General features: G+C 40.0%; 1 pseudogene; it reads right to left on the reverse strand.

The window, feature by feature from the left end:
* Nucleotides 1-20,855: 20,855 nt before the first annotated feature.
* LOC142452478 (endoplasmic reticulum-Golgi intermediate compartment protein 2-like) lies at nt 20,856-55,592 on the reverse strand (annotated as a pseudogene).
* Nucleotides 55,593-72,089: the final 16,497 nt, after the last annotated feature.

The raw sequence follows: 72,089 nt of genomic DNA on the forward strand, positions 1-72,089 counted from the left end.
ACAAATGAATTGATTCTTCTTTAGTGTTCCATATTCAGTGTCCAATTTTCTCATACCTGAAAGGTGATTGAAAATACCAGAGGTTGGGCCAAATATATCTTAGTCTTCAAAGTGACAAATTTGCTTTCCTGCATTGTGTTTATGTATCATACCTAAAGTTCTTTTCTGTTCTTCAGGCTTCTGTGCATGCAGGTCCTTCTCCATGTTAGACTTTTTTTGTTTTGTTTCTTTTCTTTTGTTGTCTTTGACATGGTTAAATCATCATCTCCATCGCATTCCTAATTCTTTGTTTTCATATCAGCAAACTCACCAGACTTTCTTCAGACTTCTTATATCAATTTGTTTTTACCCTTGAAGGGCTCCTGGTCTTAGACGAGGCACTTTGTTCTCTGCTCTGGAAAAATCCATAGGAACTTGTGCCTTTTCAAGCTTGAAGTCCTCATTAATTTCTGAATTATTTTTTTATCACTTTCAGTGGTTTCCAGTTTACTTCATAATAGACTATTATGGATAAAATATTCACTCAGCTGTCAAATGTAAATTCTGTTGAACCTCTAGCTAATGAATCTTCTAATGCAATGATTCCTTCCATTGCCATTCCCGCTGCCTTCATTTACATCCCTATCATCTCTGTTATGGACCAGAGGTCTTTCACTTATAGTACTTTTTAAAGCAATCTTGAGGGAAAAGTTCTTTTAAATAGGGATTACTTCCCTAGTTGTTCCCCTGTCTATGGAGTTGTTTGCTCACTGCTCCCTTCCCTGGCCTTCTTCTCCCCGCAAGTCCCTCTGGGACCATCGGTTTTATTGCTTTCTCCTTGAGCTTGCTTCCCATGCCTATCTTATATAAGTAGGCAAACCAACAATAACAGAGACCAAGCAAAAAAGGAAACAAAAGATTGAAAACAAAAGAAGAAAGAAAAAACATACATACTCCCAGGTGTCTGCTGACCTTTATGACTATCTCACCGCTGATCCTGGTGGAATTCTGGGAGCTTCCCCTCCTAGCCTGAAGTCTATTTGGGGAGCTCTTCAGGAGCTTTGTAGCTTGGCTTTGTGCCCATTGCTGATCTGTTATATTCCCTTCTTGGTTTGCCCAGTTGGTGCAGACCAGATTACTCCCCTCCATATGTCCCCAGTATTGTCCTCTGTCCCAGTATGCTCTTGTGAGGGGGCAACATGTCTTGAGTTGTTGTCGGTCCTATAGTCCTGTCTGTGCCTTAGCAGCTCCATAAAGGGATATCATCCTCCAGACTTGGTATGTGGACTTAGAGACGCTGGGGTTGTTGGAGCAAGAAGAATCTAGCTGAGAGGAATTACTAAGAGGCAGAAGTAGGGTGAGTGTGATTATGGGGCAGGAGGAAGGTAACAGGAAACAGAGGAATGGTCTAGGAGGCAAGCAACATGGTGTACAGAAGTCTAAACATAGGTGTGTACATATGTAAATACATTAGTTCATAAAAATAGTTGTATTGGCCTAGGTACATATATTTATATGACAATACACTGAGGTAGTGGATGGGCTTTGGGCCTCTGCTCATAACCTCCCTCAATGCAAGAACACTTTGTTCTAACAAACTGACATTCTTTGATGCTCATCTTCCTGGCACAACTGCGGAAGACAAAATGTATACATAAGCAAGTGTGTTGAAGAAAGAGGATGGTGCCTGGTTATCAAAAGATATAGCATCTGTGGTCTTAAAGACTTGAAGTTAAACAAGTGGCCATCTAGTAGAGAAGCAACAAGCCCACATGGAAGAAACACAACAGCCTGTGCGATAATGAGGCGTCATCAGGACCAGATACAGGCATCAGAATACCCAAAACAAACAAATAAAACATATTGTTGAGAATGAAGGGGATCCGAGCAGAGACTCAAAACCCATCTGTAGAAAGTGGAACATCCCCTCAGAGAAGGATCACAAGCAAGGAGGGATGAGTCAACAAAGTTGCAGTATAGCACCAATTCAAGAGACAATACTCCTCTGGTTCCTTGAGGCTTCTCTCCCCTGCCTCGCCCCCCCCCCCCATTATCATGACCCCAGGCCTGCCTTTCATTGCGGGCTAGACTGAGCATGTGCACAAGTACAGCCAAGAGATAAGAGCTCACTACAAATGGAATCCAGGAACAGGAATGGGAGTAGCGATACCAGGAAGGTAGGGGGAAGGTAGGGAGAGGAAGGAGTTAACCAATTGCAGTGATCATCTTATAACCACCTCTCACGCCCCCCCCACCCCATCCCCAGGGGTATTAAGAGCAGAAACCATGGGAGAAGGGAGACAGCAGCTGGTGTAAGATTTTTTTAAATAAATTACTTTATTGGGGGCTCCCAAAGCTCTTATCATAATCCATACATACATCCATTGTGTCACGCACATTTATGCATATGTTGCCATCCTCATTTTCAAAACATTTGCTTTCTACTTGAGCTCTCCCGCACTCATGAACCCTTGATAATTTATAAATTATTTTTTCATGTCTTACACAGAGTTGGTGTAAGATATGAAAAAAATAATAATTTATAATTCATCAAGTGGGTTAGGAGATGGGGGAGAGATAAAAAAGGAGCTGATACCAAGGGCTCAATAGAAAGTAAATGTTTAGAAAATAATGATGGCATCATATGTACAAATATTCTTGATAAAATTAATGCATGGATTGTGATAAGAGTTGTAAGAGCCCCCAATAAAATGATCTTTTAAACAAACAGACGGTTAAATAAATAAAACAGGGATGGCTTTATTTGGTGATCTTTTGATAGATAAGGGACTTAAATATGTTTAGAGAAGTTTGTCAACTTATCCAAGCTCAGTTGTTAATTAAAAGGCAGCTTTCTGTCATTAATGAATCCATGGTGTTTTTATTTAAGAACAAACAAATAAATAAATAACGGGAACCACAAAATAACTATTTCAGAATGAGGCAGCCACAGTAGCCTAGTGTAGCACAGGCTTCTGGGGGCGGATCTTTCTAAGGCACTGCTAGTCCTTTCCTTTGAGACCCCTCTGGGTAGACTCCAAGCTCCAACCTTCCAGTTACCTTCAGAGGCTCTGCACTACCCAGGGCCTCTAGCCTTTCTTGCGGGGTATGTGCCTACGGTGCCTGACACAATCCTTTATCTTGAGATTGTTAATCCTTTCAAAATCAGATACCTGCTTCAAAATGTTCTTGAATTTTGTCAAGATATGTCTCATGACCTGCAAGAGGTCCCGCGTTCTATACTGAAATCATTAAAAAGATTTCTTGTGACTCTTTCCTGCTGACACTGATGCTGCCTTCGAAGTGAATTTGGGTCAAAAGGAGGAGTACCTACCAAACCCAGTCACTGAAGGCAGTGCATTCTCTCTTCTCCCTTGCTGCAATGGTGTGATCCTCCTTGTAGTTTTTAATCCCCAAACTCTGGAAGGGTTTCAGGCGGCTTAATTTTTTTTTGTTGTTTTACTCTCTCCAATCTACCTAAAGGAAAACCCAAGTAGTGCTTCTGCAAACTAACCACGCTCCCACTGTCTACCTTATCCCTCCTAGCTCATTAGATGTCCATCGCTCTCCTTCCAAGCGGCTTTCCTAATTATGTTGGTGGGGCACAGCTTGCCTTGCTAAAGACTGTGTTCACTCTGCTCCCGCAATTCCACGGGAGAGGAAATCCACATCTGCGCTCCCGAGGATGCCATAGGTCATCACGTGAAAGCTTGGAGGGCAAAACTATGTTGTCAGTAATGAGATCTCAGGCATTTGGAAAGTTCGCAGGATCCTTTGTACAACACTGAAGAATCCCTCTGTTTCCTCTGGTGCTGTTTCATGCTAATTTCCGAGCATCAGCCGGGATAAGGCGTCTCCACTGAAACTGCAGTTCACAGTGGAACCCCTTTCATCCCTTTCCAGCAAGGCACTTAGGTTTATCTTGTTGATCTGTGGGGGGAAAGGAGGAGGAAGAAAGAGACTGCAGTCACAGGAATATAACAGATGGAGCAAATGGAGGGGTTTGCTCCTACTGCTTTTCCCCTTATTAAAATGAGACAGGAAAATTGTTTTGCAGTGGGAAAAGATTATTGTAATTATTCAATTGCAAGAAAGCATGGGATATACTAAAACTCTGAGGTTTTTTTATGAGTTGCTAATTTGGCCTGAATAGCAATAAATGGAGACTATGTCAGTTACAGGTTTTGTTGTTGTTGTTTTTCATTGTGGATTCGCCTTTTAATTGCTCTGGTTTAGTCCAGTGAGAGATCAGAAAGTCAAATACACCGACTTCTCTACTTGTGACCTGTGTGATGTTACTGTGTAGACACAGCCACGGTGGTGATGGCTCCCAGCCACTCCTCCGAAGAAGAAAACCAGGCTTTCTACTCCCGTAAAGAGAATTACAGTCCCTGAAATCAAGAGGGACTGTCTGCTCTGAGGCCGAATCCACTGGAAGGACGTGAGTGTGCGTTGGGTTTGGATTTCATACTGTGTTCTGTGCTGCCGTTGCTTCACATTTAAATGTTGGAACTTGGTTTGAATATAGATGGACGCCACTCCCATCGTTTTCACTTTAAGTATACTCTCCATGTCCCAGCCTTGCCATCGTGCAAGTACATCTTAAGGAACGTGCCTTCAAAGAACAGGAAACAAAAGAACGAAGCTTGTATCTGATGGACTTCCAAGTTTCCTGTGCCCAACCAGGCCCGGCTTCCAATCACAGATTCTAAGAACTTCTGGCAAAATTATCCACTTGAACCCCTCGTCATTAGGCTGGAGAGCAACTGCTATTCCTCCCTGCTGCTCTTTCTGCTGCAGTCTTTCTTTTCAAATAAAGTAAAACAACCTGCCTTTCTATTGAGGAATGAGTCACTCTCTTAAACTTGCCAGTCTTACAAGTGGGAAATGAAAACTCATAATATTGTGTCTTCCAGGCTCTATTACAAGGCAGCTGGTGAAAGGTGGGTTTGAAATTTGAGAAATTGCTTCATAGAGCCCGCATCAGAGTCAACTCTGATGTGTTATGATTCAGCTGTGAAGTTGGCTGCAAACATCAGATCGTTCATTTTACAACCTGGAAATTATACCTACTGCCATTTCGATCATCCCAATTCATAGTGATGTTCTATAGGGTTTCTGAGGCTATACATCTTTATGGGGGCATATAGCCTCATCTTTCTCCTATAGAGCTGCTGCTGAGTTTGAACACCTGACTTCATGGTTAGCAGTCTAAAGCTTACCTAGCAGCTTGAATGAATGGCTACATCATTTCATGTTGTTTATGCTGTATTTTACCTTGGTGACTTTATCAAGAATGTAATTGCATACATATTTGCTTAATTCTGTGGTCAATGTCTGTTGCTCTGGAAACCTGTAGGTCTAATCTGGAGGGACTTACATTTCTCTTGTTTGCTCCTATATCCCACAGTGTTTCGAAAACAAAACACTCTATTTACATACTTGTTATATCAATAAATGATTCCCAAAACATACACAATATCCGACCCAATGTTTCAAGGAGAATTTGTAACAAGGAACAACTCTAAAATTTAAGAGCAGATGATAGTTTCCCAGAGACATTCCACAATGGAAATAAAGTCAGAGGAACAACAGACTTTTCTTTCTTTCTTTCTTTTTTTAATCATTTTACTGGGGGCTCATACAACTCTTATCACAATCCATACAGACACCCATTGTGTCAAGCACATTTGTACATCCGTTGCCTTTTCAATGGACACTACAGACACTAGAAAGCCCTAATATAAAAGTTGTGTGGGGAAAGGATCTTAAGCCTAGTACCCTATACTCCGTCAAAGTAATGAAGTTAGCCAATTTTAGGATGGCTTGATTATTTAATGTCTTGTAACTCTCCAATACCTGTTTGTTTTGCAGCATGTCTGTGATTTCTTTTTTATTTTATAAAGACGGGAAAAAGGGAGGTTCAAGGGTGTTCTTGGAACTTTTGAATGTTCTTGGAACCTTGGAACCTCTCAAATAAGCCCAGTAGGTCCTTGCTGGTGCAGATGGAGAATCCAGTTTGAATGACCATCCATGGGCTGGCTTCCTCCACTCTGCCAATGACCGCATGTTTCAGGCAGGTCGCTCCAGTGTCGGCTTTTGCAGGCCCGTTTCTGCCGAAGCCAGTGTGCATCCGCTTTGATTTTCCCACAGTGTGCACAATATACCCTCGAACCCCCACAGCTCAGGGTAATATGTCTCTAATGTGATGAAATCAATGGGAACACAGCCTTTTTTGCCTGACAGTGTTGTCAGGGTGTATTATCTCGGGTAGGCTGTGGCTTTAGTTCATAGCACTCGTCAGTTAAATTTCCCTTTCTGAAGCTGAGCAAAGTGTGGTAATGTCACAGCCACAGGCGACTGCCGTTCACAGGATGGTTACTGGAGACGCGAAGCCTCCTGGCTTGTCACACTGTATATATCTCAGGGTCCGCCCTTCCTTCCTAGTCAGAGGTTTCCACGAACGTTGCCTGGAGCAGTCATGGGATGCAAAAGAGAAAGATTTTTGTTCTGCACTTAGAAACATTACCACACTTCACACTCAGTTTCTGATACGGGAAAATTTAACTGACTTGCTCTGAACTCCATCTATCAGATAATACACTCTGACAGGGCTGTGGATAAAGGCTAGAAAACCTACTAATTTATATTTCATTATCTCTGCACTTGGCTTAATGTGTTATCTTGGGCTAAGAGTTACAGAGATAACAAGGAGAACTGAAGTGAGAGGGAAAAGGGGACCCTTGACCCCACGGGGGAGGCAGAAAGGAGCAGTGTGGGTAACTCAGGCTCTTGTCTTAAGAAGGTAGACACCAGGGGATAACTTTGCAGCCTGTGCCTACTATTAAAAGAGGCCAGTGAGGAATGGACCATTTGTAGCTCCTGCCTCATCTTGCTTTGCATCAACACAAAACAAGGATTTTTCTGGAATTGTGAAACAGCACAAGGTTGATGCACAGACACCACATGATCCATCTCTTGGGTGATGAGGTCAACTTTGTCTTCCTGGAATATAGCCAATATCGTTAAAACAGAAAGTCCCCGAATGGGGCAAACAGTTCGTCTTTTAGGCTGCTATCTGAAAGGTTGGAGGCTCAAGTCTGTCTGTCCAAAGGTGTCTCGAGAGAAAGCCTTGGTCATCTACTTCTGAAAATCAGCCATTGAAGACTCTGGGGGGCACGCTCATTTTCTGCCATAAAAGGTGTGTTGCCATGTGTCAGAATCAACTTGGGGATGACTGATTGGTTTTATTGAAAAAGACATTGCCAAATCCTGATGGACCATCACTGGAAAGAATAAAAACACAGGCAAACAGGCTTCATCCAGCAATCAATGCTTTCCTTCATTGGAAGACCAGTTGTCACAACTCTACTAGAGATAGTGGAGTGGGAGTGGCTGTGCATAATTTAATGTCTATAACTCCTACATAGTATTTCGTAGTTCCTTCATCCCGAACAATCACATTCACTGCCATCAAGTCCATTAGGGTATGCATTCATCTACTTTGGAGTTGTCTTCATTTTGCGAAGGGATTATCAAATATAGTTAATAAACACAGACTTCAGGGGACTCTAGCATTATGCTGAAGGACATTCTACATAACCGCTGGCCTCTTGGTGTAGTGCTCAGCACCCTGCACTAGGAATTTAGCAATTTTAGTTCAATTGTGGGTGGGAACTTCCACTATCCCCACAGAACCAATTTGGGTGGCAGGATTTTGATGGGTCCTTAAATGTAAACTTGAAAACAGACTTGCTTCTCTTTCACAGTTGCTCTTGTCAGCATTGCTGTCTTGCCATATTTCACTTTTGCTTCCTGGGGAAAGCTTTCCCATCACCTTGGTGAATAATGCTGATCCTGTGATTCACTGCTAAATTTACCACAAGGTACTCTCTTTTCACATACCAACTCCTCCCTGTTCTTGATGTTCCTTTCCCGGAACCAAGTCTATCTATGAGATATTGATTTTATTCTGTGGCAGGGGAAGATAATCGCCTGATTAGTGAGGAGAGGAATAGTAACTGGTAATATATACCTTAGACCCACCCTACTTCCCCATGGTGCCTATGGTGTCTCTAGTATCTACCTCTAGCATTGGAGGGGAGAGTGGGAAACGGAAGTGGAATTGGGTCTAGCCTGGCCTAAGCAATGGGTTTAATAATTATGTCTAACTTTAAGATTCAGATATGAGGTCCATTGGGCTTTCACACTCAAGTCTCCATGCCCTCATCAATAATAATGGTCTCACTTGGCTTTTATCTTGTTCTGACCTTGGGTAGAAAAGAAGAAATTTAGTTATTGAACAAAACCCCTCCCTGAGAAATTATTTCCAACATAGAGAAGCATTAAATTATTGCTTGTCTTAACTAAATATATGAATTCTTAGTTATCACCTACTAAATGCTAGGGATTTGTTAGGGATTAAGAAAATAACTATCAATTAGATACAGCCCCTTACTTAAAGAGCTTAGAGTTCAATGGTGTAGATTAGTTTGGAAGACTAAACACAACAAAAGAAAGGACCACATTAAAAAAACACAGACATTTCTCTCTTTCAATCAATTATAAATTATCAAAGACTGTGAGTAAAGGTAAAGAAAGGAAAACCAAAGGAAAAATACACATTCATAAATAGACTCAATTAATAATTAATACAGCCAATATTTTTACATTTTCCTGTGTTACCAGGTTGATGTGTTAGTCTAGAAGAGGCAGGATAGTGGGGTGTGGTTGGAGAGAGAGAAAAAGAGAATGAATGATGTTTTCACTCTGAGGAGCAGTCACAAGAATACTTCATTCTGCTTGTACAGTCCTCCCTCCTGTGTTCCCTCCTTATTAAGTAGTATTTTGCCGTGAACAGTTTTGCATTCACTCATACATTTTAGATTAGCCTACAACAGGGCAGAGATTAAATTTGCACTCTGCTTAGATTGTCTCTCTAGATAAAATGTTATGTGCATGGCCCCTGATCAAGTCGTGCCCATCTCCATGCTCCATCTTAGAGATATACAGGCACCGTAATCTTTAGCCATGTAAGTGCTTGCGAGGATGTCTCTTGCTTAGCAAGTGCAGCCTCAGAGAACAGCGCATTTGCTTTATCGGGGTCAATGAATTATATAAGAGGTGTTGCATTTTTAGTCATCAGATATCTATTTGCATGGCATTGCCCTGCTTTTCTAGAGAGGATTTGTTTCAGTGTATGTTGTGCTGCAAGGATGGGACACCCGTATTATGTGGACCCCAAAAGATACCCTCAAGGAATCTGCTGCACGGAATCCTCAGCCAGGTCATAATTCCAGGAATGCAATATTCACTATGGGGAAAAAGCTATTGAAATGCTAGTAGAACAGAATGCTTTTAATTCAGGATTTGAAAATAATTGCTTTCAGTACAGACACACTTTTATACATACACAACCTCACACATACTCCACTAAATATTCCTTCTATATGTTTCTGTTTCCCTTAGTATAGTTAACTTTTATAGAGCAGGCATGTCTATATTATGAAAACAAACATCTGCAAATCTTAGTTGCTAAGCAAACAGAAGTTTATTTTTGCTTATATTTATGAGGCATCAGGGGGTCTCTGCACTCCACTTAATGAATTTAGGATTCATAGTAACGAGTCCTGGGTCTCAGTGGCGATGCCTATGGACGAGGGAAGGAATGCGCATATGGATCATTCTCATAGTTATTCTTTCCCTCTGGTAAGTACACATGTTCCACTCACTGACATTGAACAGAATGATTCATTCAAGCACACCTTGCTGCAAGAGGGCTGAGAAATGTGGCCACTCTGTGCCCAGAAAATGAGGACAAGCAGATATTGATGGTGGCTGGTAATAACCATCATGTGGGAGACATCAAATAACTCATCAGCTTTGGTTACATTTACGGGCAAAGGCCCTTTGGTGACATTTCCATCGTTCTTGAAGGCTAAGAACCTCAGTCTTGTCGAGACTTCAGAGGTTAGTTGAATTCATGGAAAATGACCCACAAAAATCAAAATCAACAGAGACATAAGTATAAACTAGCCTTGGTCTTATGAAAGCAAGAGCAACATATAAATAAATACTATAGCTGTGCTTTTAAATTTCGTGACCTCTCAACTGTTGTCTCAGTTCCCAAACACCGTGGACCTGCATGTGTTTCAGAGTACAACAGTGTTCCGTAGGGTTTTCAATCATTGATTTTTCAGGTTTCAAGAGGCCTCGCAGGGGAGCAAGCCCTCAACCTTGTGACTAACAACTTTATGCATCAACTGCCTGCGCCATCCCAGGGCTCCTCTCCATCCTCATCCAGTGGGGATGAGAACATAGAGATGAGGGAATGGCAAGTCAGGAGGGTTAAGCAACTTTCCCAGAAATTTCTCATTTCCTGTATCCTTTTTTAGGAACCAAAATCATTTTTGCTTGCTGTTTAGAGAAGCATTTTCCTAATATCAGGATCGCCAGAAAGCTGACTTAGTCATAAGAAGTTTACATGTTTAGCAAGAATAGAAGTAAAAGGAGGTGAAAATGCATAACGGATAGTCTACTTCCCACTCCACAGTGGTGAATTCTGAGTAATCGTTGTTATCAAACAGGCTATGTAGATCTGTCACATGACTGACCTATGACTGCTGTGTCCATGCTAAGTTTTCCTTGGTCACTTGTGCTGACCTCCTCTGCGTTCTCCTTTGATGCTTTATGTTACTGATCAAATAATGCCAACTGGTTGATCAGGTCTATGCTCCTCACTTTATTATCACATTCCAATTCAGTCTTCATGAAGTCTTCATTCCATCGTTGATTAGAGCTTGGGCCCTCACCTAAGACAGTCTAGGTAAATATACCCACACATAACAGATGGTTAGCATCCACTTATTAAAACATATTTATTGAAGCACAAAAGATATGCTTGGTATTGTGGCAATAATTTCTTTTAGAAGAACGAGTATCAGACTGATCCCAAGGAGTTGGGGATTAAAGATGTCCAAAATGTCCAAATCTTCCAAAATGCTCTTCTGTGACATTTCCTCTCCACCCCCAAGCCCCATTCTCTCTTGAGTATATTTCTTCCCATCCCTGGGTTCTTTCTGCGATTTGCTGCATCATCCACCGAAACTCATGAAACTTTGAAGAAGTGTCTCCCATGGCTGTGAGTATTTTAATTCCCAAATCTGAAGGTCAGGCTGAGGCCAGTCAAATGTAGATTCCAGAATCAGGAATCAGAACTGTCTGAAAGTCACAGTAGGTCTCCTTGCTTTTGCCAATCTCAGTCAGAAGAAAGAGGCATGGCTTTCTAGGGGTTGTGATATATGTTCAAACCATCTAGAGGTATCGATATGCACAACTCCATCCAAGGAAAATCTAGGACAGTGTCTTAAGTCATACTTTCTACTAAGGTAGAGTCTTAAAGATTCCCCCAAGGAAAAAAAGATGTGGCTGGATTCATACCTTCTACTCAGGTAAGGTGTAAAGATAACCTCAAAGAAAAGGATGGGACTTGGTTTACACCTTCTACTAAAATCAGATCTTAATCTCACCCTAATCCTGTCTGTGGTGTGAAAGATTCGGCTTTCTACTTTCAAGCAGGGTTGCAGTCTCAGAAATTCACAAGGGCAGTTCTACTCTTTCCTATCGGGTTGCTACCAGTCAGAATGGACTCAAGGGTGGTGAGTTCGGCTTTGGCAACCTGTCCGTTAGTAGAGTAGAGAAGACTTTACAAAATGGCATTATAATCACCAATGCACAAAACTACAATGAAACTCACCATCAAGTGAATTCCAATGCATAGTGACCCTCTAGGACAGGATAGGACTGCCCCTGTGGGTTTCTGGGGCTATAACTTTTAGGAGTAGAATGCCTCATCTTTCTCCCACCGAGCCAATAGGGTTTGAAACAGCTGACTTCATGATTAGCAAACCATCTTGTAACCACTCCACTACCAGGGCCCCTTCACAAGGAGACAGAGTTCAGAATTCTATCACATTAGTCTTTATGACCATGTGGGCCATCTTCAGTGATTACAACTCAAATCCTGGTTTAAGTTCTATCCAAATATCAATGAAAGAAAAAGACAGCTCAAACCTTCATAGACTCAAAATTTCAGTAGGAAGACAGGCAACAAAACCAATCCATCTGTCAATCTGTTAATCGTGCAAGGTGGAAAATACTGAAAAACAAAGCAATGCTGAAGGGGAAGGCAAGTGGTGTGAGAATTGTGTTGCACATTTGCTGTGAAACATGGTGAATGTGACGAAGCAAGACATTGGAGAAGGATGGAAACTTTCTGTGCAGAGGGGACCTCAGATATCAAATGGAGTCACCAACAGAGTAGTGCCCGTAGAGGAGCTTACGTTTTAGTTAGAGCTAAGTTCCTCAATCTTGGCTCTATTTACATCAGTGTCACATAATTCATTGTTTGAGGTGGGGGATTGTACTATTCTATGTATTGTAATAGAATGCTTATCAGAAACTCGAAATTTGCTCATCAATGATAGTAAACTTTCACAACTCTCTACAATTATATAATGTTGCCCAGACATTGTCTAATATTCCTTGGGGGTGAACTTGCTCCCAGTTAAGAACTGAATCAGAAGGAAAAAGGTAATGTGTGTCTACCTATCATCCATTCAGCCAGCCAGCCAGCTAGCCATTCAGCTCCTGCCTACTTTCTTACCTATTTTTTTTTTAATGTGTTGGCCAGTAAAGAAGCCTTTGTTCTGCTTTGACTCTCAGCCACTATCCACAGACAGAATGATGTCTGAATTCTCTCTAATCACTAGTTGCTAAAAAGTATAGACTTGAAGCTTGCAAAAAACAAAAGATCAGTAGAAGAGACTCCATAATTTGCTTTGTGTGGGTCTCTCTGATTCACATTAGCTCTCGGGGTTCAGTCACTGAAATGACCTAATGATTATAGTAATTCTCCAGGTCAGAAGTCTCTTCTATTATGGGCCTGTTAGCTGTCAGAAGCTAAGAAGCTAGCCATTTTTCCTGCATTTCGAACATCATGATTACCCCTTGGATCACCTACATTCTATTGCCCAAAGCAGTATTGTAAAAAGTTTTTGACTGGCTGGTCCCCCTGCATCCGTCATCATTTTCTTAAGATCATAATATGATTGACTGCTATTGACTTGCCTTTAGATCATGATGTTCTAAGGAGACAGGCTGATTAGGTGTCCAGTGATTCATTGATTGTCAAATCTCAGGATTGGTTCTCAGCTTGGATGTTGTTTGATTTATTTTTTCAGCTTATCAGTTCACGTCCCTTCCTGAGAGATTAGTCTCTTTGATGGGGTTTGAATATAGCTTTATGTTGATTGGTTTTCATCTTCTTTTCTGAAACCATTTTCCTCTATTTATAAAGGGAAGATCTTATCTGATACACCAAACGAATTGCTGATACCCTGTGGCTTCTTCCTGATGTGTGCTTAATGCTCTCTTCATCTGTTTCCATTAAGAAATCATGGATGTTTACAGATTTATTTCTCCATCAGACACACTTTCATGTAACAAGGGCAAAGAGATTAACTTTTTACGATTCACCTTCATTCAGAAATGTTGTCAATTCTTTTATCTGCCTTCTTGAAGAAATAGGCAACTGCCTTGCATTTTATTCAGATTATGTTAATTGATGATGAGACTTTGAATCTAACTTAATTTTAGGTGTATTGAATATTATCCTATCTCTCTCTCCACTAATATTAAGTAATGACAGATCATGTTTATAATGATGTGTGTGTGTGTGAAAATGTAGTTTCCTGTCTCACTGACTCTGTTGCCCATGTGCCATGTCACCTGTGTGACATGATGTGAGTGAGAAGCTTTCAGGAGTGTGAGCTGTTTTGCTACAACTCTTTCAGGTCTTCCTCTGAGACATAAGAATGCCACATTCCACATAGGAGCAGCTCTTTTAGGATAGCCATGAGAATGGACAATAATCTGGATCAGATCTGACCTCGGTAATGAGCCAGAAGTAGAACTGGAGCTACAGAGCAACATCCAATGACTCATCACGAGGGCAAACATAGTATTTGCTTTGGGCAGCCATTAGCACATTTACAGGTATCACCTACTAGGAGTGGAATAATACATACCCACTTCTGGCAGTATGAAGATGAAAACTCAAAGTAAGTTTTCTGAAACAATTTTGAAGGTCTAACAGTACCTTCAATAGGAGGCCTGGTGGCATAGTGGTTACACATTGGGCTGCTACCCACAGTGTTAGGAGTTTGAAACCACCAGTCAGCTCTATGGGAGAAAGACAGAGATTTCTATTCCATGAATAATTGCAGTCTCAGAAACCTTCAGGACAGTTCTACTCTGTCCTGTATGCCCCCACTGTTTTGGAATCAACTGCTGGCAGTGAATTTTGATAATAGTATGCCTGAACAATGTATCAAATAATAGGCTCTTAAGGAAATTCATTGACTTTATATCTCAGTTCCTGGTAAGCTTTAGTGTTTTCATCAGATATTAAGAGATATGTAAACTGGATTTTGTAGAGGATAGCCAATTATTATATATTAACTGTTTACCATTTAACCAATTGTCTCATGAATGTGGAAATAAAAATTTAAGAAATCTGAGTAATATTCTCCTTTAGTGGTTATGTTCTGTAAGATATAACTGGGTATTTAACTCTTTAGAGTCAGTTTGTCATCCTTTATTTCGTTTGACATAATGAAGAGAGAGAGCCACGATTTTACCTAGTGCCTCACTTAGTTTGTGTTTGGTGGCTGGGTGTATTCGTCTGGTTACTTTAGAGAAACAAATCTTCAGAAACTCATATATAAGAGAGAGTTTTATATAAAGGTTAAATGCACATCAAGAAAATATCCCAATCCAGTGCTGCCCAAGCCCACAAGTCCAACATTAACCCATAAGTCTCACACCAATCCACAAAGTCCTCCTCCATCTCACAAAACACACACTGTGATGCCGATTGCAGTAGGAAAGCCACATAAGTGAACATGTAAGAATCTCAGCGCTGGCAGGGGTCTCCACATGGCTGCTCCAGCACTCAGGGCTGCATTGGGAGAGGTCCCTGGGGATTCTCCTCGGGGATGTCTTGCAGGAAGTGAGCTTTGCCAGTGGAAGCAGGGAACTGGCTATGGCAATTGCACCCTGGTCCAACCATCACAAAGCAAGAGACCCAAGAACTATAAAGGCAAGGCTCACGGAGCCATTTATCTCTCCACCCTTCAATTAACCCCACATGTGTTTATCGGCCATGTTGCACAATACACTTTAAATAACTCACTGGATATTTGATTTCTGCTGCATGTGTCTCCTCATTCATCTGGTGCCATTGCCAAGTTCATTAAAAGACAATGAGGTCTGTGTGATAGGTTTAGTGTCATGAGTCTAGGAATCTTGGGGTGCAAATCGAGGTGGCACCACTCACTCTTACACCTATTGATTTACTTGCAACATCCTGCTTCCTGTCACTGCGGCCCTGAACTCTCCAGGTCTGGTGGTTTTTGCTCCAAAGGGAGGAATACTCCCATCTGGAGTTATAAACTGATTCCTTTGAACTCTATGTTAAGAATGCCTCCAGGCCATTCTGGTCTCCTCAGGTCTCTGGATCAACAGGCAAGAAAAGGAAGTTGCTGTATAGAGTAATCTGATTGATCCCGACTATGAATGGGAAATCAGATGGATGTTACGGTATGGAGGTAAAGAAGAGGATGTCTGGAATCCAGGACATTCCTTAGGATGTCTCTTAATACTACTAAAATAAATGGTAAACGGCAGCAACCTAATCTGACACAACTATTAGTAAAAGCCCAGGCCCTTCAGAAATGAAAGCTTGAGTCACCGGACCAGGCCAAGAATCAGGAACAGCTGAGGTCCTTGCGGAAAGCAACAGGAACACAGGTAGTGGGAGAAAAGCATCAGGAACACAGGTAGCGGGAGAAAGCAGTTCCATATACCAGCTACCGTCACTTGATCCACTGCAGAAGCAAGGGCTGTACATACGCATCAAATCTTCTTGTCTTGTTTACTTATAAAGCATAAGATGTAAATGGGGTTAATGCATTCTTGCACACACTAGTTGTATCATGTTAGGCGCAAGTATGACTTTGTAATTGCCTTTATTATATAGGGTTTAAGGAGATGTGCACAGGCGCCAAGCTGACATAGAATGGACAGGTTTCTTTCTTTTTTTTTTTTACATTTTATTAGGGGCTCATACAACTCTTATCACAATCCATACATATAAATACATCAATTGTATAAAGCACATCCGTACATTCTTTGCACTAATCATTTTCAAAGCATCTGCTCTCCTCTTAAGCCCTTTGCATCAGGTCCTCTTTTTTTTTCCTCCCTCCCCACTCCCTCCTCCCTCATGAGCCCTTGAAAATTTATAGATTGTTATTTTGTCATATCTTGCCATGTCCGGCATCTCCCTTCACCCCCTTCTCTGCCGTCCATCTCCCAGAGAGGAGGTCACATGTGGATCCTTTTAAACAGTTCCCCCTTTCCAACCCACTCACCCTCCACTCTCCCAGCATCACCCCTCACACCCCTGGTCCTGAAGGTATCATCCACCCTGGATTCCCTGTGCCTCCAGCTCCCATATGTACCAGTGTACAGCCTCTGCCCTATCCAGTCCTGCAAGGTAGAATTCAGATGATGGTAGTTGGGGGGAGGAAGCATCCAGGATCTGGGGGAAAGCTGTGTTCTTCATCGGTACTGCATCGCACCCTGACTGACCCATCTCCTCTCCTAAACCCCTCTATGAGGGGATCTCCAGTGGCCGACAAATGGGCCTTGGGTCTCCACTCTGCACTTCCCCCTTCATTCACTATGGTATATATATTTATATATATCTATCTATATATATATATATCTATATATATATATACCATAAAAAAGATATATATATATATCATTTTTTGGTTGTTTTTTTTTTTGCATGATGCCTTATACCTGGTCCCTTTGGCACCTCGTGATCGCACAGGCTGGTGTGCTTCTTCCATGTGGGCTTTATTGCTTCTGAGCTAGATGGCTGCTTGTTCACCAGGATGGACAGGTTTCATAGAAACTTCTAAACAAGACTGATTAGGAAAGCAACCAAACAAAACAATGTAAATTAGCAAATGAAAACCAATGGATGCAAAAGACTTGATTGTTAAGTAGGAACTAATTGCTAAAGTGAAGCATGCCTGGTGAAGTAGAGGGACAGTAAAGATCTGAAAGAGCCTCTTGGAGATGGATTGGCACAATAAGGAAGACACTGGACCCAAAGATGCCTTTCTGCCGATGCCCTGTTGTACATTGAGAACATCTAATGACATATGCTTTTAGTAGTGGCTGTTCCACTGCCAAACCAACCAAACTGCGATCAAGTTGATTTAGACTCATAGAACCCCTCAGGGCCCATAATCAGAGTAATGGTATCAGGAAGATAAGGGGAAGGTGGGGGAGAAAGAGGGAACTGATCACAGTGATCTACATAGAACCCCCTCCCTGGGGATGGACAACAGAAAAGAGGGTGAAGGGAGACATCATTGGACAGTGAAGGACATGAAAAATAGTAATTTATAAACTATCAAGGAGGAGGGAAGGAGGGTGGATGGTGGAGGGGAAAATAGAGGAGCTGATACCAAGGACTCAAGTAGAAAGCAAATGTTTGAGAATGATGACGGCAACAAATATATAAATGTGCTTGACACAATGGATGAATGTATGGATTGTGATAAGATTGTATGGATTGTATGAGCCCCCCATAAAATGATTAAAAAGAACCCTAAATAAAGGAACCCTGTTGGTGTAGTCGTTACATGGTGGCTTGGATCCTCATAGTCAGCAGTTCGAAACCACCAGCAGTTCCATAGGAGAAAATTCTAGACTTTCTACTCACATAAATAGTCTTAGGCATAGGGCACTAAGTCAGCATTCACTTGATAGCAGTGAGGGTGAGTCTGTAATGTAAATGGAGCAGATAGTCTCTTCCTTCTTGTGCAGAGGTGAGTTTGAACTGGGAAATTTGAGGGTCAGAGAACAATGCTTATCTGACAGTGCCACCTGGACTCCATGCTTTCCAAATAGCTCCCCTAAGCCATTTATTGCATTCAACTAAACAGTAATTTGGTCAAATGAATGACTAAATAGTCTTAGTCAGGTTCCCCATGTACCCCCACACCCTTGATATCACTCTCTTCTTAGTTAATATTAAAGTGAAGTTAAACATCAAACAAAAAGAGTATTTACAAGGAAAGAAAGAACATTAGTTTTCTTTTCTCTTATATTTTGAAATACCAAATTATTCAATAAATCACTGTCAGCAGTCATTAGCTCTACATTTGTTCACTGACATTATTTAGATAGTTCTCAAAATAATTAGACTTGGAATAGTAATATCTCAAGTATCATAACAGTAAACCCAAAAATTTACAGTTCTTATTGGATGAAAGACAATTTTAAATCCAGAGTTGGATAGAATCTTATAAACTTTCAATTAGGGGAAAAAAACTTCCTTTGGAATCTTGATAGGTTTAGAATTTTATCACTAATATGACCTGTGTATATAATTTATTCTGAGCCCAACGATTTCTTAATACTGTGGTCTTGAAAATTTCACTCCAACAAATCTTCAGTCATTTTAATCTGTCTTTGTGCACTTAACTCCCCACCCTCACCCTGCCGAAAAGGAATTTAAATACAGCTTAAAGCAGAAAGTCAGAACACGTTACTAAGTACCAAGGAGCGGACCAACATAAAACTTTACATCTTCTAATTGCAAATTCTCAACTAGATCTCAGGGATGCGTGGTTGTAGTTAATAAAAGCAAGTTAATAAATTTTGTTTCAGGAAATATTTTTGGATGAGAAAATCCTGTAGTAAATCAAGGTCTTTTGAAAAAAATTTTTATTTGAGATAATCCATAAATCATTTATATTTCATAATTGGTTTAAGGATGCATAACATTTTAACAGTAGCTCTGTCTTCTGGCATGTTTGCCTAAGGCAAATATTAAAATTAATCTTTACTCCCTGACCACCAACTAACTGAGTGGAAGGAGAGGGAGCCCAGAAGAGCATGTGGCTGCCAGAAGATTAAGTTCAGACACCCTAACAGGTGGCAAATCCACAAGCAAGGATCTAATGAGCTGACCATACACATTCTTTCTGTGATCTTCCTGTATCAGCGTACTTCTTTCCACAGACTGAGTACACAAATCGTATTAAATCTATTTTTGCCTGCCTGTTTTCCATTAAAGAACCCAAACTAAAACCTTCTTTCACTCTTATTAATTGAGAAGGTTTCTCTTCTCCTAAATTCAAGCCCCGAGTGTTGGAGTGTTGGCATCATGGTTTTGGTATTAATTCATCTTTGAGTTGTCTCGCAAACTTCTTTGATGACAGCCTTTAGCTGATAGGCACATTTTAATTGTTTCTTTTCCAACAAATGCTGACTCTTGTATTTCACTCCAGCCTTCTTTTTGTTTTAATAGTGTAACAGAAAAATATTCAAGATGGATAGTGCATTTTTGGAAAGAAACTCATCTTCTACAACTGCCGGAATGATTTCAGGAAGAACAAAAATGCCCAGCATAGCCAAGTATAACATATTGCTCTATGCTTCTACTACGGAGGCCTGGTTGCATAGTCATTATATGTTGACTGCTAACCTTATGGTCAGCAGTTTGAAATCACCAATTGCTCCTTGGGAGAAAGAGGAGGCTTTCTACTCCCGTAAGAAAGTTACAGTGTTGGAAACTGCTGGGGTTATACCCTGTCCTATAAAGTCCACTGTGAATTGGAATCTACTTGTTGGCAGTGAATTTTTGTTGTGGTTTGCTACTAAAGTTAGAACTATGGTGGTTAAATTTATCTAATTGTGTTCTAGAAAAATATCACTATAAGTAAAAGAAAAAATCAGACTTACTTTATCATACTTATTTGTAATTGAATTGTTAAGACCTTAACATAAACCTGTGTGTTTTTCTTTTTGAAAAGTCCCCTTAGACATTGTAAGACATGGGGGGTGAGGGGTAAGATAAATTATCAAGGGCTCATGAGGGAGGGAGGATAGGGGAGGGAACAATTGGGGGCTGATACCAGGGGCTCAAGTAGAAAGAAAATGTTTTGAGAATGATGCTGGCAACAATGTACAAATGTGCTTCATACAATGGATGGATGGATGGATGGATGGATGGATGGATGGATGGATGGATGGATGGATTGTGGTAAGAGTAGTATGAGCCCCCAATAAAATGATTTCAGAAAAATGAAAAGTCTCCACAGGTTTGCTAACCCTTCTCACATCTGTGTCCTGATGAGGCCAATGCTCAGGAGGGTCATTATCAGACATTGGCTGCCGTTTTAATATTAATTCATGTCTTAATTTTTGCTTCATCTAATTTATAGTAAGTTTGGCTTTATTTGTGTCATCTTGTAAGAACCTCACCTTACTGTTGTCCATTTGAGCAGCTATACACAATAACCCATGGATTCATTCAAGTGTCATCTTGTTGGGGTTATCATAGTCTCGAGAATTTTACATGACCGGCTCTCTGCCTAACATCTCAACTTCACCTGATACTACCTTCCCCTGGCTTCTTAACTCCACCACACAGATAAATTTCTTTCCCCCTATAGGTTTCCTATATTGCCTTCAGACATCATACTTTTAAAAACAAAGGGGAGAAAACATTTGCTCTTCTCAATGTCTTGTTCATTTTGAGGTGGTTTAGTGTTCTTTTTATTCAGGCTTCTAGTCACCCGAAACAAGGCCCGATTCCGATGCTGCCAATCTGTTGTGAAATTACCCAGAGGACCTTCTTCAAAGCCATGCTCCAATTTGGCTTAATCACTTGTGAGCAGCATAATTTCTTCTATGGCATTTGTAACTGATCAAATATATGTCAGTCTTCAGTTTGTGCGTTCTTTTCTTCTCTTTATAGGTGCAGTTTCTGCTTCTTCATATTTTAAAACGTAATCAATATAAGACATTTTATTATTTAAAGAACATTTTATGACACACACCCACACAGTGTTTTCTCCTTCACCTGAGATGGGCAAATATGTATTATTTCATGAAAGAGGTAAGTGGTTGCCTGTGTGGACATCTTCAGAAAGGTTCGAATTGACAGGTTTATCGGCTCCAACTCTGAACCTACAGTAAATATTTTCAACTATAAAATCTTCCAATTCCATGTAACTTTCTTGTTGTTGAAAGGATACCTCCAACTGTACCACAGAGTCTTCTGAAGAATAGCCAGAATGGCATATGTTCCTCCGTAACTGTCACCATCAGACTACTGGTATCATGTTTTATAAATATCTGAGGCACCATGGCTGCCTGCAGCAGGGCTAATGACACTCCCTTTCTGACACACAACACTGATGAGTGTCTGCTGAAATTTTCTGTGGATGTTAATTTTGTTGACACAACTGTAATAAAATATTGGAACATCTGGTTGTGAACTACAGCAAATTTTTCTAGTCCCCTCTCCAGGATTAATAATTCCTGGGAACAAGCTCTACAAAAGACAGCTGATATTCCATGAGAGAGAAGTTCTAAGAGTCTTGGTTGAAAGTGCTGCCCCATGTGTGTGAGCTGAGGGAAGTCGAATTGGCTTGCCTTGTTACATGAAATCTCCCTGCTACCTTATGGACATGTGGATGACCTCAAATTCTGCATGCCTCTGGAGGCTATGATGAATCATCTTCCCGTGATTCGTGCACTTGAAAAAACTCTTTAAACATCACATCTTGAAGTGAAGGTTCTTCCTGCAGCCTACTTTGTATCAGTCGCAGCATCTTCTGCCACTTTTTTTTGTAGTGGTGAAAATAAAATATTCCTGGTTCCTCATCTAGACCATCTGCAGATAAACACTTTGTTTCTGCTAAATCCAATGCATGTGCTCAAACATATTGGCACTTCATGGCAGGAGGAATATCTATATTGAATCTCAACTTGGTAGAAAAAAAATCTTGTCAGCTTTGTCATTATATCTCAGTCTTGTATTTTGATACACTAAAATGCTTCTATGCTTAATAACAATTCTACTATGGTTAAGGAAGCCATCATGGATTCCATCATGTAAATACTGTAAGAGACATCACAACACCACTGGCTGACGTCTTTATATCACTCCCGAGAACTTTCAGAAAGACATCCATTTTTACCCCACCAAATTTAAGGTGCTTTTTGGATTTGTTTTCTTTTCACTGAACCACCTGAATTTCAGGAACACCCTAGTTGTGCTTGTGTTACCATCCTACCTTATGCTCATGCTTCACACTCGCCTCCACAATGACAACGGTTTAGTTGTTATCCCTAATCCTCTTGGCTTTCATTGCTTTAGGTACTTTGTAGTTGTTTTCTCGACATGGAGTTATTTCCCCCTATCTTTTCCTTTGTCAGTCTCATGATCATCCTGGGCAAGTTTTAATTGTAAAGTGGTAGTTTCTGCCAATTTATTTGTTCATTTTGGGCTCTCGTTCATTCCCCAGAGTGCTGCGCAACACAGTGACTGTAGAAACGCTGCTTGCCTGTGTGTTATCCGCGGGAACTACTGTGCGAATGTTTGCATCTATTGTAGCTACCGTGTCAGTCTATTCTGTTTCCTTCATTTTTACTGACCCTCAATTTACAAAACATTGTCTTATTCTTCGTATTGTTGAATGATGTGTCCTAAGTAAGAAAGTAGGTCTCGCCCTCCGCATTTTTAAGAAGCGTTCTGGGTGTATTTCTAAGAACCGTAGTTGGAAGAATCCCACCAGTCTCTAGTACAGCAATAAATATTTTCTTTTTAATACTGATTTTAAAGATTGTTCATGTTTTCTCTAGTCCAGTAGTTTGTATTGTGCTCCTGTTCTGAGCATTTAATAAGGCTTAAAGCCGACTTTTTCCATCCTTTTGTCAGTCTGCAGTATGTTCTGCATTCCTCACCAACATCACAGTTTGAATGCATCAAGTGTGCAGCCATTCTGCTTACTCCATCTACGTTAAGCAATCAGTGTCCTTCTCTAAGCACTTTGACCATCTATAGTTTTCTCAGTTTTGTTTGTTTCCTTTTTACCTTATAGATTAGGCATGTGAGTTAGTTAGTTTATTGTGTCAACCTGGCCGATAAACACATGTGGGCTTAATTGAAGGGCAGAGGGATAATTGTCTCAGTGAGCCTCACCTTTCTAGTTCGAGGGTCTCTGGCTTTGAGAGGGTCATACTAGGGTGCAGCTGCCTTAGCAGTTCCCTGCTTCAGCTGGCAAAGCTGTCTTCCTGCAAGACATCCCTGAGGAGAAGCCACATGGCCCTACCCCAATGCAGCCCTGGGTGCTGGAGCAGCCATGTGGAGAGTCATTCCAGCTCTGAGATGTTTACACATTCACTGACCCGGCTTTCCTCCTGAAGCAGCATGGTTGTGTGAGTTTTGTGAGATGGAGGAGGACTTTGTGGACCAGTGTTGGACATATGGGTTAATGTTGGACTTGTGGGCTTGGGTAGCACTGGGTTGGGATATTTTCTTGATGTGTACTTAACCTTTACATAAAACTCTCTCTTACACATGAGATTCTGTGTATTTGTCTCTCTAAAGTACCAGACTAACACATTATGGTACTTGGGAGTGGGGTACTGGAGAAACAAATCACAATATGGAGAGTAGATGTGTGTTTGACCTCTCCCTCCTGGTAGTTTTTCTTCGTAGTCTAGCCAGAAGTCAGATAAAGCCACACTGTTTACTCAGTTGTTTCTGGGAAAAATATGGAAGTATAAAAATAGAAAGTTTGTAAGCCCACTTGTTTCAGCCATTGATTTTCTCTTTACATGGGTTTAGGCCATGCCTGTAAAATAGCTTTGGAGTACTCAGGAACCAGTAGTCTTTGTCAGAAGCTGGAATAAATCTGGAACTATGAGGAAAACTCCTCTCTAGGACTGAATGTTAAAGAGAGCCTGTGAGCAGGCTGAAGTGTTTGCTAGGTGACCACCTGCATCTACTTGTTGAGTGGAAGTGGGAGAAATGCAGCAATAAAGAGATGGATTGAGTTTGGCCACTGACACCTATGGACTTGGTTTACAGGAAAATGAGAAGACGAGAAGGGGTTGATTGATCTAAGGTTCATGACCTAGCACGAAGGGGCTAGGCTAGTTGAGAATTTGGGAGATCCCATGGTCTAAAGACAAGGCCACTAATGGGCACCCTGTGGAGGCTGAGTAAGGCATCCCACATTCAGTTGACCAGCTGTAGATTTTTGAGCCTGTGAACTGGTTCATATTGTTGCTGACTTTATGGCTTGCCTGTCTGGATTTGACTTTGCTTATGAATGCAGACTTCACAAGGTTCCAACTGGAATGAAGACTCTTCATGACGAAAAATCTGATTGTCTTCTCAGAGAACTGGGTTGATGTAAGTGGGCAGTATATAAATTGGATATCCAAAATTGGGGGAGATAAGGGCATGAGGTAATTGGCTTACAAACTTTCATAGGTGGGGGAAAAATTCACAGGATTATAGGATTAAGGTGTAGGTGTTACTTAATTGCAATTGTGAAGCTAAAGAACTATGTACAGATGCCGGGTTGGGAAGGGGTGGATTGAGTTAGTTTATTGTGCCAACCTGGCTGATAAACACATGTGGGGTTAATTGAAGGGCAGAGATAAATGGCTTGGCAAGCTTCGCCTTTCTAGTTCTCGGGTCTCTTGCTTCGTCGTGGTCACTCTAGGGTGCAGCTGACTTAGCAGTTCCCTGCTTCAGCTTGAAAGACTGACTTCCTGCAAGACATCCCCAAGGAGAAGCCACATGGACCTACCCCGATGCAGCCCTGGGTGCTGAAGCACCCATGTGAAGAGCCCTGCCAGCGCTGAGATGTTTACACATCCACTGGCTGAGCTTTCCTCCTGCAGTTGGCATGGTTGTGTGAGATGGAGGAGGACTTTGTGGACTGGTGTTGGACATACAGGTTAATGTTGGACTTGTGGGCTTGGGCAGCACTGGGTTGGAGTATTTTCTTGATGTGCACTTAACCTTTACATAAGGTTATACATGAGTTTCTGTGGATTTGTTTCTCGAAAGTAGCCAGACTAACACAGTAAGTAAGCGTCCTATAGAACAAATGGAAGTGACTCAGCAGGAGTGTGAAATTTAGAAGCAGTGATACGGTAGTCATATGTGTTCAGTTGTCATGGGCAATTGATAGCCTCCAATAATACAAGTAAAGTGGTAAAATGGTCATGGCTCCCCAGTGCAACAATGGGCACATCAGAGAGTGTTTTATTCTCATGTCCACAGGGTTGCTGTAAGTGAGAACCCACATGAGAGCTCCTACCACCACCACCACCTCGTGCCCTCGTCTCTCATATAGCTAGCCGAGTGACAGTGGCACCATAGAAATGATTTTTTAAAGCCAGGTGGCCTGTCTAAGAACTTTCACAGAGATGAGCACCAGTGTCTGGATTCCATGTAGTAATGGTGTGGACTTATGGCCAAAGACGCTCTAACATAAAGCTTACATAAAACCACACTTTGAATGCATCCGATTTTAAATCTAAAGGTTTTCACATAAGAGGCACTCCACAAACTTAAGGTCTGTGAAAGCAAGAATGTTGTCTCTCTCTGCTATCTAATTACCTGAAACCAGTGCAGGCTGATATTTTGGAATTACACAGTACAATAAGTTGTAGGAATGTAGAAATTACTAAATGAGCAGAATCAATGAAAAGGTGAAATACTCATGTAGTATCTATCTTTGGGTGTCATGTAAACGTATGTTTTCACTTTCATTATAAAAAAGCTTCATTTCTGTCTTTTAACACTAAAGAACTATTTCCCCAGTGTGGAGAGTTTAAAAAAAATTTTTCATCTTCCCACATTCTCTCCAAGAATCAGGCATATGCTTAGTCAAGAAAAGAACACTTTGCCTCTGCGGGTGGGCTGTGTGTTTCTAAAGCTAAAAATGATGTTTTACAAGTATTGTAAAAAAGCAAATTATCAGGGTAACAGAAACAGATTTCAAGCAAGCACTTCTGCCAGATACTCTCTAGATCTGGTCCCCAGTAGGAGTATATATTTGGGGACAAAAGAGTGGACATTATTGCAAGCAAGGGATTTAGTCTTTCACATCACCTCAGGGAAAGAATACATTCCAATCTTTTTATTTTTGTTTCAATATCTATCACATAACCCCCCAGTTGCTGACTGGTCAACTAAGAGATTGGAATCTCATAGGTATTGATCACCTTGTCTGAAGTATTGTAGACAGAACTGTCAAGGTCTAGTGTGTCCTGATTTAAATTTGTGAAAATATTTTTTAAAGTTTATAATTTTCCTCTTAAAATTTAACACATTAAACTTTTTCAAGTCATATTCTTAAACTGATTTCAGAAACACTATACTTTTCTTGAGACTCCCATTGTTTATCATGTACTAAGTGGATTTCTTAATGTGTGGATATTAGTTAGAATTATGTTTCCACCCAAAATTGAATTTATAAATACATATATTTCTTTTTTTTTCCACTAAATTAAGAAAAAAGACTTTCTTCAAAAAATTTTTGAGTACTTATAACCCAGTGTGTTCCAATAAGATGTTTATTTTGCTTAGATCACCGTTAACACCATAGAAGTCATTTTGTCATGGGAATAAAGCCTGTCAATATTAAATCATGCTCTCATCATGGGTTTTCAATTCCTATCCAATTACATTATAAAATTAAAAGAAAAAGGAAGTATTTTCCTCACATAACATGTTCCTATAATGAGAATTATCACCCATAAAATGTATGATAAAATATTAGAAAACTATATAAAGCAAGAGCTTTTTCCACGCGCACACACACACACACACACACACACGTATAGTTAGTTACTAGTTGCTGTCAAGTCAATTCTGACTCATAGAGACCCCGTGAAGTGCAGCATGAACAAAACACTGCTAGTTTTACATTTGAGCCTGTTGTTGCAGTCGCTGCATCAATCCATCTTGTTGAAGGTATCTCTCTTGTTCACGGACCCTTTTCTTCACCAAGCATGAGGATTTGTTCTTTATGACAGGTTCAAAGTATGTGAGACTGTCTTCCTAGCTTCCCTTATAAGAACAATCCAGTTATAGTACTTCTAAGACCCATTTATTTATTCTATTAGGAATCCATACTATTTCAACATTCTTTACCAAAATCATAATTCAAATCCATCAATTCTTTCATGGTCACGCTATTCATCATCCGACTTTTACATGCATGTGAAGTACTTGCAAACCACGAAGCAGGGCACACCATGGTCCTCAAAGAGATGTTTGCTCTTTAACATTTTACATAGATCTTTTGCCTCGTCTTGGCTTTTTATTTTCCCTTTCTATTTGTGAAAACCATGCTATACATCATTGCAAAGCCCACTGCTTCCAGGCAATGACAATATCCCAGGAACCCCCCCCCCCCATATAGGTAGACACCAAAAGAAAAAGGAAAAGAGACATACAAATAGTTCCAAGTCTGTTGTCCTGACCCAGATGTGATGAGCATCTATCTCTGTTAAATAGTGAGCAGGACCGGTTACAATCCATCAATCCAATCCCATTACCTAACAGACTTAAACCCTTTTCATCCTCAACATCTGTGACGGAGGGGCACACCTCCTGCAAGACCCCTTTCCCTTGCCTGCAGTCAGGGGTGGAGCGGTCTAGTGTTCCCCCACCCCATTACACCTTTAGACTTTCAGGGTTACCCTCTTGTGATTATCCCCCAACCAGTTCAGATGAGGTGCCAAGCACGGGTGCCTCAGAAGTCTCCAATCGGAATTCCTCCGCGATTTCGTGGCTTTGCTTCCATTGCTGATGTGGGCTCGTCAGGCTTCCCATTCTCTCCAAACTGTATCTTTAGTGTTGGCCTTTGTAGCGCTGTCATCTGGGGTAGGGATGTCATGTTTCAAGTCTGCCCCAGCCCTCTAGTCCTCTCTGTGAACAGCTGCTCTAGCAGGAATGCTGCCTGCAATGCTTGGCACACCAGAATGAGGTCTGCTTTCTCCCTTTCCTCTGGAGACGTAAACAAGAACCTCTCCTTGGGTGGATTGGGGCTCTTGTCCCCCACTGCCATCTTCTTTCTTCCCCCAACCCTCTGTGAGCTGTAAAGGCATGTGGTGGTGGGGGTGGGGAGATGTCTTTCAGAACAGGTGCTACCTGCATCTATCTTTCTTTCTTTCTTTCTTTCTTTCTTTCTTTCTTTCTTTCTTTCTTTCTTTCTTTCTTTCTTTCTTTCTTTCTTTCTTTCTTTCTTTCTTTCTTTCTTTCTTTCTTCCTTCCGTCCTTCCATCCGTCCTTCCTTCTGTCCTTTCTTCCTTTCTCTCTCTCTTTCCTTTTCTTTCCTTTCCTTTCTTTTTGACATATGCATCATTGGGTTTGGTCTGGATCTTGCCATAGTATCTGGTTCTCAGCCAGGAACGGTGTGATATGTACATTTTTCCTTATGTCTGTTCTGTGCTTGAACTTACCTCAGTGGATACATGTTGTACTTGTCCTTTTGTGAATGATTGACTTCATTCGGCGTAATATCCTCCAACTCTCTCCACAAGATAGGGGTACTTCATCTTTTCATCACTGAGTTTTAAGGATCTGTACTACTCCAGTGTGTGTATATACCAGATTTTTTTAAAAATCCATTCATCTATTGATAGAAATTTAGGCTCTTTCCAATTCTTTGTGAACCGCACAGTAATGAACATTGGCGTGCAGATATCTAGTCATGGCCTATTTCTTATTTCTTCTGGGCATATGTCCAGTAGTGAAATTGCTGGGTCATACGGTAACTCAATTTCCATCTGTTTTAAGTATCGCCAAATCACTTTCCACAGTGACTGTACATATCTGCACACCACCAGCAGTGAATGAGAGCTCCTATCTCTTCACGCCCCCTCCAACATTTGTTGGTTTTATTTAAATTAGTCTATGCTTGTGGGTTTTAGGTTTTCCTCATGATTGTTTTGATTTGTATTTCCTGGATGGGCAATAATTGTGAACATTTTCTCATATGTTTTTTGGTTACTTGGGTTTCCTCTTTTGTGAATCTTCTGTTCAGGCCTTCTGCCCATCTTCTCAGTGGGCTCTTCATTGTTTTCTTCTTGGAAGGTTGCAGGGTTCCATAGATTTTAGTAATAACACCTTTGTCTGATATGTTATTAGAAAATATATTTTCCAATCTGTGGGCTATCTTATTAGTCTCTTGATGAAGTCTTTCAATGCACACAAATATTTTATCTTGAGTATGTCCCACACGTCTATTTTCTCTTCCTCTGGGTGTGTATTCTTCATTATTACTGATAGACCATGTATTTTCTGCACTAAGATTGTTAGCTTTGTCCCAATTTCTTAATTGGTGTTCCTGATAGTTTGGGTTTTACCTTGAGGTCTGTGATCCACCTTCTATTGTCCTTCTGTATGGGGTGAGGCAAAGGTCTTGTTTCATTCTTCTGCAGGTTGGTATCCCATTTTTCCAACACCATTTGTTAAAAACATCACTGCTTCTCATCTGATAATTTTGGGGCCCTTATCAAAAATCAGTTGCTTGTGTTCCACTGTTTTTATGTCTGGATTTTCTGTTCTTATCCATTGATCTTAGTCAGTGGTGTACCTAGTATAATCTATTATTATACTAGTATGACATCTATCATTATATCCTAGTATAATCTATCATAATTCTAGTACCCGGCCATTTTAACAACTGTGACTGTGTAATAAGTTTTAGAGTCAGAGAATTCAAGCCTGCCACTTTATTCTTCTTCCTGAGGAGTTCTGTGTCAATTCTGGGCTTCTTGCCTTTCCATGTGAAGTTGATAGTCAGTTTTTTATCCATTTCTTTGAAAAATGATGTTTGTAAAAAAAAGAAAGAAAGAAATGATGCTTGTATTTGAATCATGAATGCAATAAACATATTTAGAGCCTTAGGTAGAATTGACATCTTTATCATATTGAGTCCACTAATTCAGGAGCATGGGACATTTTTCCATTTGTGAAGGTCCATTTTGGTTTCTTGTAATAATGTTCTGTAGTTTTTCTCATACAGGTCTTCTGAGTTTTTGGTCAGGCATAACCCTAATTATATTTGGCTATTGTGAAGGGTACTACCGTCTTAATCACTTTTCCTATAATCCCATCAATTGTGTATAGCAATCCAAATGCCTAACTTCTTTTGAGCTTGTTTCCTGCCTCTCTACCATGTTCCTCTATTGCTTCCAGCACTTTTTTGTGGAGGTTTTGGGGTTCTCAATATATAAAATCATATCATCTGCAAATAATGATAATTTCACTTCTTCTTTTTCCAGATGTATTTCTTTGATATCCTTCTGTTGCCTTATATTATTCACTAGTACTTCCAAAACAATGTTGTATAAGAGTGGGGATTGGGGGCATCCTTGTCTGGTTCCCTTTTTCAGGGGGAACACTTTCATATTTTCTTCCTTGATTGTAATGCCAGCTTTTGGATTTTCATATATAGCTTGCATTATATTGAAGTTATTTCTTTCCACTCCTATCTTCTTGTGTATATTAATTAGGAATGGGTGTTTAATGTTGTTAAATGCTTTTTCTGCATCTATTGATATTATCATGTGGTTCTTGTACATTTTCTTCTGTGGTTTATAATGCTGATGGATTTTCAGATGTTGTAACATCCCTGAACTCCTGGTGTGAATTGCACTTGGTTATGTTGAATTATTTCTTTTTAAATATTCTTTTGTATTCTATTGGTCAGAATTTCCTTAAGAATTTTTTGCATCTATGTTCATTGGAGATATTGGCCTAGGATTCACTGTTTTTGTTTGATCCTTGCCCAGTTTTGAAATCTGTGTCATATTAGCTTCATAGATTGTGTTTGGGAGTTTGCCATTTTTTTCTATGTTCTAGAAGAGCTATGTAGAGTTGCTGACTGCACTCCCCTGAATGCTTGGTACAATTCTCCTGTAAAGCCATCTGGGCTGGGACATTTTTAAGTTGTTAATTCCTTGATAACCTTATCTATTTCTCCTTTTTCAGTGGGTCTGTTCAAGTTCTGGATGTCTATATGAGATCAAGGGTTTGTTTTTCCAGGTATTTGTCCATGTCTTCCTTGGAGCTGTTGTTGGATTCCTTAGAGTATAGTCCTTGATAGCACTGTATAATTAGTCTTTTAATTTCATTAGATTCCACTGTAATTTCCTCTGCTTCATCCCTCAACCTAGATGTCGATGTCTGCTCCTTCCTATCTTTTGCTAGGTTTGCTAACAGTTTGTCAATTTTGTTAATCCTTTAGAACAGTGGTTCTCAACCTGTGGTTCACGACCCCTTTGGGAGTTGAACAACCCTTGCACATGGGTTGCTCGATTCATAACAGTAGCATAATTACAGTTATGAAATAACAACGAAAATTATTTTATAGTTGAGGGGTCTCCACAACATGAAGAACTGTATTAAAGGGTCACAACATTAGGAAGGTTGAGAAACTGCTGAAGAACCAGCTTTATATTAAATAGATTTTCTCCATTTTTCCCCTTTCTTTTATCTCCATCCAGATTTTTATAATTTCTTTTGTGATTAGAAGGGTCATTCTGTTGACTCTGTTCCAACTGATGAACATTTTGTGATAGGGTATCTACCATAAGTCTCTCTTTCTTCTTCACATACACATTTATCGCCGTGAAGCATCCTCTGATTACTGCCTTGTTGTATCCTATAAATTTGATATGTTGTATTCTCCTTCTCATTGGTTTTTAGAACCTTCCTAATTTAGTCTCTAATTTGAGCCAATATGTACTCCTTTTGAGGAAGTAAGTTATTCACCCTCCAAGTATTTGCTGTTTTAAAAAAATCTTTCTTTTGTTGATTTCCAGCTTTATGTCATAGTGGTAAGAGTAGGAAGTCGGAGTGACCTCTATATATTTGAATTTGCTCAAACTTGACTTGTGACTCTGCATGTGGTCTATTTTCAAATATGTGCCACGTGACCTTGAAAAGAATGTGTTTTATTTTTCAGTTGGGTGGAGAGACATTAATATGTCTATCAGGTCTAGGTGTCTAATTATAGAATTTAGTTCTGAAGCCTCCTTGTTGAGTTTCTTTCCTGCTGATCTATCTTTCTCAGTGAGTGCTGTATTAAAGTATCCTACTATGATTTTTGATCCTATGATTTCTCTTTCTATATTTTGAAGGATTTGATTAATTTTGTGGTTTCCTGTTGGGTATGAATATGTTTATTATGGTCACTGGCTCTTGGTCTACTGATCCTGTAAGCATTATGTAATCCCAAAACTTCTCTCTTGTTATATCCTGAACCTTGAAATCAATTTTGTCAGAGATTAGAATTGCAATGCCTGCTTATTTAAGATTGCCATTAGCTTAATAAACCTTCTGCTAACTTTTGTCCTCAACCTGTTTTTGACTGTGAACTTGGGATGTGTCTCTTTCAAAAAAAAACCCCAAAAAAACCCCAGATGGCTGGGTTTTGTTTCCTAATCCAGTCTGCAGCCTTCGTTTTTTGATGGGGGAATTCAGACCTTTGACATTCAAGATTATTACATCCATCTGTGGATTCTTTGCTGTCATTTGATACCTTTGTGATAGACATTTTCCTTCCTCCCTCCTTAGAATTGTGTTATGCATATGTGAAGATATTCATTCTTGCCTTCTTTTCTTTGTTAGTTCAAAGACATCTTGGGCATTGCTTCAATGCTCTGATTTCTGGACAGCAGTACACTAGGTTGTGGTCTCATTTGTGTGTTTTGTGGATGTTGATCATCTGACCAAAGTGAGTTTGAAAGTAATTTTGCATGCTGGGGTTTTTTGTTTGCTTTTTACATATTATCTAATATTTTTCTGATCTGGGAAAACTCTTTCTTCTCTCTCTGTTTTGATGGAGAATTTGATGGGACAGAGGAGTCTTGGATTACTGCTATTGTTCAACTTTTGGAAGATGCTATTGCATTCTGTCTTCTTCATGGTTTCTGCTGTTAGGTCTGATCATATTCTTAGCTGATTACATTTATAGGTGACTGCATTTTTTTTTCCTTTAGGTACTCTTTTGATTTTCTTCTTTTCCTCAATGTGGGATAATTTGACTACCAGATGAATTGGTGTGTTCTTCCTGGGGTTTAGTCTAATTGGTGTCCTCGCTGCTTCCAGGATGATTGTCTGATTCCCCTTCATTAAATTAGAGAAGTTTTCTTCCAGAAATCCCTTCGCTATCTTGGCTGCTGATTACTTCTTATGTCTTGCTATGGTATCCCCATTATTTGAATATTGTTTCTCTTCATAGGGTCACTCATTATGCTCAGGTTTTTTTCAGCTTCTTTGATTATTTTATTTGTTTGTCTTTCAGGTTTTGTGAATTCTGCTTGGCTATCTTCAATGTCACTGACATGATTTTCCACCTCTTCCAGCCTTTTGGTAAGACCTTTTACCATTTGCTTTGCATCTGCCATGTTTTCCCTTAACTGTTGTATTTCTTTTTGTTTAGTGGACTCTTTCTTTCCTCTCTATTTTTCATCCATTTTCTGTATTTATTCTCTCTTATCCTCTATGATTCTAAGCAGTATACTGAAATTTTATTTCGGTGGCAGTTCCAAGACTGCTTCTTCAATGTACGTCTCCAGGTTCAGGTCCTCCTCAGACATTGAACTTTCTTTCTCTTCCATTCTTGCAGTGGCTGCTGATATGGGGTGTTGTCTGTGTGGCATTTTGGTGGAACTTAGCATCATTTTTCTGTGAGTTGAGGAGCCTGATATTTTCTTTTACAGAGGCTAGTGAAATGATTCTAAGGACTATCTGGAGACAGCTGAACTGTAGATTCAAGTTGCTTCTCTATATCATTGTGGTTTAATCTCTCCCTAGACAGTCAGAGGCTTCTATTTGGAGGACAATGTGGGTGGATTTCTCACTCAGGGTGGGTGGGGTGATCATGGGCAGCAAGGGTGCTTCTGGGCATGTCAATTGCATTTAGCATGAGCTGGCACTCACAGACTAGAGTTGGAGAGGGAGCTACATAGGGTCCTAGACATAGACCTGTTGCAAGCACCAATCACTAGCAGCAGTGCCAGGTCTGTTGCAAGCAGTGAGGGTGGCACTGGGCAGGCTGATCACTTGCAGGTGAACAGGCATTCATGGGTCGCAGCAGGGGAATGAGAGACTCAGGGGACCTGGGTGCAGAGGATTATGGAGGATATGCATTTAGTTGGTTGATTGGTGGATAATTCATATTGTCGAGATGTGGGAAGCAGGTTCTAGAGTCTATCGTGGTTGGTGTGTGTAATGAGTATATTAAATTTATCAGGGTCCCTTACTGACCCTGTAAGTTGTGAAAGCAAGAGTACAGACCTTTGATTATTTGTGTTTATAACAGAAATCTCCTTTATAGAAGATTGCTGCACAACGCCAAGTTCTCCTCTCCTAATGTACAGTCCCAAGGTAGGCTATTATTGTGGGTACCCCTGTGAGGAGGGGCTGTTGATCAGAATGTGGTCTGGGTAGTTTCAGTGGCATTCCATGTTTGCTGACTACCTTGCCAGGGGTGGGGAACTTTGCTGAGTCACCCTAACATGCTTAGTCCCAATTTCTGTGGCGGGGAAAGGAGAACTGTGTTTTCTTTCCCAAAAGTTAATGAAAATAGGTCTAACAACTATCTGGAGCCAGGTTTGCTGTGAGTTGGAGTTGTATCTCTGTCTCCCTGAGTGCTGGATCTCTCCCTTGAAAACTGAAATTTTACTTGGTGAGTTAAAGGAGGTTGTGTGTTGCTGACATGTAGGGAACAGGTTCCAGAGGTTATCGTGTTTGGAGTGTGGAGGAGCATAGTGAATCCACCAAGGTCCCTTGTTGACCCTGGATACTATGTAGGGACAGTATTTGGTGGCATTTTGATTTACTGTCTTGCGGTCTTGTAGGGTATCAGAGAGGTGGTGAGAGTCACAGGCTAAGGGGACTATTTTGTGTCTGTCAAGTTATAACAAATGAGGTCTCTGTGTGGGCATAGCCTTCTGATAATTTTGGGATCTCCTATTTTTCCTCATTGGAGCTGGGAGACACACCCTCTCTGCTCACTCCCCAAGAGATGCTTTACTAACATGAGACATGGTTCTCTGACTTGGGAGCTGGAAAAGCCACATGGACCTAGCCTGATGCAACTAGACCTCTGGAGTTGGAGAAGTCACATAGAGACCTCTGCCAGTGTTGAGATGTTTACAATGTCTCTGCATCCACAAGACTTCCCACCCACTAGTCTCTGATCTTCCTGCATTCAGCATCATTACATGTGTTTCCTGAGTCTGAAGAGGAATTTATAGATTGATATCAGGCATGTGGGCTAATATTGGCCTTATGGACTTGATCTGGATTGGACTGGGACATTTTTTCAATATTCAATTGCTTTTGTATATAAACCTCTTTCACATACACTTATGGGTGTCTCTATGAATTTGTTTCTTTAGTCTATCTGAACTGACATGTGGACTTTTTGATGTTGAAATTTATTTTGTGGCTGGATCTATTTCTCCTTGCGTTGTAAGTCAGTTAAGGTTTTCTACATCAATCTGTGTTGATTTAGATAAGTAACGTATTTCTAGAAATTTGTCTATTTCTCCTAGATTTCTAAATTTGTTGGAGAAAAATTTCTCATAAATTGTGTAGTGAATTTTTTTATTGCTTCTGTTGTTATGCTGCCTGCTTTATTACTTATTTTAAAAACTTGTTTTCTTTCTTAGGTTCTCAAGTGGTTTAGAAATTTTGCTAATCCTTTTGAAGGATTATGCTATTGTCTTGTTGATTTCAATAGAGTTCTTGGCTATTGCCTCCATGAGCATTTATTATGGATCTAAGTAAAATGAAACCCTTTATAACTTCAGCCTTTTCTCTGTTTATTATGATGCTTTACAGTGATCAAATTGTAAGTACTTTTAAATTTCTTTGAGGTATAATCATGCTAAAGTCTGTATGCTTTGATATTCATTAGTAGATGCTTTAATTCCTGTTTGCTTTCATTAAGCAAGGATGTGTCATCATATATCACAGTTGTTGATAAGACTTCCTCCAATTCTGGTTCTGCTTTCTTCGTCATATTATCCAGCTTCTCTGCTCAGAATGCACATTGAATAAGTACAACCTGTGAAAGGATACAATCCTGATTTTAAACCATTCACTATCCCCTTGTCTGTTTGAAAGATGGGCTTTTCGTCTATGTACAGGTTTTACATGAACACACTTACGTGTTCTAGAATTCCCATTCTTCCCTACATTATCCATAGTTAATTTGTTATAATCCACCCCCACAGATTTCTGCATATTAAATAAAACAAAGGTAAGCATCTTTCTGGTCTTCTCTAATTGCAGGCAAAATCCTTGTCACATGAGCCACGTATCCCTCACTGTTAATTCATAGGAGGATTTAGGAGGAAATCTTCTCAAGAGGAGTTAGGAGGACGTCTTTGAGATAAGAATTTCAAATGAAATGTTTCCTGTATTAGGTAATAATACAAATTTTAGTCAAAGATATTTACTAATTTTTTCTTCCCATAAAATATTTTTCAAGAGTTCCGAAGTACCTCACATTTTAATACAAATATAACCCCTTACCAACAGTTACTTTCTAATTTTGTAACTATGGTCTTGGAAACCCCACAGAGCAGGTCTACTATGAGTTCCAATAGACTCCTGGGCAGTGGATTTTGGCTCTGTGTTAATTTTTACTGTTTCCCAAGTACATTCTAAGTGGTGAGCAAAATGGGATTTGGATACAAACTAAATGAACTCCTTAGTCCTCTAGGAAGAGACACGGCTTTTTTCTTTTTTAGCTTTATCTAAAGTTTTTTTTTCTTTTTAAACATCATTTTATTAGGGGCTCTTACAGCTCTTGTTATAATCCATACACCAGTTGTATCAGACATATTTATATATATATAGCCATCATTCTTTTCTAGACATTTACTTTCTATTGAGCCCTTGAAATCAGCTCCTCTTTTTATCCCTCCCACCACCCCACCCTTATGGCCCCTTGATAGATTATAGATTGTTATTGTTTTCATATCTCACACCAACTGCTCTCTCCCTTCACCTTTGGTTTCTGTTGTTCTTCAGGCTGGAGGGTGTGTGTGGTTATGTGCTATTCCTTGCAATTGGTAGCCCCTTCCTTCCCACATATGTCCCCCTTGCCTTATCCTTTTGGTATCTCTATCCCCATTCTTATTCCTGGGTTCCGTGTGTCATGAGCGTTATCTCTTGTCTATACCTATGTACATGCTCTGGTCCAGTTAGTGGGGGGTGAGGTAGCCTCAAAGAAACAGAAGAATATTGTGTGTCTCATTGGTACTTTACTGCACCCTGGTTGACTCATCCCTTCCCTGTGACCCCTCTGTGGGAGGATGTTCCATTGTCTACAGATGGGTTTTGGGTCTCATCCAGATGGCATTGGCTGGTGTGCTTCTTACATGTGGGCTTGTTGCTTCACTGTTGGATGGCCGCTTGTTTAACTTCAAGCCTTTAAGACTCCAGATACTATATTTTTTAATAGTCAGGCACCATCCTCTGTCTTTACCATATCTGCTTATATACATATTTTGTCTTCAGCAATCGTGTCGGGGTGGGGTGGGGGCCGGGTTGTGGGCTTCACACCATGCCATTTTGTTAGAACAAAGTGTTCTTGTATTGAGGGAAAGTAAAAGCTCATTGCTCTGTTTTGGCATTACTTGCAGTATCGCTGTTTCTCTCAGCATACAGTGACCTTTGGAAATAGTTTGGGGAAGGCATTTTCACCAGAAGGATGCAGTAACTTTCGATTGACTTTGGCTCCATAGGGCTTCTGTATGCCTCCAATGAGAGGCATACAGCCTCAAATCTGAGACTATCGTGCTAAATTATAAATGTGCTCTATTTTACTTTTTCCTTGGAAACTCCATGAGATACTAAACCAACAAAACATCGACATTAGCAGTACACTAATTGGTCTAGGTCAAGTTAAGGTTATGATTTCTTGCTCGTATGTATGTGTTTATAAAGAACTGAAAGGAAAAAGCTCACATTTTGAATTGTGGAAGCACTATTTATTTAAACTTGGAAACACTGGGTTTAAAATAGTATATTAGTTTCCAGCAGAAGAGCTTGTAAGTATACTTTCCTGATATATTTGAAAATTTCCACTAAAATTGAAATGACTTTAATGAATTTAAATATGTTTGGAAGAGGAACTTGAGTGTGGTGGTAGAAATATAGAACTCTTTACAGAAAATTTAAAATCAAATAAATTTTGTCATACTGCAAAGTGAAACCCTCAGCAATTATAATAAGTATGTAATTTGTATTTTCTTTTGATATGCAGACTCTGAGGATGATGTTTTAAAAAGTAGGAGATGTATTCTAGTATCTGCAAGTTTCCAATTCATTTGATCAGTTATTGATTCATTCAACCAAAATTGATTGACTTTGAATTGGAGATGACCTGACAACAACCTAATGAATGACAGTTGATATTAGTATCAAATTAATAATAATAACATAGCCAGCTATCCATTTAACACATGAGTATATTCTAATCAATATCTTTTGCACTGACTGTCTAATATTTACGTAGGCCTGGTAGCATAGCGGTTAAGTATTGGACTGTCGTCCAAAAAAATCAGCAATGTGACACTGCCAGCTTCCCCTGAGGAACCACTATGGGGCTTTCTACTCCTGTGAGGAGTTGCCCTCTGAACATCTCACAGGGGTCAAGTCTATCCTATCCTATAAAGTTTCTGTGAGGCAGTGTTAATATGATGGCAGTGACTTTAAGAGTTTTATATAATTATTTTTAATCATTTTATTGGGGGCTTGTACTATTATCACAATACATAGTTTTATATAATTCTTATTAATTAAATTGCTGATCTTGATAGAAGTTAAATAAACTGCCTAGCGACTGATGGAAATCGGAAGTGATATTCAAATTCAAATTTTGCATCTTCTATGCCTGTCTTGTTGCCGTTCTGTCACATTATTTTGCTTTTTTGACCAGCACAGCATACTTAATAGACCTTCAGAAGGATGTGAGGATTTCCCATGAATTTCAGTGAGCTTTCCTGTTCAGACTACTTCCTTCTCTTCAAAATACCATTCTGGTTTTTTCTTTAGAATTTATGTTCTGGGAACACTGTGGTTTGCAAAGATATGGTTTATATCACTGGCTCTACATTTTTGTTGGTGGTTGATTCCAGTCAGATTTCAGTCTAATGGAAATAATGTGTCTCTTTCCTGCCTTGAGTATGTGAATCTCACCACCAGGCAGAATCATTTCATTTCATTTTCTTTCTCCTATTTCCAAGTTCACATTTTATCACTTAAATCCAAGTAGAAACAAAATTCCACAGGAAATGCATTTAAGAAAAAATGCCAGTGGAAATATCATCTGATAAAGGCATAAGAAACAGACCAGAAGGAAGAGATAAGTTTTGACATTAAAATTTCCTGTATATTTGTTCTCTTGAGTCTAAAATTGATGCCAATATTCTGAATATATTATAAAATAAATGCCAGTGGACTGATGGAGTTAATATTTAACATCCCCACCCATCTACTTGTATATTGCCATGATTCTGAAAGCTATACCACTGATATTTTGAATACCAATAGGGTCATTGAATAAATGGTGTAGAAGCCATGTCTAACCTCGTCTGGCTTGGGTAAAGAGAAGAAGAACCCAGCTCCATTTCATTTCAAGGTCAATTGCAATAGGTATCTGCAGACATGGCTATGCCTGCCATCCTCCTTCTATATTCTGACACCAACTATTCCTCCCATAGCATTTTCTTTCTGTCACGCAGAATTCATAGAAAATATTCATGGCTATAGAAGTTTATTCGGGGGCTTAACAGATAAACACAAATCAGAATTAGAAACATTAGGCTACTTTTTTTTTTTTTTTGTCCAAAGCAGTGCCTCTTAGCCAACAGATACAGTTTTCTGAACCTCAGTCTCTCAGCCATGTGGTTTCTTGATTTCGCCTTGCTGGTAAGCCCATCCCGCTGCCTCAAGCCATTGCTGCCTCTCTGTTCTGCCTCATGGTCACTACATGACACTCCTGCTTTTTCTCATGGTCTGAGTGTGGCGCAGCCCCTGGTGTCTCTGCTGCCTCCAAGCAGGTATCTTGCACATGCCCTGCCTGTGACTATTTGTTAATGGTCACACTATTCTCTCTCTCTGCTTGAGATGACTCACTCTTGTATAGCTAGTGGAATGGAAAAACTTATGAATCCCTTCTATTAATGTTTGATGCATCCTGTCTGGCTTAATGAGTGTTCTATATTTCACTTTTCTGGGTTTTAATATCAATGGCAATAGCTTTACAAAACTCACAGGCAAACTTCATGGTTAAAAGATTTATTAGGGAAGTTAACAAGTTGTGATACCAGTGAGAAATGTTCAAGGTTGAGTTGTCTATCAGGACATAATACAAATTTCTGTCAAGTCTGCTAATGAATGCTCCAAAGACATACCATTCTGCTGTAAGCCTCAACCTGAAGGGATTCAGCTTAAGCTTTTTTTGGGGGGTGGGGGGCTATAAAACCCAGCTCCCTGAATTAAGACCCCAGAGGGACCTCATTCCAATAAGCATCAGCCCAAAGGCATTCAGTTCCTCTTCTGTGGCTCCGCAAGTCCAAACTTTCCAATTAAGTACCCAGAGGAACCCCACTGTGCAACCAGGCTCCTGCACAAAATCATTCATCTTTACTTGTTCCCTATGTTGAGAAGGCCATCACTCTGTTCTATGCTCTGGATCCTGTTTCCGCTACTGCTCTTATGATATAGTTGCCTTCTGGATCCATGGAAGTCACTGTACAGGGAGCTCGGGTCCAGAGGACGCACTCTGCTTCTGACTTGCTGGTATTGAGATCCCTCCTCCTCGCTCACAGAGGGCTCCCTTTGTACACTGCAGGATGGCACTCCACGGACTCCTGTTTGCAAGCACCCACAGGTGTATCCTACCAGAATCTTCCACCACTTTCTCACCAGACCCGTGCAGGGAAAGGTTGTTTGGTAGGAATTAGAGACTTTGGCTGGAAGAGCCAATGTAACTAATTCACTGACCCTGACCCTGAACAGTCAATAATTTTGTAGGAGTTATAAAGACTAACTATAAAAACAGAAGATCCACATTTAAGCAATTTATATAGATGAGCCACAATTAAGCCATTTCACTTCATTCCAGTCACCCATGGGGAGCCAGTTTCAGCAGAGCATCTAGGCTAAGAACAGCATAGGAAGAATGAAAAGGCAGTCTGATTTTGAAAAATTGGTCACTGAAAACTTTATGAATATCAGCAGAACATTGTTAGACTTAGTGGGAAAATGTGAACCTGTCCCGTTGGGAGGCATTCAATATGTGCTGATGGGACATTACTCAAAATAAGAAAAGAAAATAAAAAAACCACTGCAAGAATCCTTAAGCAGTTGAAACGTGGAATGTATAAAGGGTGAATCTAGAAAACTTGTGCTAAAACCCTCCAAATTCACCATCGTTGTGTTAGTTCTAAGTAATAATACTCTTAGGACAGAGCAGAATTCCCAGGTGGGTTTTCAAGAGTATAAATCTTTTTCATTTTTTAAAAAGTTTTATTAGCACTTCACCCGCAGATCATACAATTCAATAGATCAATCATATCAAAAAGGGTTGCAAATCATCACCACAATCCAGTTTAGAACATTTTCTTCTTATTTGTACTCAGTGTTGTATGCATATATTTTAATTGTGGCAAAAATATACACTATAAAACATTATTCAATTCAACAATTTCTACATGTATAATTCAGTGCCATTGATTATACTCTTCATGTTTACAACTATTATGAATCTCTCTCTCCAAATTTTTCCACCACCACTAAAAAGAACTCAATGCCCCTCAGCAAAAATGCTTCCTGCTTTACCTACGGTAACATAGGTCACGTTTGATTTCTCTCTTTCTTTCTTCTTTACTTTCTTATTAGTTTTCTTGATAAAATATTCATATGTCATACACTGCCATAGTTAAATCACTATTAAGAAGAGTTGTATATACATCATCACAATTGGTTCTAATGTTCCCTCTGCCTCCCACATTGATTAGTAGCACCCGAATTCCCCTCACTGGTGCCCGCCCCCCACCGCCATCCCTATAAATCATTATACCTGTTATTTTCTCTTTGCGACACTCCTTCTGTGCTTCATAAACTGGAAACCTATCACCTGATAGAGCACACATAAATCAAAGGAACTGCAGAGTGAAAACAGATGATGGAGAACCTCAATGCCAATGGTTAAAGCAAGGCAAGGAGCTGATTGTGGGGCACACCAGCCTATGCCAGCTCAGCTTGAAGCTGAAGAAAGCTAAAGTAAATCCACGAGAGGCAAAATACAATTTTGAGTATATCCCACCTGAATTTAGAGGACATCTCAAAATCAGATTGGATGCATGAAACATTAATGATAGTAGATCAGACGAGTGTGGGATGATATCAAGCGCAGCACATGTGATGAAAGCAGAATGCCTTTGCAGATGAAAGAGAAGGAAGGGAGCCAAGCGGGTGTCAGAAGAGGCGCTGAAACTTGCGGTCAAGAGAGAGTAGGGAAGTGAATGGAGGAAATAAGGAAGTCAAAGGGATGAATGGAAAATTTCAAAAGGCAGCTTTACTTAAGCAAAGTTAAGTATTACAGTAAAATGTGGAAAGACCTAGAGTTAGAAAACCAAAAGTAAAGAGCAGGCTCATTGTCTCAAGGCGAAAGAACTGAAGGAAATATTCAAGTCTCTCATTACAACACTGAAGCATTTTATATGCAAAATATTAAATGATGCACAAAGCATCAAAAGCAGATGGAAGGAATATACAGAATGACTTTACCAAAAAAAATGAGTTGACATTCATCTATTACAAAGGTAACATATGCTGAAGAAACGATGGTGTTGATGGAAAACATCCAAGCTTCACTGAAGTCACTGATGAAAAACCTGGCTACAGGGAATGATGTAATACTAATTGAAATACTTCAGCTAGCTTATGAAGCACCGGAAACACTGCCTCACCTATGCCAAGAAATTTGGAAGACAGCTACCTGGCAACCCGACTGAAAGGGGTCCATATTTATGTCTATCCCATGAAAAAAAGGTGACTTGACACAATTTAGAAATTATTAAACAATATCACATTAACTGTTGTAGCACTACATGGACAAATTATCAAAATTCAAGCTAGATTCAGAAGAGGAAATGGAAACAGAGTTAGCATGACTGAGGTCAGTTGGATCTTGCTTGAAAGTAGAGAATATTAGAGAAGTGTTTGCTTGTGTTTTATTGACTATACAAAGTCAACTGACTTCTTAGATCATTAAAAAGTATGCATAACATTATAAAGCCAAGTAATTTCAGACCATTTAGCTGTTCTCATAGGGAACCTGTACATATACCAAGCTGCTGTCATTCAAACCAAAGAAGAGAATCCTGCATGGCTTAAAATCAGAAAGAAACATCAGGGTGGTAACCTTTCATCACATTTACTCAGTTTGTATGCTGATCAAATGATATGGAAAAAATGGGCGATATGAATACCAAGGCATCAGGATTGGAGAAAGACTCAGTAATAAACCACGATATGCAAATGACAAAATCTTGCTTGCTGAAAGCAAAGAGGACTTGAAGCACATATTGATGAAGATGAAAGATGGCAGCATGGATTATCATTCAATGTAAGTGATATACTCTCACAAGGGGACTAATAACCAGCAGATGATAAATGGAGAAAAAGATTAATGTTGTCAAAGACTTCATTTTACTTGGATTCACAATAAATGTTCATGGAATAAGCAGTCAAAAATAAAAAGATTGTATGGGGCAAATTTTCTGCACACATCTTCTTTACAATGTTAAAGAGCAAAGATGTTATTTTGAGAACTAAGAGTGCCTAATCTGAGCCATGACACTCTCCATTGCCTCATATGTATGTGAAAGCTGAGGGGGAACTGATTATAAGGCTCTACATAAAATCTCCTCCCTGGCAGGTGGACGACAGAAGAGTGGGTGAAGGAAGATGTCCAACAGTGTAAGACATGACATTATAATAATTTATAAATTATCAAAGGTTCATGAGGGAAGGGAAAATGAGCTGATACCAAGGATTTAAGTAGAAAGCAAATGTTTGGAGAATGATGATGGCAACAAATGTGCTTGACACAATGGACGGATATATGGATTGTGACAAGAGTTGTACGAGCCCCTGATAAAATTATTTAAAATAAAAAAGGAAGACTGCAAAAGAGGTGATGCATTTGAACTATGGTGTTTGTGAAGAATATTCAAGCATCAAAAACTGTAAGAAGAAACAAAACTGTCTTGGAGGAAGTACAGTTTGAAAATGCATGTGATCAGGAGAGACCAGTCTCTGGAAAAAGGGCATCATTCTTGGTCCTTCATAAAGACAGAAACCTTCTAGAAGATGGATTGACACAGTGGCTACCACAATGGGCTCCAGCAACACAAGGGGGAAGATGGGGCAGGGCCAGAGTCATCTCCTGTGGTACCTGGCACAGCTTTGAGTCTACCTGAGTTGACAGCATCTAAAAATAATCGTATTTCATATAATCCCTCCACCATTGAAAAACAATTGCTCAAAGTAGCTTCATTAACTGAGGGAGTAATAGGTTACAAACTGGGCTGTGGACCCCAGGCCTATGGTTCAAAACCACGAGCAACTCCTGGGAGAAAAATGAAGCTTTTTGTACCTGTGAAGGTTTAAAGCCCAGGGCCAGTTCTATCTATCATGTAGGGTGTCTGTGAGTCAGAACTGACTTGACACTTGGCAGCAGTGAGTTTGGTTTGAGCTTTTTAAGTGTTCATTGCAATATTAGGAAACGCGTTGGAGCAGAGTGGTTATGAGATGGGTCGCTTGCTGCAAGGAAGCCCCCAGCTGCTGCTTGGGAGAAAACCTAGGTTCTCTCTTCCCATCGAGAGTTACAGGCTCAGAACCTCATAGGGGAACTTCCACACTATCCTACAGGATCACAGTGAGGCAGCCACAACCTGATGGCAGTGAGTTTGGTTTTTTGGTTTTAGTTCCTGGCACAGAGATGGGCTTGAGACAGAATCATGAAACAAGGTGGGCACATGCCCCACAGCTCACTTGATGGGCTTTCCTGTCTTTTAGAAAGTGCAGGGTCGGTATGAGTTTAAAAAGAGACTCCGTTTTAAAAGAAGTCAAGAAGCTCAGGAATAGCCAGTTGTGTGTTTGCTCAACCAGCTCTATAAGTGACAGGCATTTTTGTAACCTTCCACCACTGAGCAAATGAAAATTTTCTGCTGCCTAAACATGTTCACTTCATGTTTGATTAAGAGGAAATATTTTAAAAGGTGCCTCTGTTTTGTGTATGCACTTTTATTCATTCCAACATTCTTATTTCACTCTTAGAGTAAAAACCCAAGAAGCCAGGGTCTTGCTTTAACTTTCTAATTTAACCAACATAGACAACTGTACATGCAAGGATCTGATACGTTATATTTTATAGAGGTGATTACTCTTTCCAAAGAGATCTCTGTGTGGTCTCAGAGGTGAGTTTTGGAAGGCTGGGTGTGAAAGATATCCACTCTTTTTTAATAACCACATGTTCTCTGCAGCCTAATTAATTAACTTTGATGGAGTCCCATAATTGCCATTGATAAGATTACCCCCACCCCCCATCAGCCTTCCACACCTGCATAACTATATTTATTTGAACCCAGTAACTGCTGGGCAACTGTGTTTTCTAAAATGCCTTTCCCTGTGGCTTAAAGTAAAGATTTTTTTAAATAAATAAATACAGTTTATGTTGGGCATCCACCACTTGAAGGGCTAATGATTATTGACTAGCCTCCAGCAGGCATCAGGGAGTCTTGCCTCAGGCCCTTCCCACTAGCCCCCAAACATGCGGAATGTTAACACATGTTTCTGGATTCTGGCTGGGATTGGATACAAACAAGGCAGTCAGAATGGACCATTTAGTGTACAAGTCAAGATGACAGATCTCTGCTTAATACAAGGAAGAGAAAAATTCGTATCTTATTGAAAACGGCAGAAGAGCCCCGGGTGCTTTCACTTTGTGATTCTGCAGCAAAAAAGTGGGTTGTGTCAATATAAGTCTATGTCACCAGCTCACAGCTGCCACACTGAATTGACCTTGTTCACAGCAGACAGAAAGGCCTTCCATTTCCAAATTCTCTCTAATGCTCATCTGTGAATGGGAGCAGACTGTGGAAAAAAGCCAACGAGTCTCCTTAAGTATATGAGAAAAGAGGCAGACTTGCCTTAATGCTGCCCCGCAATCTGTGGTGTGATTTCTTCCATCGGGCAGTCCAGCCAGGGCTGTTGGATCAGTTTGGAGTCCTTGAAGAAGAATTCTTTGACAACATGAGCTTATGCTTTGTAAAGCATGAGCCAGAAATTTTCTGTGCCCCTCTAGATTCTTCTAAACTACATAGGGCTCTATTAAATAGGTAGCCCACAGAATCATTTCAGAAGCGGATGATGAAGACAGTGCTTCCCCCAACTGGATGCTATGGCATATCATTTGTGAATAGGTGCTCCTAGTAAAATGATTCTATGATAAAAAAAATAGTTTGAGATGATTTGGTTAAAGACAGTTCAGGTGACTTCTCCATTTTAGCACATTACATTATAATTTTGGATCTTTATGCACTATAAATGTCTAAGAGCAATGCAGAAAACATTTAATTACAGCATAATTTTCTTGAGGACTGTGTAAGAGGTATGCTGTGAAATGCTCTTCAGGATGTGGGCTATGAGGGAAGCAGCTTTTAAATGTTCTCATCTTTTGTTTTGGCATTGTAAAATTGAATGTATATCTCGCCAGCATTTTAAAATTAATATACTTATTTCAGCAGATACAAATTGGTTCCCAATTGCATGAAAGACCTTAATGTCAAAAAGCAAGGGATAGATTCAAAGATACAGTTCTATGGCAAAGAGCCTGCCCTATGGATCTAATAATAAGATGGTACTATGAAACACTGAGTATCTTAGGAGTTAGATAAATATCCACCACATTATATGAGTTTCTGCTGCTTGTTATCATTTCAAAACAATCTGAAAGAAACTGAGAAGACACGAACCACTAGACTTGCAGACTGTAGAAATGCCATCCTAAATATCTGCTGCTTCTAAAACCCACTGATCTTTCCCTTTTCTAGAAAAACGAGAAATCAACTTCTTTTACCATGAGTTCCATAATAAATTGCCTTCTATTTTGATTGGCAAAGAACAAGGAAGATCTGTCCAAAAAAACACTATTATGAATCACATGAATGCTTCATCTTGTTCAGAGGGTCTCCTAATTGTCTGTCGAGTCAGTGGAAGACAAATGCTTATCTTGACAGTGAAATGCCATCATAAACACACAATTTATGCTTTTACTGCTCATTCCTAAAGAGTAGCCACCCAATGCTCTATAATATTGACATAACAAAACTAGGAGACAACATGATGGAAAAGAAATACTCTCTTTTACTTGTAATAATATTTGTTCGTCACTTATTGGTAAACATGTTAGCATTTACCTCTTGGTCCTGTTGGAGAAAACTGGATAACTCTTAAGTGTTTTGGCCAGAAGGCTTGCATTAAAAGTTAATCACCACATGAGACAAGCCCTGGGAAGCCAGGCTTCCCTGAACTAGTAGCAGCGAATAGCGCACTCGCATTAGCCCTCAAATTGTTCACCTTTCACAATAGGATGCTTTCTTCGTGAGTGAATACGTGTAAGATAAAAATTGTAGCCCAACTTCGAATTGCATAAGTGTCAGATTAGAGTCCTGAGTTCAATGGTTAAGAACAAGAGCTCCGTGAGATATCCTCAGTAATGAATGTAGGGCTATACTGTTCCATCTTGATGACCCAACATTGGTTCTGTTTTGATTTTCCTTCTCTCATTTATAACTTTTTTTTTTCATCTTGGATATCTGTGTATGTATGCGCTGGGGCATTTGAGAGTGATATTGCCCAATATTTCCATTGCTATCTAGTCCAGCCTAACACATGTTGGGCTGCTAACTACCAGTTTCAAATCTACCAGGTCTTCTAGAGAGGAAGCATGAGTAGTCTGTTCCCATACCGGTTGACAGCCTGAGGAACTCCAGGAAACAGTTCTACTTTGTCGTGTAGCATCCCTGTGCATCAGAATGGACTCCATGCTTTTAAAAGGTCCAGGTTCACCGTAGCACCCCACACTCACAATAGAAAAGATTAACGAAAGCGCCTGCATTTAGAAACTACAGAAAGGAAACACAGGAACCCAAAGTATTCTTTTTTCATTGCCATTCACCTCAGTAGTGGATGATTATGGGAGGTTACCTACTCCCAGTCAGATAGTGGGGCCTGATGGAATAGTCCCCGTTCGTCTAGTCCATCCCTAGTCTTTATGCTATGAATCTTCAGGATGGGGCTTCTCAACATTCCCAAACCCCATTGTCCACATGTCACACAGCAATGGCAGTCAGAACCTACTCTGTTTTTGTGGCTCACTGATATTTTTTTTTCTGTAGGCTAATATGCTATTGAATCCATTTTAATTTGTTTTATTATATTTTTACTACTCTCATTTTGACTCAATTATCTTTTTTATATGAATTCTCATTGTCTGATCAAACAAAACAACAGAAGTGACCAGTCAATGTCTATGTTCCTTGGGAGACCACCACAGACACAAGTAACTCCTAGCTATCTACTTTTGGTGCAGTTCCCCATTGATGTCATTGGTCTGTCAGTTATTTAAATTCCAGGTTGCTTTTCATGTGTGTAGTTTATACCCACCTCCATCCCACCCCCACACTCATCTTTCTTAAATTGACTGTAAGGCCCTTTAGGGCAAGAACGTTTTCTTTAAAATCCTATAGTAAAATCCAGTGGCATGCCTTCAATCTGAGGCACTGCAAAGAATTTGTTATATCAGCCCTGGAAATTTACTCATTAGTCTGGCACATCATAAATTGTGTGATTGTGTTCTCCAGAGTCTCTGTTTTCATAAACTGCCTGATGATTGTAACGGCTTGCGAATCATTGTCTATTGATGTGTTATTTTTACAGGCCGGTGGTTATAATTCATTTAAAATACAAATGCTAAAATCATTTATAATACATATTTTTTGCATCAGGTCCTCTTTTTTCCCCCTTCCCTACCCGCTCCCCCTCCCTCATGAGCCCTTGGTAATTTATACATCGTTATTTTGTCATATCTTGCCCTATCCGGAGTCTCCCTCCGCCCCCCCCCCCCCCCCGCTTCTCTGCCGTCCCTCTCCCAGAGAGGAGGTCACATGCGGATCCTTGTAATCAGTTCCGCCTGTCCAACCCACTCACCCTACACTCTCCCAGCATCGCCCCTCACACCCTTGGTCCTGAAGGTATCATCCACCCTGGATTCCCTGTGCCTCCAGCCCCCATATGCCCCCATATGTGTACAACCTCTGCCCTATCCAGCCCTGCAAGGTAGAATTCGGATCATGGTAGTTGGGGGGGAGGAAGCATCCAGGATCTGGGGGAAAGCTGTGTTCTTCATCGGTACTACCTCGTACCCTGATTGACCCATCTCCTCTCCTAAACTCCTCTATGAGGGGATCTCCATTGGCCAACACTTGGGCCTTGGGTCTCCACTCTGCACTTCCCCCTTCATTCAATATGGTATACACACACACACACACACACACACACACACATACGCACACACATATATATATACATATACACACATATATTTTTTTTTGCATGATGCCTTATACCTGGTCCCTTTGGCACCTCGTGATCGCACTGGTTGGTGTGCTTCTTCCATGTGGGCTTTGTTGCTTCTGAGCTAGATGGCTGCTTGTTCACCTTCAAGCCTTTAAGACCCCAGACACCATCTCTTTTGATAGCCAGGCACCATCAGCTTTCTTTGCCACATTTGCTTATGCACCCGTTTTGCCTCGGTGATCATATCATGGAGATGTGCAGCCAATGATACGATTTTTTGTTCTTTGATGCCTGATAACTGATCCCTTCGGGACCACTCGATCACACAAGCTGGTGTGTTCTTCCATGTGGGCTTTGTTGCTTCTGAGCTAGATGGCCGCTTGTTTTTCTTCAAGCCTTTAAGACCCCAGTCACTATCTCTTTTGATAGCCGGGCACCATCAGCTTTCTTCACCACATTTACTTGTTCACCCACTTTGGCTTCAGCCTTTGTGTCGGGAGAGTGAGCATCATAGAGTTCCAATTTAATAAAAGAAAGTATTCATGCATTGAGGGAGTGTTTGAGTAGAGGCCCAAAGTCCTTCCGCCACCTTAATACTTAACCTATAAATATAGACACATAGATCTATTTCCCCATCCTCCTATATATATTTGCATGTACATGTCTTTGTCTAGACCTCCATAAATGCCCTTTGACTCCTAGCTCTTTCCTCCATCTCCCTTGACTTTCCTCCTGCCCTACTACCATGCTTCATCACCACCTGGGCTAGAGTATACCTCTTCTCTATGCAACCTTACCCTTGATCATTCCCCACCAGGCCTGCCACTCCCCCCTCTCTACCATTTTGGGTCCGATGTTGTTCCCTTGTCCCTGTGTTTGTTAATACCACTTCCTTTACCCCCCAACGCATCCCCCCACCCCAAGTCCCCACGGAACTGCCATTCCCATTGTTTTTCCTCCAGATAGTTCATCCAGCCTGTCCTATTCAGACAGACCTGTGGAGACACTAATATGCATGAAAACAAGACAGAGGAAAACAAAGCAACTGATGCAAAGGGCTTAAGTGGAGAGCAAATGCTTTGAGAATGATTGGGGCAGGGAATATATGGACGTGCTTTATACAATTGATGTATGTATATGTGTGGATTGTGATAAGAGTTGTATGAGTCCCTAATAAAATGTAAAAAAAAAAGAGGAGAAAAAAAAAGAAAATGTTTAGGGCAAAGAATGTACAGATGTGCTTTATACAATTGATGTATGTATATGTATAAGAGTTGTATGAGCCCTTAATAAAAGGTTTTTTTTAAAAAAAGAAAAGAAACTGGGCTTTAGCGCCATCTTGTTAGAAACCTCCGAGCCATGAGAACCAAGTGGAGGAAGAAGAGAATGCGCAGACTGAAGCGCAAGAGAAGAAAGAAGAGGCAGAGGTCCAAGTAAACAACCAGGCGCCCCTCCGAAGCCACAGCTGCAGGACTGACTAGGGACTGCCTGAGGACGGGACACTGCTATAAGCTGCTGACCGCGCGCTCCCCACCGGCTCCGCATCTGCAACCCGGTCGCCATTGGATCGCCGAGAGACCAGCCACCTCCTCTCATAACCGGTCCGGCTTTGAGCCTTTGCCCCGGCCCTAAGACATTCTGGACTCGTTCTGCCCGCAGTTGTGGCTCGATGTAATGTGCACAATAAATCGTCTTGGCTGAAGACTCAAAAAAAAAAAAAAAAAAAGAAAAGAAAAGAAAACATCCCAACCCAGTGCTGCCTCCCCCCCAAAAACATATTTTTTAAAAACTAAAAATAACATCTACTTTCCTTGAAAATATGCATAGCAAACTTTTGGCTAGTAGAGAGCATTTTAATTCCCTAAGGTTTTACTATAATACACCAAGAAAGTGAGAACAGTTCCTTCTGGTCTCTTCTGATTCATGGTGACCCCTTTTTTTTCAGAGCAGAAATACACATAAGGTTTCTAAAGCCATGAGGGTTTAAAAGGCAATCCCCAGGCTTTTCTTCCATGGAACCTCTAGGTGGATAAGAAACACCCTTTTTTATTTTTTAGGTCAGCCACACCACCCATGCACTCCACACTAATATAAAGCCCAAACTAAATCTATTGACATTGAAAAGAGTCCAATTTATAGTAGCAGTGTATAGGGCTTCTGAGACCATACATCTTCATGGAGCAAATAGCCCCATCTTTCGCCTGTGGAGCCACTAATTGGTTTGCACAGTTGACCTTGTGGTTATCAGTCCAGTGCTTCTCTAACAGTGCCACCAGGGGCTTCTCACACTGATACAGATGTTTATTATATACTTGTGTGCGATAGTTAGGTTTATTGTGGCAACCTGGCCAATAAGAACTTGTGGGATTAATGAAGTCACAGTTTGATTGGAGGGCAAAGAGATAACTGGGTCTGCCAGGCTCGCCTCCCTCTCTCTTGCTCTCTGGTGATCAGACCAACCTGTGGCTGCTTTAGCTAGTTCTCTGTCTCAGCCTGTGAGGTATACTACCAGTGGGCCAAGTCAACCCATGATCATGTTGCTAGACTTACGGCTCCTTTGAGACTTGCTTCACCATGCTGCTGGTGTGTTCATTGCTTGACCTTGAGGCTGGTGGATCCTGTGGCCTTGCATTGCTTGCATTTAAAATCCCATCCGGGCGGGCCTGCGTTGTTAAGCTCCTGAGCTACTGACTGTTGCTGACACACCCTGCCATTTGCTGCCTGTGGGCAACTGCTTGGCTTGCCCAAGGAAGGATTCTGCTCTCTGCTTCCTTGACCTTGGACCCAGCAGCCAGTGTGAGTTGAAGGTCTTCCAGTATATTAACTGTTCCATGGAAATGAGTATATATATAAATATTCATAAGTGTCCTGGTTTTATTTCTCTAGAGAATCCTGCCTAATATATCATGTGCAGTGAAGTAGATTAATCTGATATGTTCTAATACTTAAGGAGACGATAGTGCTTGTTTGCAGCTACTTCTACTCCATAAAATGTATCTAAGTTGTAACATAAGTATTGTTATTTTAGTATATCTTCTTTCAACCAACCTTGTTTCCAAAATTAATTTTGATCAGTTTAATATATTGCACTAATTCTCCAGATATGTTCAATGTATGAAAGCTACCATGTGTCAGAGATGATTTAACCTATTTTTGATATGAACTGCTAACAGAGAAAACTTGCACAGTTACAGTAAGATCAAGTGTTAACTAGTGTTTACTTTCATATTGAAATGCTCAGGTTTGAAAAAAGTGGTATAAACAGCAAATATATATTATGTATAGCTTAGTTTTTACTCACAGATCCTTTGAATTTTTGAAAATATTTATTAGTAAATAGTATTGTTTCCTGAATATATGTGTTCAATGACTGTTATTAGGTCTATACAAACCTGGCCAAGAATAGGGGCACTATTTCACTGTGGCCCTGCCACACCTGTACATAGACCAAGAGCCAATCGTCAGAACACAGCAAGTGGATACTATGTGTTCTAACATTAGGACAGTCAGGCTCTGTGAGGGAAGCACTGGGCTGCTAACTGTAATGTCAGTGGTCCAAAAATTTTACAGCAAGGGGATACTATGTGTTTTAAAATTCTTTCACCATATTTATTCACTCTGTATAATGAGTTTATAGTATTAGAAACAAACGTTGACTATACAAAGAAGTATTGGAGTATTGGCATCCGTTTTGGAGTAAGAGTTGCTAACCACCTGTGATATGCAGATAACACAGGTTTGAATCCTGAGAATCCTTCACGGCTGCATCAATAATATGTATAATGATAAATACTTGAACATTGAAGACACTGAACATTGCTGCTCATTCAGCACCATGAAAACAACAATCTGGAAATCAAAGGATGCATTGGGAAAACCTTCTGCAAGCAAAAGGAAAGATGACAGCGTGAGCACTGTCATGCGCCTGAGCCAACCATTGTATTTGCAATCATCTCAAGTGTGCCTTAAACCTGAACAGTGACTAAGGAAGACCGAAGAAGGATTGATGCATTTGAATTATAATATTGGTAAAGAATATTGTATATGTCATGGGTTGCCAGGAGAATGAACTAATTTTGGAAAGTATCGCCAAAATGCTCCTTATGAGAAGATGGAACTGTTTCATTTCATATACATTCTACGTGTTACAAGGACCATTGCCTGGAGAAGGATATCACACTTGGTACAATATTGGGAAGCAGAAAAAAGACCTTCAAGGAGATTGGATTGACACACCGTGGCTGAAACAATGGGCTCAGACACAACAATGACTGGGAGTCTTGCTCAAGACCCAGCAGTGTTTGACTCGGTTGCACCTGGGGTCACTATGAGTTGAACTGACTTGATGGCCCTTAACAAGAACAATAATCAAGCTACCCAAAAGTCCTCTGCTTGTCCAGTCTATATTTTCAATTTTAAGTAAGTGGAAGTTAGAAAGCATATCTAATTATTCATTATCTTCATTATCAAGTGTATGGAAGGCCTTGATGAATAATTTCAGTGAAAAAGAAGGAAAAAAGAAACTAACATCGTGAGAATCAGGAGAAAGGAACAAGTAAAGCACTTCAAAAGGGGCCACTAAATAATGATAACTGAGAAAGACGGTAAGGGCAACGATGCTCTGAATGCAGGGAAATAAAGTTAAATATTAGAAAACAGGAGACTAACATAATTTATGCAATAATAGAGCGATCTGCAAAAAAGAAAATAATGATAATAGTTGGGGAAGACACTGGATAAAGTGAAAGTGTTGAGGCAACAGAGATAAAAACTATTGTTTACACCTTCCTGCGATAATGGTGATCTACAAATGGATACATGGATATGCTCAATAGGTATGGAAATGAGAATGGAACTATGTCCACAACCATATATAGATCCGAGGGAGGCTATTTCTGATATGCATTTACTCAGGTTGTAAATATATCCATGAAGGTAGTGGGGTATACAGAGGGTGAATTTATATGGCAACTCTGGAGACATAAGCAAACACCTTGAAGTAGTGAGGTACTGGCCCTGGGCTCAGTACCATAATCTTGAGAGTCACCAAGTTTAATCGACATAACATAGTCCACAGACACAATTGTTCGTATGTTACTTTGGTGAGTGGCAAGTAGGGTCTGAAAAGCCTATAACTGGCCATCTAAGGCACAACTATAGACCTCTTTCTGTCTCGAGAAAAGAAGATAGAAGTAAATTGAGGACACATGAAAAGAAATATTTTAATGAACTAAAGGACCCCTCCACATCAGTGTCTATAATTCTGAGACTAGAAAAGTTAGTCCATGTCAGGTTCTCACTCCCCACTGTTCTGAAAGGTATCACATCAATAAGTCCTAGACAGAGATAGAGGTACATGAAGAACAAAGCACAAAATCAACAAAAGAGAGCACCACTGGTCAGAAAGAGGAGAAAGGCAGCAGAGGTTAAAACCTCTACATACGCATTCCCGCAGAAAGGTATGTTTCTAATATGTATTTGCCTATGTGGCAAACACATTCAGGAATGTGGCAAACTGGTGCAATCTCAGAGACTATGACCCATAGTTACCTTTCAGATCTGGAAATGAACTCACCCCCATGATATCATTTTTTAAGGGAGCAATAACACTGGGTGAGTATGCATTACTGAGAATAATCAACTACCTGAGATCAGAAGAACAGCTTTTGCTCAAGGGCAAATTTCAGGTGGTTTAGGAATGAAAGGGAAAACACAAGGAGGAGGTGGAACAAAGGATAGCACATCGTGGGGACTACAGCCAATGACACAAAACAAAGTGCATGTGAGCTGTTCAATGTAAAACTGCTTTGCTCCATAAACCTTCACTCAATTCACAATAAAGTTTTTCAAAATCCATCCAAGGAACTCGAGTGGCAAAACATCTGAAACATCTACTACCTGCATCAGTGTCAAAAAATCTGCAGTGAACAGGTGATCTGAGGATGCTGCTGACATCCATCTTCGCACCCTCTTGGTCTAGAAAATACTTCTTTCGCTTCCTTGAACAAAGACACCACGGTGGGCTACACAAAGTGCAGCCAAGGAGAGGAAAGCTTTTTCCGGCTCTTCTGCATGCATTAGTCATTTTCCACCTCTGAGCCTGTGTCTTAATTGCCTTGCCTGTCTTATTAGATTGCAAACCCACTGGGTAGGGACCATCACTACTAAGGTGTGCAGCGCCGAGCTTGGCAGGTGATCGGCACTCAATAAATGTCTATTGCTACCATAAACCAATGTATAAATCTCAGAAATAGGCATAATAATGGACCTGACAGATTAATGCCCAGGGCTATTTTTGTACAGCAGTATGGGCTAGCCAAATCAGAATCAGAACACCTCAGATTCAATTCTTCTCAGTTTTCCATGCAATGCTCAGCTTTTTTCATTCCGGTGCTGTGATAGACAGGAATAAATGATAGTCAAATTTCCAACATAATTGAATGAAAAAAGCTTTTTGTCTTTCCCCTCTCTTTTGTTTTGTGGGTGGGGGGTAGGTGTCTGCTTTTCAAATACTATTGACCCATTATGTCAATGGCATTTCTTTTCCATTTTGGAGAAGATGGTTTCAGTGGGGAAGCAGATGTTTTGCATGCAATTTAAGCACACATTTTCAAGCCCCTTTCTTTGCAGAGGGGTTTCTCTAGGTAGTGCAAAACCACTTAAAGGAACCATTTGATTAAAGTTGTTTGTATTGACTAAGGAAAAGTTATGATCCTTATCTGCCCTTGAGCACCTATGTTAACCTGTGGAGTAGTTTAGTGCTTTTAATAAGAACCCTCTGAAAGCCCGGGTAGGATCCTCAAGAGCTGAGTGGACTTTCACTCATGTAAGACATCTTCTCAGGAACAAAGGGTTATTTGGGGGAGTTAGCAAAGCACTCTGAGGCTACAATGCAGTAAAACAAAGCTTCCACATTAATATATTTCTTATAACTAAGGTCAACTTTGTCTATTCAGGAGATAAAATTATTTCTTTTCTATTCCAAGCTCCATTGTAGGTACAATCAGTCCCTGATTTCTCTTTTACTGTTTTTTGTATTTGAGTTTTCTTTGGGAAGGGGTGTGTGTGTGTGTGTGTGTGTGTGTGTGTGTGTGTGTGTGTAAAGAGTTTCCCAAACTGGATCACCCAAATACATAAGATAACCATAAAATTATTTGAAACTTGCAACAATTCCTTAGACACCCTAACTCCTTTCCATAACAAGGAGAATTAATAGTAAACACACTAATTAAGAAATATGTTCATAGTTATAGCCTTTTTGAGAGCTGGCCAAACAATTACTTAGTATTCATGAAAGAAAATTGGGTGTTGAGAATATGAACTGAGTGCAAAATTTGATCATATATCAGACATAAAAGGAATAATCTTTTTTATTAAATACTTTTATTGGGGGTTCTTACATCTCTTATCACAATGCATATATTCCTCCAGTGTAGCAAGCACATTTGTACATATGCTGCCATCATCATTTTCCAAGCGTTCTCTTTCCACTTGAGTCCCTGATGTCATCTCCCCATTTCTTCCTCCTCTCTACTCTGCCTGCCCTGCCTCACATACGCTTGATAAGTTATAAATTTTTATTTCAATAGTTTGCATCATCCTCCATCACCCCTCACCTATTTTTCCATTGTTTGTTCCCCTGAGAGGGGGTTATAGGTTGATCTCTGTGACCGAATTTCCCCTTCCTCTCCCCCATCCACTAATCCTCCTGCTATCTCTGCTCTCATTGTTGGTCCTGGGTGGTTTATCTATCCTGGATTCCCTGTGTTGCGGTCTCTTATCTGTAGCAGTGTACATGTTCTGGTTTAATCTGATTTGTAAGGTACAATTGAGGGCATGATAGTGGGATGAGGAAAGTTGTGTTTTATCGGTGCTATACTGCACCCTTAATGGCTCATTTCTTCCCTGTGACCCCATAGGGGAATGTCTAATTGTATAGAAGTGGGCATTGGGTCTCAACTCCATGACACTCCACCATCCCTGCCATTCACATTGGGTATGGTTTTGTTCTGGGTCTTAGATGCCTGGTACTTGATCCCTTCAACACCTCGTGATCACACAGACTGGTGTGCTTCTTCCATGTGGGCTTTGTTGCTTCTCAACTAGATGGCCCCTTGTTTATCTTCAAGATTTTAAGGCCCCAGATACTATCTCTTTCGATAGCCGGGAACCATTAGCTTTCTTCACCACATTTACTTATGCACCCATTTTATCTTTAGCGATTGTGTCAGGAAGGTGAGCATCACAGATGCTGGATTATTAGAACAAAGTGTTCTTGTGTTGAGGGAGTACTTGAGTTGAGGCCCAATGTCCACCTGCAACTTTAATTCTTAATATATAGATATGAGTACATAGTTCTTTTCCCCTTTTGTTTTATATATATATATATATATTTACATATGTACATGCCTGTATTTAGACCTTTATAAATGTCCGTTGCTTCCTGGTTCTTTCCTCTCTTTCCTTTTACTTTCTTCTTGTCCCACCATCATGTTCGGCCTTCATTTGGTTTTAGTAATTACTCGCTGCTACATTGCCCTTGATTAAGCCCCACTTAGCATAAAAGGTATAATCTTTATTTCCAATGCATACAACCTTCAATGAGAGAATTTTAAGTTCAATAAAAAGGGAATTTTCTTTCATATTTAAGGAAAAAATATTGTCCTTATAATGAAGGGAAAGTACCATGGACTGTCCAAAGAAGAAACAGAACTGTCTTGGAAGTAGTACAGCTAGAATGCTCCTTAGATGGGAGAATGGTGAGACTTTGTTTCACTTACTGTGATGATAGGTTTATTGTGCCAACCTGGCCAATAGGAGCATGTAGGATTAATAAGGTCATGGTTTGATTGGAGGGCAAAGAGATAAATGGCTCATCAAGCCCTGCCTGTCTCTCTCTGGTGATCAAACCAGTGGGTAGCTGCTAATTCTCTGCCTCAATTTGTGAACTACACTACCTTTGGACACCCAACCCATGGATCCTGTCGCTAGAGCTTGAGGTTCTTTTGAGACCTAGTTAACCATGCTGATGGTGTAAAAACCACTTGAGCTTGGGACTATTGGATCCTGTCATCTGGCTAACTGTTGGTGACCCTCTCTGCTCTTTGATGCCTCTGGACAGACTGCCTGCATTGCTCTACTGAAGACTCAGCTGTCTGCTTCCTTGACCTTTGACTGAGCAGCCTTCGCTTGTTGAAGGACTTCTAGCATATTAACTGTTTCACGTAAGTGAATTGAACTGAACACTCTTTATCACTGTGTGGACTAATAACTTATATTCTTTCGTGCTGTATATATCTATCCATATATAAATATATAATCATAAATGTCCTGGTTTTGTTTCTCTAGAGAACCCAGTCTAACACACTTACTTTGGACATGTGTCAGAGAGACCAGTCCCCATGCTTGGTAAAGTAGAGGGGCACTGAATAAGAGGAAATAGCTCAATAAGATTGATTGACACAGCGGCTGCAGCAATGGGCTCAATTGTGAGGATGGCATAGGAGCAGTCAGTGTTTCTTTCTGATGTGCAAAGGCTCACTATGGGTCAGAACGGATGCACTGGTATCTAAAAACAACATTAATCTACAATGTTCAAATACATATTTGGAACAAATAATTAGTAAAACACAAACCACTTTTCATAAAGCCTGTGTGCATTTTGACTTCAGGCTAGCTAATATTATATTAAAATATCCTGATTTTTTTATGGGCAAGCAGAGTGAAAGTAGTAAATGATTTATGTTCTGTATCTCAAAAATTAGAGCTAATAGGGGAAAAATGGGTGCCATTCTTTTTAATCAGCAGGTCAAATATATCCAGAAAAATCCTAACATCTGATGCATCAAAATAGCACTGTATTGCCCGGAGTTCTATTTCTCCACATAAACCCTAAATCATGGGTCCTGACCTGTGATTGTTTCATTCTAGAAATATCTGGATAAGGACTTCAGAAGAGTAGAAATAAGACATAGTGAAAGGAAGTCAGCCAGACAGAAAGACCTTCCAGATTATGAAGTATTCTAAAACTTGAAAGCTACCAAAAGTCAGGAAAGTTGAACAGAGAAAATGTTTTTCATAGAAACAATGTCTCTGCTCAGTCTTCAAGGGTAACAAAGGCTTTCCGACAATAATTTTATTATGAAGTCTTACCCCCTTCTCTTCATAGTCCCGGTCTTCTCCCTTCTGATTTCTTTTTTCCCTGAAAATATAAAGAACATTGAAAAGGAGTATGATTGGAGTCCCTTGAAGATAAATGATCAAACTGACTCTCTAAAGTGGTGCAATTTGAAGAACACACCATTATTCAGGAAGGAGTTATCAAAATACTACCTTCAGAAGTGACTAGACCTGGATGGGGGGGACCTATTGAGACGTGATAGCTTCAAATTTAATATTTCTGTTTAGTAATGGTTTCAATTACTTTTTGGCATAATTTTGGGCATATCTTCTTATAACTAATTTATCAAGCATTTATTGGGTACCAATTAGTCGCAAACACATTTTAAATGATTTGTGCCATTAGCATTTATTTCTTCTTGACCCAATAGCTTCTTGACTCACTATAGTCATTATTTACTCATTGTGTTAGCTAGAGAAGATAGTAAAAGAGAAACAAAACATGATTAATGCAATGATAGAGTTCTGTAAAGGGTGAAAACCTCTGCCATCAAGTGGATTCTGACTCATGGGGATCCCATATAGGATTTTGAAGACTGTATAGCTTTAGAGGAGCAAATTGCCTTATATTTCTCCCATAGGAAAGCTGGTGGAATTGAATTACCAACTTAACAAGTTACCCGACAGCACTGCCAGGGCTCCTGTAAAAGATATAATGCTGTCAAAAGTGGGAAATAATCATTTTACTTAATTGAAATTGCACAAGGCAATAGCAGAAAAGGGGCATAATTGAAAGATCCAAGAACTTCCTATATTGAACAAGTTCAACATTTGCAAAAGTCTAAGGTATACTGTATTATAGTTCTTGGAACTATTTCCAAAAGTAAACTTCAACTAAATAGAAAATTGGCTCAAAAATTAAATAACATCCACCATTGCTATTCCTGGTACTCGGCCAGTTTGTCATACTGTGGTGGCTTGCATGTTGCCTGATGCTGGAAGTTGTGCTACCAATATTTCCTATACCAGCAGGGTCAACCATGGTGAACAGTGTGGCCAATGTAGATCGAACATTTGCTGTGTTCTAAATATCTTTGTAAGGTTTATATACTTTAATTCTAACTACCAACCTGTTGAACAATTTCTGAATAATGAAGGTATATAGATATTTCACTTGTCCAAGGTCACATGGGTAGTAAGCAATAGATTGAAGTCTAAATCTAGAAAACTCATCAGTGTCTCTGTCCTCTTTAAACACTGTGCTATACTGTCTCTTAATCAAACATGCTATAGTGGCCCTTAGTCATGTTGTATCCAGTCATTATCAACTGCACTTTCTTTGCTTCCAGCACAGCTGAGAAATCCCTCCATATATATTACAGTTTGCCAGATCACACCTTGTTAAGTACCATTAATCTGGAAAGAAAAATTCCTGAATCTAAGCTGTATGCTTTACATATGTAAATTGGCAAATAGTTCACTCAGCATTTTAAAATTATTTGCTTCAATGTTTGTTGCTGTCTTTAAAAATTAGCTCAGAAATGATGATTATATTCATTGCCACCAGCTAAAACTCATTGGACTCCTACTGTGTTGCTTTAGGGATTTTATAGGGTTTCTTTTCTCTATTAATATTTAAGTTTAAGCTAAGGCAGACAAAACTGAATACATAACAAATAACCACCAAGGTTACTTTTTATGGGTCAAATGTAATGACAACCTCAATTATTAAAACTTACAGCAACTGAAGGCAAATAACTTCACTGTGAATAGTTTGCAATTTTTCCCTTAAGTTGCCGATTGTTTCATTTTAGTAAGCTGAATTCAAATGCATGGATTCTTTGATCTTCCTTCTTCTTCTTTTCCAATGCCCAATTTTACATGCATGTGGGGTTATTGACAATACCATGGTTTGGGTCAGGCACACCATAGTTCTCAAAGTAGCCTCCTTACTTTTCAACACTTTAAAGATACCTTGTACAGCAGAATTACCCAATACGATGTATCACTTAATCTACTAACTGCTGATTCCATTTGTGGATTCTTGCAAGACAAAATGCTTGACAGTTTCAACCTTCTCTCCATTTCCCTTGATGTTCTCCATTGGTCCAGTGGTGAGGTTTTTGGTCTTCTGCACATTGCTGTTTTCATAGGCTACACTTTTCTCACCTTCAGGGAGGTGACTTCATCTAAGTTGATAAGCTTTTCTCTGGAGGATGCACAATAGCCATGCCATCTTTGAGTCATCAGTGAGAAGTACAGGCATATTTGTATAGTGCCTAAACATATTCAAAGGTGTTGTTCTGGTTGAGACAGGTTAGTTCTGGAAGACTAGGAAGGCTGCATTGTGCTGTTCCTTTCTATTCAGAGATATGACAAAAAAAAAAACATGCAGCAAGAATACATTCTACCATGAAACGAATGAGCAGTTCTACCACTTCTCCAGAGCGAATTTTGTTTGTTCGCTTGTTTGTTTGAAACAGCTCTACTTGGGCTACATCATATTTCAACTTACCCCTTTTCCTCTTATTTAATAAAATAGAATGGCAGAAGTATGTCTTGTGTGTATAAGTCATCTAGTATCAGAATATAGTTGAAATATTAGACTCCGAGGAAAAACCCGAACCTAAATATACCAGCAGCAACAAAGAGAGCCCTAAAAACAAAATAAAATGAAAACCACACCTGGGTTGTCAGTGGTCCATAGACTGGATTCTGGTGCTCCGACCTCCACAGGTATTTGATTCCGAATGCCCGTGTTTGGCAGGCTGTTTGTGAAGGGAAATGCCACAGCTTTGCATTTGCATTTCCAGTCTTAAGAGCTTTGGATTGCCTTATCTTTTCTCAAACCCTACTTCCAGAAACCCCCAGACAACACAGAATGACAAGAATGGAGCTCTTTGTCTGTCTACCTCATATGTATGTAGAAAAAGCTAAAGCTAAGATGCCCTCCTGTGTGGAGGGTAGTTACCGCTTTAGGGCCCAATCTGTTGGCAAAATGGTTACTAAAATGTCTATTGCTGGATTGCGTGCCTCTGCAGCCCAGTGCTGTCTCACTCTGCATCTGTGAATCCAGTAATTGATGGGTAATACTAGTCTGTGAACGTTGTAGTGATTCTGAGTCAGACATGGCTGAAGAGGGGAAAACAGTCTTAATGTCTGTGGCTTCATAAAACATTTTTTCTATGATGCTTGCGGATATATATATATATATATATATATATATATATATATATATGTAAATTGTCAAAGGGAAGATTCCTATACTACTGAGTAAGAAATCAGCGACATTTTTCTTTTGGCTTCTTTCACCTGAGATTCACCCCCTTACTTCCTTTTCTTAGGACAATGACAAGGACATAGCTAAAAGCCCTGGTGGAGTAGAGGTTATGCATTGGGCTGCGATCCACAAGGTCAGCAGTTCCAATTACCGACTGCTCCACCAGATACGTCTGAGGCTTTCTCCTCCTGCAAAGAGTTGCAGTCTCAGAAACCCGCAGGGGCGACTCCACCCTGTCTTACAAAGTCACCATCAGTTAGAATTAACATGATGAAAGTGAGTTTTGTCTGGGTTTGGTGGTCATACATGCAACTGGCTCTTCTCTTTTATCTGGATATATATATATATATATTTGTTTCCTATATTCTTTACATTTTCTTACACTGTCCTTCCCATAGAATGCCAGTAAACCGGGAACAGTTTGAAATTTAATGGGTTATAATAACCAGGGGGTCGGATCATTGCTTTGGCAGTCAGCCATTACAATGGGCATTTCTGCATTGCTGAAGCAGTTGGAAAATAGGATAGGTCTTCTAGTCAGTCACTGTGTAAAGTGTATTGAGCATCTGTATCCTGTTCACATTGGTCCCAAGGTGAAGCTTGGGAATAGATAAAGATAAGTAGAAGGACTCACTCTTGCTTCATGCCTACATTACACCCTCTATTCCAGGATTACTTATATCTTAGATTTGTTACTCCTATGAATGTCAAGTAAGCATTGAACTGCTAACTAAGATTAGTGGTTCAAATTCGCCAGTTCTCATGAAAAAGATGAGCTATTTGTTCCCTTAAAGATGTACAAAGTCTTAGAAACCCTATCTAGAATCTCTGTGATTTGGATTTGGGCTTGGGTGCTTAGCTCCTTCATTAGTTCAAATCCTCCCTATACCTTCAATTACAATAAGGCAAAGGAGACTGATAAAACCCCAGGGATATTTTCTATTAAACATATTTTTTTCTGAAATAAATACCATCCTAAGTTTAAGACATTCGTTATTGGTGGGAAAACTTGGCATGTGTGAAGAGAGCCATTAGAGATTATCATTATGTAAGGCCCAATTCTGATCCCAGTTTAACATGTATCATGTAATTACTAATAGTGTAGACTCCAAACACAGATGAACCTATATCCAGCCTGTTGTGGTTACATAATTTCATGTCAACTTGAAGATAGAGAAGTGAAGGGGTAGAATTTAGTCTGTCACATCAGGTCCCAGCTTGATGACCTCATTTGGAGGGGCCATTGAGATAAATGGCTCACTGGAGTTGGGGTTCTCTCTCTCTCTCTCTCTCTCTCTCTCTCTCTCTCTCTCTCTCTCTCTCTCTCTCTCTCTCTCATTCTTTCTCTGAGACATGCCAGAGCCCTGTGATGAACTAAACCATTAGATCCATGGGACTTTGCACCCACCAGCCTATGATCTCCCTGAATTCTGCATTGTTACAGGTGGCTGCGTGAGTCTAAAGAGGGATATATTGACTACTATTGGACTTATGGACTTCATCTGGACTGGGCTGAATGTTCTCCTGATATAACTACTTCTTGATATAAAGAACTCTCTTATACATATATGAGTGCCCTTGGAATTCTTTCTCTCGTCATCTCAACCTAACACACAGCCTCATCCCATACTTGCTATGTTAACATTCGCTGGAGAGGTTTCCTGATTTTTCCAAGAATCAATTTCTGTTATAATGGAAATAAAAATAGTTTTCCATGCTCAGGAGACTGTAGTACAAAGTAGATAAAATAATGTGTGTGAGATGCTAACATCAGTTCAACATTCAGCAAGACCTTGTTATTCATATTAGATGATGTGCAAAGGTAGGAATTAGTGCTTCCATTAACTGACTTTTCACACTGCATTTATCTAAATTCTTTCATCCAATGAAAATATTAAAGTTCATTATTTTTTATTACAGCTTAATTGTGAGTAGCAGGTGATGAATATAAAAGAATCATTAAAGATGTCTGCAAAAATAATATGAGGCCTATAAGGAGCTACTGGAATATTCACTCAGAAACAGTTGTTGCAAAAGTCATTTGTGATTCATTTTATTTTTATTAAAGAACATCACATCACACTTTGCATAGTCAAATTTCCCAAAACTGAAAACAATTAAATTACAGGATTTTAATAGTCTAAATTTTAATCCAATATGACATCCCATGTCTCTAGGTTGCGGATAGGTGATTTTATTAAAATTGACACATCTATTCAAAATATTGAAAATATTCCACAAATCAATTGGAACAAATCACAAAATATTTAGGCTTTCTAGTCCTCTAGAATCTTGGTTTCATACCTTTCTAGCTGAGTGAAAATGCCTGCCAGCTCAGAGACTGTTTGCTCATCTACAGCTTTCAGAAGTTGATATCGGAATAAAGAAGAAAAATAAGCATAAGGTATGAGATACGGGACTCAATCATTGACCGATGGTCCATGGGTAACCGGCTGCTTTGCTACTCAAATGTTTGTCTATTTCATGGCACTGGTTTAATTCTATTAAGAAAGAGGAAAAGTTGAAGTGTCTTTTTCCTTGCTCAGACATTAATCAACTACCCAGAAAACTGTAACACACTCGGAAGTACCTTGTGCAATAATTCGCAATATGTTTACCAATTTTGTCTCTTAATATTTGCAGGTTAAGGAGTTAATTCTCTACCACCTGTAAATGTATCACTGGAGGCCTTTGCACCCCTGAATAAATAATGAATGTGAATCAATGAAGACAATGACAATAGCACACCATGTTTTCACATTATTGCTGTCACCCATCACAAAATTGATGCCTTGTGAAAGTAAATGAGTTTCCTATTATTTTATCCATTATTTTACTCCTGGTACTTGTGCTTTGTTAAAATACAGCAGACCTCTATTTGTAGGTTACCATAGCAAATTGCATAAGAATTTATACCATAAATTATTCATTACAGCCAGTTTAGTATAATTATTAATTCCAGCATACATTGGTGCCTGATTACATCTCAGTGCTTCTTGCTAGATCTTGACCATGTTCTGCCAAAAATAATGATCTGTCATGGCTAATCAGGATTTAACAAGCTCCCCTAAAAGGTGGAAGCAAGTAATTAATATTGGTTTAATGAAACAATGATTGATTCAATTGTTACAATCTGTCAGAAAATTTTTCCTAAGATAAACCAAAATCTAACTGGAGATCAATTTAAGAGTTAACACAGGCATATTGGTACAATCAACATACATTCCAATGCAAGGTCAAATTGGAATGTATTCTTCTGGCAGTATCTCTCTGTGAAAATAACATCAGCTCTACTTTCCTGTGAAGCATTGCTCCCACTACCACTTTGAGTATTCTGACCTTTTATGCCTTTTGCTGCCAATGAGCCCTTTCCTTGCATTAAAGATGCTTCGTGTGTTGCATGTGAGTGTTCCCAGCTGCATGGACTCCCACCAGTCACTCATTTTAAATCTTAGTTGAGCTCAACAAAGTTTTTGGTTGCATTTTCTACTGAGATTTGAACCTGGGCGGGAGCTCCCTGTGGACTTAGTTCAACCACCTTTGGCTGCAAGACCATGTGAGTCTAAATATCCACGGAGCATCACCGAGCAGATCTGACCCAATTCTTATTTGAACTGTGGAGAACTCTTGAAACCCAGGGCAGAAATGTGTTCCATAGTTTAATCAAATTACCTTATGCTAATGTATTAGATACAGTTTTCATTTTGTTGTTGTTTCTAATGTAGAGTTAGCTCAAGGATTGAGAATGACAGATACTATTAATGGGTTTCAAAGCTCCACAATACATTGTGTAGATTGATGTGATTTAATACTCTAGGAGAAAATAAAAACAGTTCTCTTTCTCCTGGAATGAAATGTGGTCCAGTCCTGTGCTGTCTGCATGGTCAGTCGGAGAGTGTATGGTTTTCCTCCAAAGAGTTCACTGGGTATCAGGTCTTTCTTGCTGGTTGTATCACACACAGCCTCATGAAAATCCCCACTGGCAAGGGTGTGGGCACTGTGCATGCAGGGCATTGCCTGGGGTCTTCCATGTGGTAACCAACACGCTGACCACTGAAGCCCCACTGTGCTCTACATTCACATACAGATTTACTTTGAAAAGTTCATAATTTTCAAGATATGAGAGCAGAAGCTGGAGTTTCTCGTGAAGTAACCTGATTACTAGAGATGAACCAGGTCTGTTATATGAGAAGGCTACCATAGCCAAATTCAGGACATTTTCGTGGAGCTTGGAACATAACCGGAGACGCTTTGCACAGTGAAATTAAATAGCTTTGCCATTGTCTCCTTAGAACATGGACGGATTTAAACAATTAGGCACGCGAGGGCGATGACTGAAGGGAAACACTCAATTTATAGACGTGCAGAGGATGCAGTATCGGGTTTTATTGAATTGTATTATTTCAGGGGAATGACATTTGAGATGTCACTGCCCTGATGGTTCTGTGGTGAAGTGCTTGCCTGCTAACAATAGTCTGGAAGTTGGAAACTGCCAGTATTCCACTGGAAAAAAGACCCGGCAACACTTTCCCTTAAAGCGCACTGCCTAGGAAAGCCGAAGGGACCGGTTTCCTCTGTTCTGTAGGGTCCATCATGAGTCAGGATTGGCCCGATGCTATCCGATAACAATATACTCTAGGAATGAAGTCAGATTACAAAGTTATGTCTATCACATTTGGCTCTTGCACCTCCCCTGCTGAAATCCTGTGTGTTTTCTCAAGAAAGCATTCAGTAATCTCTTCTAAGGCTATTTTTTCGTGTGTGTGAATTTTGTTTAAAGTACCTTCCCAGAGCTTGTCAGGACTGGGACTATTCAGATAACTGTCAGTTGTCTTGCCTTGAAGGCTCAGCGGCAGTGGATACCTCGATAGGCCTTTGAGCGGCCACCTGAAGGAAACCAGTAGCGACAAATGCTATCATCTTCACCCCGCAGTTCAGTGTGCACAGCTGAAGGTGTTCTGCACCACTGGAGAATTCCTTAATGTCTTCAAGCCTAACCCCATGTGGTCCGCAGTCAGCCCGCCCTGGACTTCTTCAGCACTGCGAGTGAGTCTCACATGGAAGAGGAGAGGTTATGTTTCTATATAGCCAGTCCATTTGCTCCTGGGACGTCATTATACTTACTGCCACATGGTGCAATTTTAGAGGTCTTTGCTGGAGCTATTCAGTGTAATCCGTTAGCCTTGCTGAAGCTTGTTACAGTTTGGGGGAAGTTTTTTGGGTCACTATCAAGCTGAGGAAAAATTCTCAGGAGAAAGAGCTTGAAGTGTAGCTAGTGTGGGAACAAAGACTAGAAAACCAGGCGAAATGAGAGAAGAGAAGCCGCAAGAGTAGGAGCCTAAGCTGAAAAGAAGGAACCTGGCCCCACTGACCTCTCTCTCTCAATATATTTGTGTCGCTGTATATGTAACTGTACGTGGGTATGCATAAATATACGTGTATGTGCATATATATAGTTTCACAAAACGTTTAATAAAATGCCCAGTTGTACTGTACATGTAATCATTCTAAGCATAATTCATTTTAGCATGGATTTAAGACTTTCTGGAGCTATTGAAGGGAGATAAGGCCCCCACAACGTTTTAGCTGACCTCTCTGCTTTGCATTTAACTGGTTCAGTAAATCCGCTCAGAAAACACTGGCTTGATTGGATCTTCTATTTGATGGTCTCTAATGAAATTATAACAATGCATTTTTGAGAAAACGTGTGTCTGGAGTCATCTATTCATTGCAGAGACATATTTAATGTTCTGATTTTTAATGAATCCATGCATGTATTAACAAGGAAAAAGAGGAATTATTCTGTTGAATGTTTACATTCACAGCACCATTGGGCATGTTATTAAACTTTTTGGTGAAAGTATTGTCATAAGTATATAGTTAATAACTATCTAATAGTTTAAGGGGCCCTGGGGGTCGAGTGGGTTACATGTTGGACTGCTAAGCATAAGGTCAGCTGTTAGCATCCTAAGGGCACAGTGTTTAGTACTCGGCTGTTAATAAGAAAGGTTGGAGGTTCAAACCCACCAGTCACTCTGTACAAAAAGATGTGACCATCTATGATCACTGAAGACAAATGGGTACATAAGCAAATGTGGTGAGAAAGCTGATGGTTCCCAGCTATGAAAAGTTATAGCATATGGGGTCTTTAAGGGTTGAAGATAAACAAGTGGCCATCTAGCTGAGAAGCAGCAAAGCCCACATGGAAGAAGCACACTAGCCTGTGTGATCATGAGGTGTTGAAGGGATCAGGTATTAGGCATCAAAGAACAAAAACTCATATCACTGTAAATGAGCATGAGTGCAGAGTGGAGACCCAAAGCCCATCTGTAGGCTACTGGCCAACCCTTTACAGAAGGGTCACAGGGAGGGGACGAGCCAGTCAGGGTGCAGGGTAGCAATGATGAAACATACAAATAGCCTCTAGTTCTTAAATGTTTCCTCCCCTCACTATCATGATCCCAATTCTACCTTTCAAAGCTGGCTAGACCAGAGGATGTACATTGGTACAGATAAGATCTGGAAAGACAGGGAATCCAGGACAGATGATCCCTTCAGGACCAGTGGTGAGAGTGGTGATACCAGAAGGGTAGAGGGAAGGTGGGGTAGAAAGGGGGAACCGATTACAAGGATATATATATAAAACCTCCTCCCTGGGGGATGGCCAACAGAAAAGTGGATGAAGAGAGATGTCAGACAGTGTAAGACATGACAAAATAATAATTTATAAGTTATCAAGGGTTCATGAGGGAAAGGGGAGTGGGGGGAGGAGGGGGAAAATAAGAAACTGATAGCAAGGGCTCAAGTAGAAAGCAAATGTTTTGAGCACGATGATGACAACAAATGTATAAATGTGCTGGACACAAGGGATGGATGTATGGATTGTGATAAGAGTTGTACGAGCCCCCAAAAAAATGATTTTTAAAAATAGGGTATGACAAAACATCCACAGAAATAATTATAAAAAAATCAGCGTCTAGTGGATATGTTCTGTATTTTAGGGAAATCTGGAATCTTGTTAGAAAAGGAATCCTTTGTATGCTGTTTCTGTAGCACAACTCGATGAGGGCAAGTCAAAAAGAACTGCTACTGGGTTTCCAGTTCCCACAGGCGCGGACTTCTCCATGACAAAAAGTGTCTAAACATGTTCCTACAATTAGTGGATGACTGCAGACAAGTTATTTCAGTAATGGCCTTGTCTTGGTCTCCTTAGGGTGTCTTCAAATATAAGGTCTAATCAAAAGCGGCTTTCGAGGGCTCTGTTGGGCCAATTATATTCAAGACAGAGAGGTCAACTCTGAAGGTTGTCCTGACTTCTAATTGGAATTCTAAACTCAAAATCTTGATAGCTTAAAAAAAATAAGGGACTCATGAGGGCTGGTTCTGAATAAGTTTTAAGAAAACAGAACTGCACTGGTAGGATGAGAGACCAGGATATTTGTGACAACCAATTTTTTTCCCCCAGGACAATGTCGCTGCCCATTCTTCAAAAGTAACAAGGACTTCCCTACAAAAATGTTATTGGGGAACCTCACCCCTTCCAACCTAAAGCCTTGCTCTTACCTTTTCTTTGTATCCTTTACCAGACTCATACAACCTTTCAAATGAATACGACCTTCATCCTTTAAAGATATGCTGTAAATTGATAGTTCCGAATTGTTTAGGGAAGGGTTAGGTCTGTGTAGAGTTAGGTGGAGGATCGATTGCGAAAGCAGTTTCAGGTTGGGATATGATATTTGATAAAGGTTTTGTAACATGATTTTGTGACACTTTTTGTCCTACCCTCCTAAGTGTTATTTTACGAGATCTTGCTCTAAGAGTTGGTTTGATGAAATGTGGTAAGAAATGGGGTGGGTTAATCAGCAAACGGTCACTACCCAAAACTCTCAACACTTTCTGTTTTCTTGGTTAATTGAGTCACAACTCAAAAAGGAGCATTAGATTCTTATCTTTGAATGAGGCTTTGCAATCATGAAAAATCTAATTTAATGTCCAGTAATGTTTTCATCTGAGGCTTTCTCTCTGTGATCCAGCATGGCAAGTCTGACATAAGTTCCATTTGGCCAGAGGGAGGTGGAACCATAGATGACATGCTTTCCCTATTTGGAATCAATGCTATTAATGAATAATTAATCATGTTATAACTGATAAGCAATACTGTTATTTTATATAAAATGAATTGGGGACTCCTCCGTAATAATACAGGTGGTGATTCAGAACTTTTTATAGATAAGAGCTATTTGCTTCCAAGCTGGAAGAATTTAATAACTAAACTAAACTCCCTGCCATTTGAGTTGTTTTTTAAGCACAGCTACCCTAGTGTACAGGGTGGAACTGCCCCAGTGAGTTTCTGAGACTGTACATCTTTATGGGAGTATAAAGCCTCATTTTTTATCCTGTGGACTTAATAACATGAGTTACCCAATCAAACACAAGAATTAAATTAAAGGTGGTTTATATGAAACTGTTTTTCTAAACCTTGTGTCAAACCGTCCACCTACCTTAGTTTAAAATGATCCATGCATCATTTGTACTTGCATATTTGGATATTTGTGAAGATGTTATTAAGAGGATTCGGAGCCCTACTTCCTGAGTTCAAACTCTGTGTCTGCTTCTTAGTTAGGCAAACGCCTGAATTTCTCTGCTCTTGTTGTTCCACTATGTTAACGTGAGGAACGCATGTGAACCACTTCTAGCACAACATAAAAATGGCACGATAGATTTCAACCATTATTTTTATAGCCCCTGGAGATGCAATGGGTTGATCATTGAACTGTTAACTCAAAGGTACATGGATTGAATCTAGCAAATAAAGAGGCCTGCTTTTGTGAAGATTTACAGCCCTTGGGACCCCTTGCAGCAATTCAACTCTGTCCTACAGGCTATCTATGAGTTTATAATCAACTCCAAGGCAGCAGGTTTGGCTTGTTTGTTTATCATATTTTAAGAGCATCCTTGGATGACCATCAGGATCCTTGTTTTCACAGTGGTTATGTTTTGGGCTGCTAACATTAAGGGTAACAGTTTGATACCACCAGATGCTCTATGGGTGAAAGA

Source organism: Tenrec ecaudatus, chromosome 7 (genome assembly GCF_050624435.1).
Source record: "Tenrec ecaudatus isolate mTenEca1 chromosome 7, mTenEca1.hap1, whole genome shotgun sequence".
NCBI lineage: Eukaryota > Metazoa > Chordata > Mammalia > Afrosoricida > Tenrecidae > Tenrec > Tenrec ecaudatus.